This window comes from Hemitrygon akajei, unplaced genomic scaffold (assembly GCF_048418815.1).
Source record: "Hemitrygon akajei unplaced genomic scaffold, sHemAka1.3 Scf000075, whole genome shotgun sequence".
Lineage (NCBI taxonomy): Eukaryota > Metazoa > Chordata > Chondrichthyes > Myliobatiformes > Dasyatidae > Hemitrygon > Hemitrygon akajei.
In genome coordinates this window covers 3841794-3913882 of record NW_027331961.1, presented here as the reverse complement: position 1 = coordinate 3913882, position 72089 = coordinate 3841794, and the positions used below count along the sequence as shown (strand labels likewise).

Sequence of the window (72089 nt, the reverse complement as noted above, 5' to 3'; positions counted from 1 at the left end):
GGATGGGGAAGAGAGATGCCTCCGGTTGAAGGGGGGTGGGGAAGAGGGATCCCACAGGAGGAAGGGGGATGTGGGAGAGAGAGCCCACAGGAGGAAGGGGGATGTGGAAGAGAGATTCACAGGAGGAAGGGGGATGAGGAAGAGAGATCCCACTGGAGGAAGGGGGATGTGGAAGAGAGATCCCACTGGAGGAAGGGGGATGTGGAAGAGAGATCCCATAGCTGGAAGGGGGATAGGGAAGAGTGCTTCCTCCAGTTGAAGGGGGATGGGGAAGAGAGTTCAGACAGGAGGAAGGGGAATGGGGGAGAGAGATCCCACAAGAGGAAGGGGTATGGGGCAGAGAGATCCCACAGGAGGAAAGGGGATGTGGAAGAGAGATCCCACAGGAGGAAGGGGAATGGGGAAGAGAGATCCCACAGGAGGAATTGGGATGGGGGAGAGAGATCCAACAAGAGGAAAGGGGATGGGGGTGAAAGATCCCACAAGAGGAAGGGGGATGGGGCTGAGAGATCCCACAAGGGAAAGGGGGATGGAGAAGAGGGATCCCACAAGAGAAGGGAGATGGGGAAGAGAGATTCCACAGGAGGAAGGAGGATGTGGGAGACAGATCCCACAGGAGGATGGCGGATTGGGAAGGGTGAGCCCACTGGAGGAAGGGGGATTGGGGTGTGAGATCCCAATGGAGGAAAGGGGATGGGGGAGAGGGATCCCACAGGAAGATGGGGGAGAGAGATCCCAGAGGAGGAATTGGGATGGGGGAGAGAGATCCCACGGCAGGAAGGGGGATTGGGAATGGTGAGACCACAGGAGGAAGGGGGATGGGGAACAGAGACCCCTCCGCAAAGGGGGATGGGGAATGGAGATTCCACAAGAGGAAGGCGGATGGGGGAGAGAGATCCCATAGGAGGAAGGGGGATGGGGGAGAGAGATCCCACAGGAGGAAGGGGGATGTGCAAGAGAGATCCCACAAAAGGAAGGGGGAATGGGAAGGGTGAGCCCACAGGAGGAAGGGGGATGGGGAAGGGAGATCCTACAGGAGGAAGGGGGATGGGGAAAGATATCCCACAAGAGGAAGCGGGATGGGGAAGAGAGATCCCACAGGAGGAAGGGGGATGTGGAAGAGAGATTCACAGGAGGAAGGGGGATGTGGAAGAGAAATCCCAAAGGAGGAAGGGGGATGGGGAAGAGAGATTCCTCCGGTTGAAGGGGGATGGGGAAGAGAGTTCAGACAGGAGGAAGGGGAATGGGGGAGAGAGATCCCACAAGGGGAAGGAGTATGGGGCAGAGAGATCCCACAGGAGGAAAGGGGATGTGGAAGAGAGATCCCACATGAGGAAGGGAGATGTGGTAGAGAGATCCCACAGGAGGAAGGGGGATGGGGGAGAGAGATCCCACAGGAGGAAGCGGAATGGGGAAGTGAGATCCCACAGGAGGAAGGGGGATGTGGAAGAGAGATCCCATAGGAGGAAGGGGGATGGGGGAGAGTGATTCCTCCGGTTGAAGGGGGATGGGGAAGAGAGTTCAGACAGGAGGAAGGGGGATGTGGGAGAGAGATCCCATAGGAGGAAGTGGGATTGGGAAGGGAGATCCCTCCGCAAATGGGAATGGGGAAGAGGGATCACTACGGTTGAAGGGGGATGGGGAAGAGAGTTCCCACATGAGGAAGGGGGATGGGGAAGAGAGTTCCCACAGGAGGAAGGGGGATGGGGAAGGGAGATCCCTCCGCAAATGGGATTGGGGAAGAGAGATCCCACAGGAGGAATTGGGATGGGGGAGAGAGATCCAACAAGAGGAAAGCGGATGGGGGTGAAAGATCCCACAAGAGGAAGGGGGATGGGGCTGAGAGATCCCACAAGGGAAAGGGGGATGGAGAAGAGGGATCCCACAAGAGAAGGAAGATGGGGAAGAGAGATTCCACAGGAGGAAGGAGGATGTGGGAGACAGATCCCACAGGAGGATGGCGGATTGGGAAGGGTGAGCCCTCTGGAGGAAGGGGGATTGGGGTGTGAGATCCCAATGGAGGAAAGGGGATGGGGGAGAGGGATCCCACAGGAGGGATGGGGAAGCGAGATCCCACAGGAGGAAGGGGGTTTGGGGAGTGAGATCCCAATGGAGGAAAGGGGATGGGGGAGAGAGATCCCACAGGAGGAAGGGGGATTGGGAAGGGTGAGCCCACAGGAGGAAGGGGGATGTGGAAGAGAGAGCCCACAGGAGGAAGGGCAATGGGGAAGATATATCCCACAGGAGGAAGGGGGATGGGGAAGAGAGATCCTACAGGAGGAAGGGGGATGGGGAAAGAGATCCCACATGAGGAAGGGGGATGTGGAAGAGAGATTCACAGGAGGAAGGGGGATGTGGAAGAGATATTCACAGGAGGAAGGGGGATGTGGAAGAGAGATCCCATAGGAGGAAGGGGGATGGGGAAGAGTGATTCCTCCGGTTGAAGGGGGATGGGGAAGAGAGTTCAGACAGGAGGAAGGGGAATGGGGGAGAGAGATCCCACAAGAAGAAGGGGTATGGGGCAGAGAGATCCCACAGGAGGAAAGGGGATGTGGAAGAGAGAACCCACAAGAGGAAAGGGGATGGGGGAGAGAGATCCCACAGGAGGAAGGGGGATGGGGAAGAGAGATCCTATAGGAGGAAGGGGGATGGGGAAAGAGATCCCACAAGAGGAAGCGGGATGGGGAAGAGAGATCCCACATGAGGAAGGGGGATGTGGAAGAGAGATTCACAGGAGGAAGGGGGATGTGGAAGAGAGATCCCATAGGAGGAAGGGGGATGGGGAAGAGTGATTCCTCTGGTTGAAGGGGGATGGGGAAGAGAGTTCAGACAGGAGGAAGGGGAATGGGGGAGAGAGATCCCACAAGAAGAAGGGGTATGGGGCAGAGAGATCCCACAGGAGGAAAGGGGATGTGGAAGAGAGAACCCACAAGAGGAAAGGGGATGGGGGAGAGAGATCCCACAGGAGGAAAGGGGTTGGGGAAGAGAGATCCCACATGAGGAAGGGAGATGTTGTAGAGAGATCCCACAGGAGGAAGGTGGTGGTGGATGGAGATCCCACAGCAGTAAGGGGGATTGGGAATGGTGAGACCACAGGAGGAAGGGGGATGGGGAACAGAGACCCCATAGGAGGAAGGGGGATGTGGAAGAGTGATTCCTCCGGTTGAAGGGGGATGGGGAAGAGAGTTCAGACAGGAGGAAGGGGAATGGGGGAGAGAGATCCCACAAGAAGAAGGGGTATGGGGCAGAGAGATCCCACAGGAGGAAAGGGGATGTGGAAGAGAGAACCCACAAGAGGAAAGGGGATGGGGGAGAGAGATCCCACAGGAGGAAGGGGGATGGGGAAGAGAGATCCTATAGGAGGAAGGGGGATGGGGAAAGAGATCCCACAAGAGGAAGCGGGATGGGGAAGAGAGATCCCAAATGAGGAAGGGGGATGTGGAAGAGAGATTCACAGGAGGAAGGGGGATGTGGAAGAGAGATCCCATAGGAGGAAGGGGGATGGGGAAGACTGATTCCTCCGGTTGAAGGGGGATGGGGAAGAGAGTTCAAACAGGAGGAAGGGGAATGGGGGAGAGAGATCCCACAAGAAGAAGGGGTGTGGGGCAGAGAGATCCCACAGGAGGAAAGGGGATGTGGAAGAGAGAACCCACAAGAGAAAAGGGGATGGGGGAGAGAGATCCCACAGGAGGAAAGGGGTTGGGGAAGAGAGATCCCACATGAGGAAGGGAGATGTGGTAGAGAGATCCCACAGGAGGAAGGTGGTGGTGGATGGAGATCCCACAGCAGGAAGGGGGATTGGGAATGGTGAGACCACAGGAGGAAGGTGGATGGGGAACAGAGATCCCTCCGCAAAGGGGGATGGGGAATGGAGATTCCACAAGAGGAAGGCGGATGGGGGAGAGAGATCCCACAGGAGGAAGGGGGATGGGGGAGAGAGATCCCACAGGAGGAAGGGGGATGTGCAAGAGAGATCCCACAAAAGGAAGGGGGAATGGGAAGGGTGAGCCCACAGGAGGAAGGGGGATGGGGAAGAGAGATCCCACAGGAGTAGGGGGGATGTGGGAGAGAGCTCCCAAAGGAGGATGGGGAAGAGAGATCCCTCCGCAAAGGGTGATGGGGGATAGAGATCCCACAGGAGGAAGGTGGATGGGGAAGAGAGATCGCTCCGGTTGAAGGGGAATGGGGACGAGAGATCCCACAGGAGGAAGGGGGATGGGGAAGAGAGATCCCTGCGGTTGAAGGGGGATGGGGAAGAGAAATCCCACAGGAGGAAGGGGGATGGGGGAGAGAGATCCCACAGGAGGAAGCGGAATGGGGAAGAGAGATCCCATAGGACGAAGGGGGATGGGGGAGAGTGATTTCTCCGGTTGAAGGGGGATGGGGAAGAGAGTTCAGACAGGAGGAAGGGGAATGGTGGAGAGAGATCCCACAAGAGGAAGGCGGATGGGGGAGAGAGATCCCACAGGAGGAAGGGGGATGGGGGAGAGAGATCCCACAGGAGGAAGGGGGATGGGGAAGAGAGATCCCACAGGAGTAGGGGGGATGTGGGAGAGAGCTCCCAAAGGAGGATGGGGAAGAGAGATCCCTCCGCAAAGGGTGATGGGGGATAGAGATCCCACAGGACGAAGGTGGATGGGGAAGAGAGATCGCTCCGGTTGAAGGGGAATGGGGACGAGAGATCCCACAGGAGGAAGGGGGATGGGGAAGAGAGATCCCTGCGGTTGAAGGGGGATGGGGAAGAGAAATCCCACAGGAGGAAGGGGGATGGGGGAGAGAGATCCCACAGGAGGAAGCGGAATGGGGAAGAGAGATCCCATAGGACGAAGGGGGATGGGGGAGAGTGATTTCTCCGGTTGAAGGGGGATGGGGAAGAGAGTTCAGACAGGAGGAAGGGGAATGGTGGAGAGAGATCCCACAAGAGGAAGGGGTATGGGGCAGAGAGATCCCACAGGAGGAAAGGGGATGTGGAAGAGAGATCCCACAAGAGGAAAGGGGATGGGGAGGAGAGATCCCACATGAGGACGGGGGATCGGGAAGAGAGATCCCAATGGAGGAAGGGGGATGGGGAAGGGAGATCCCTCCACAAAAGGCAATGGGGAGGAGAGATCCCACAGGAGGAATTGGGATGGCGGAGAGAGATCCAAAAAGAGGAAAGGGGATGGGGGTGAAAGATCCCACAAGAGCAAGGGGGATGGGGCTGAGAGATCCCACAAGGGAAAGGGGGATGGAGAAGAGGGATCCCACAAGAGAAGGGAGATGGGGAAGAGAGATTCCACAGGAGGAAGGAAGATGTGGGAGACAGATCCCACAGGAGGATGGTGGATTGGGAAGCGTGAGCCCACTGGAGGAAGGGGGATTGGGGAGTGAGATCCCAATGGAGGAAAGGGGATGGGGGAGAGAGATCCCACAGGAGGAAGGGGGATTGGGAAGGGTGCGCCCACAGGAGGAAGGGGGATGTGGAAGAGAGATCCCATAGGAGGAAGGGGTATGGGGAAAGAGATCCCACAAGAGGAAGGGGGATGGGGAAGAGAGATCCCACTGGAGGAAGGAGGATGGGGAAGAGAGATGCCTCCGGTTGAAGGTGGGTGGGGAAGAGGGATCCCACAGGAGGAAGGGGGTTGTGGGAGAGAGAGCCCACAGGAGGAAGGGGAATGGGGAAGATAGATCCCACAGGAGGAAGGGGGATGGGGAAGGGAGATCCTACAGGAGGAAGGGGGATGGGGAAAGATATCCCACAAGAGGAAGCGGGATGGGGAAGAGAGATCCCACTGGAGGAAGGGGGATGTGGAAGAGAGATTCACAGGAGGAAGGGGGATGTGGAAGAGAAATCCCAAAGGAGGAAGGGGGATGGGGAAGAGTGATTCCTCCGGTTGAAGGGGGATGGGGAAGAGAGTTCAGACAGGAGGAAGGGGAATGGGGGAGAGAGATCCCACAAGGGGAAGGAGTATGGGGCAGAGAGATCCCACAGGAGGAAAGGAGATGTGGAAGAGAGATCCCACAAGAGGAAAGGGGATGGGGGAGAGAGATCCCACAAGAGGAAGGGGGAATGGGAAGGGTGAGCCCACAGGAGGACGGGGGATGGGGAAGAGAGATCTCACAGGAGTAAGGGGGATGTGGGAGAGAGCTCCCATAGGAGGATGGGGAAGAGAGATCCCTCCGCAAAGGGGGATGGGGGATAGAGATCCCACAGGAGGAAGGTAGATGGGGAAGAGAGATCGCTCCGGTTGAATGGGAATGGGGACAAGAGATCCCACAGGAGGAAGGGGGATGGGGGAGAGATCCCTGCGGTTGAAGGGGGATGGGGAAGAGAGATCCCACAGGAGGAAAGGGAATGGGGGAGAGAGATCCCACAGGAGGAAGCTGAATGGGGAAGAGAGATCCCACAGGAGGAAGGGGGATGTGGAAGAGAGATCCCATAGGAGGAAGGGGGATGGGGGAGAGTGATTCCTCCGGTTGAAGGGGGATGGGGAAGAGAGTTCAGACATGAGGTAGGGGAATGGGGGAGAGAGATCCCACAAGAGGGAGGGGTATGGGGTAGAGAGATCCCACAGGAGGAAAGGGGATGTGGAAGAGAGATCCCACAAGAGGAAAGGGGATGGGGAAGAGAGATCCCACTGGAGGAAAGGGGTTGGGGAAGAGAGATCCCACATGAGGAAGGGGGATGGGGAAAAGAGATCCAACAGGAGGACGGGGGATGGGGAAGAGAGTTCCCACAGGAGGAAGGGGGATTGGGGAGAGAGATCCCACAGGAGGAAGTGGGATTGGGAAGGGTGTTCCCAATGGAGGAAAGGGAATGGGGGAGAGAGATCCCACAGGAGGAAGGGGAATGGGGAAGCGAGATCCCACAGTAGGAAGGGGGATGTGGAAGAGACTTCCCACAGGAGGAAGGGGGATGGGGGAGCGAGATCCCACAGGGGGAAGGGGGATGGGGAAAGAGATCCCACAAGAGGAAGCGAGATGGGGAAGAGAGATCCCACAGCAGGAAGGGGGATGTGGAAGAGAGATCCCACAGGAGGAAGGGGAATGGGGAAAGAGATCCCACAAGAGGAAGTGGGATTGGGAAGAGAGATCCCACTGGAGGAAGGGGGATGGTGAAGAGAGATCGCTCCGGTTGAAGGGGGATGGGGAAGAGAGATCCCACAGGAGGATGTGGGATGGGGAAGAGAGATCCCTACAGTTGAAGGGGGATGGGGAAGAGAGATCCCACAGGAGGAAGCGGGATGGGGGGAGAGAGATCCCACAGGAGGAAGGGGAAAGGGGAAGAGCCATCCCACAGGAGGACGGGGGATGGGGAAGGGAGATCCCTCCGCAAATGGGAATGGGGAAGAGAGATCCCACAGGAGGAATTGGGATGGGGGAGAGAGATCCAACAAGAGGAAAGGGGATGGGGGTGAAAGATCCCACAAGAGGAAGGGGGATGGGGCTGAGAGATCCCACAAGGGAAAGGGGGATGGAGAAGAGGGATCCCACAAGAGAAGGAAGATAGGGAAGAGAGATTCCACAGGAGGAAGGAGGATGTGGGAGACAGATCCCACAGGAGGATGGCGGATTGGGAAGGGTGAGCCCTCTGGAGGAAGGGGGATTGGGGTGTGAGATCCCAATGGAGGAAAGGGGATGGGGGAGAGGGATCCCACAGGAGGGATGGGGAAGCGAGATCCCACAGGAGGAAGGGGGTTTGGGGAGTGAGATCCCAATGGAGGAAAGGGGATGGGGGAGAGAGATCCCACAGGAGGAAGGGGGATTGGGAAGGGTGAGCCCACAGGAGGAAGGGGGATGTGGAAGAGAGAGCCCACAGGAGGAAGGGCAATGGGGAAGATAGATCCCACAGGAGGAAGGGGGATGGGGAAGAGAGATCCTACAGGAGGAAGGGGGATGGGGAAAGAGATCCCACAAGAGGAAGCGGGATGGGGAAGAGAGATCCCACATGAGGAAGGGGGATGTGGAAGGGAGATTCACAGGAGGAAGGGGGATGTGGAAGAGAGATCCCATAGGAGGAACGGGGATCGGGAAGAGTGATTCCTCCGGTTGAAGGGGGATGGGGAAGAGAGTTCAGACAGGAGGAAGGGGAATGGGGGAGAGAGATCCCACAAGAAGAAGGGGTATGGGGCAGAGAGATCCCACAGGAGGAAAGGGGATGTGGAAGAGAGAACCCACAAGAGGAAAGGGGATGGGGGAGAGAGATCCCACAGGAGGAAGGGGGATGGGGAAGAGAGATCCTACAGGAGGAAGGGGGATGGGGAAAGAGATCCCACAAGAGGAAGCGGGATGGGGAAGAGAGATCCCACATGAGGAAGGGGGATGTGGAAGAGAGATTCACAGGAGGAAGGGGGATGTGGAAGAGAGATCCCATAGGAGGAAGGGGGATGGGGAAGAGTGATTCCTCCGGTTGAAGGGGGATGGGGAAGAGAGTTCAGACAGGAGGAAGGGGAATGGGGGAGAGAGATCCCACAAGAAGAAGGGGTATGGGGCAGAGAGATCCCACAGGAGGAAAGGGGATGTGGAAGAGAGAACCCACAAGAGGAAAGGGGATGGGGGAGAGAGATCCCACAGGAGGAAAGGGGTTGGGGAAGAGAGATCCCACATGAGGAAGGGAGATGTGGTAGAGAGATCCCACAGGAGGAAGGTGGTGGTGGATGGAGATCCCACAGCAGGAAGGGGGATTGGGAATGGTGAGACCACAGGAGGAAGGGGGATGGGGAACAGAGATCCCTCCGCAAAGGGGGATGGGGAATGGAGATTCCACAAGAGGAAGGCGGATGGGGGAGAGAGATCCCACAGGAGGAAGGGGGATGGGGGAGAGAGATCCCACAGGAGGAAGGGGGATGTGCAAGAGAGATCCCACAAAAGGAAGGGGGAATGGGAAGGGTGAGCCCACAGGAGGAAGGGGGATGGGGAAGAGAGATCCCACAGGAGTAGGGGGGATGTGGGAGAGAGCTCCCAAAGGAGGATGGGGAAGAGAGATCCCTCCGCAAAGGGTGATGGGGGATAGAGATCCCACAGGAGGAAGGTGGATGGGGAAGAGAGATCGCTCCGGTTGAAGGGGAATGGGGACGAGAGATCCCACAGGAGGAAGGGGGATGGGGAAGAGAGATCCCTGCGGTTGAAGGGGGATGGGGAAGAGAAATCCTACAGGAGGAAGGGGGATGGGGGAGAGAGATCCCACAGGAGGAAGCGGAATGGGGAAGAGAGATCCCATAGGACGAAGGGGGATGGGGGAGAGTGATTTCTCCGGTTGAAGGGGGATGGGGAAGAGTGTTCAGACAGGAGGAAGGGGAATGGTGGAGAGAGATCCCACAAGAGGAAGGGGTATGGGGCAGAGAGATCCCACAGGAGGAAAGGGGATGTGGAAGAGAAATCCCACAAGAGGAAAGGGGATGGGGAGGAGAGATCCCACATGAGGACAGGGGATCGGGAAGAGAGATCCCAATGGAGGAAGGGGGATGGGGAAGGGAGATCCCTCCACAAAAGGCAATGGGGAGGAGAGATCCCACAGGAGGAATTGGGATGGGGGAGAGAGATCCAACAAGAGGAAAGGGGATGGGGGTGTAAGATCCCACAAGGGAAAGGGGGATGGAGAAGAGGGATCCCACAAGAGAAGGGAGATGGGGAAGAGAGATTCCACAGGAGGAAGGAAGATGTGGGAGACAGATCCCACAGGAGGATGGCGGATTGGGAAGCGTGAGCCCACTGGAGGAAGGGGGATTGGGGACTGAGATCCCAATGGAGGAAAGGGGATGGGGGAGAGAGATCCCACAGGAGGAAGGGGGATTGGGAAGGGTGCGCCCACAGGAGGAAGGGGGATGTGGAAGAGAGATCCCATAGGAGGAAGGGGTATGGGGAAAGAGATCCCACAAGAGGAAGGGGGATGGGGAAGAGAGATCCCACTGGAGGAAGGAGGATGGGGAAGAGAGATGCCTCCGGTTGAAGGGGGGTGGGGAAGAGGGATCCCACAGGAGGAAGGGGGATGTGGGAGAGAGAGCCCACAGGAGGAAGGGGAATGGGGATGATAGATCCCACAGGAGGAAGGGGGATGGGGAAGGGAGATCCTACAGGAGGAAGGGGGATGGGGAAAGATATCCCACAAGAGGAAGCGGGATGGGGAAGAGAGATCCCACAGGAGGAAGGGGGATGTGGAAGAGAGATTCACAGGAGGAAGGGGGATGTGGAAGAGAAATCCCAAAGGAGGAAGGGGGATGGGGAAGAGTGATTCCTCTGGTTGAAGGGGGATGGGGAAGAGAGTTCAGACAGGAGGAAGGGGAATGGGGGAGAGAGATCCCACAAGGGGAAGGAGTATGGGGCAGAGAGATCCCACAGGAGGAAAGGGGATGTGGAAGAGAGATCCCACAAGAGGAAAGGGGATGGGGGAGAGAGATCCCACAAGAGGAAGGGGGAATGGGAAGGGTGAGCCCACAGGAGGACGGGGGATGGGGAAGAGAGATCCCACAGGAGTAAGGGGGATGTGGGAGAGAGCTCCCATAGGAGGATGGGGAAGAGAGATCCCTCCGCAAAGGGGGATGGGGGATAGAGATCCCACAGGAGGAAGGTAGATGGGGAAGAGAGATCGCTCCGGTTGAGTGGGAATGGGGACAAGAGATCCCACAGGAGGAAGGGGGATGGGGAAGAGAGATCCCTGCGGTTGAAGGGGGATGGGGAAGAGAGATCCCACAGGAGGAAAGGGGATGGGGGAGAGAGATCCCACAGGAGGAAGCTGAATGGGGAAGAGAGATCCCACAGGAGGAAGGGGGATGTGGAAGAGAGATCCCATAGGAGGAAGGGGGATGGGGGAGAGTGATTCCTCCGGTTGAAGGGGGATGGGGGAGAGTTCAGACATGAGGTAGGGGAATGGGGGAGAGAGATCCCACAAGAGGGAGGGGTATGGGGTAGAGAGATCCCACAGGAGGAAAGGGGATGTGGAAGAGAGATCCCACAAGAGGAAAGGGGATTGGGAAGAGAGATCCCACTGGAGGAAAGGGGTTGGGGAAGAGAGATCCCACATGAGGAAGGGGGATGGGGAAAAGAGATCCAACAGGAGGACGGGGGATGGGGAAGAGAGTTCCCACAGGAGGAAGGGGGATTGGGGAGAGAGATCCCACAGGAGGAAGGGGGATAGGGGAGAGAGATCCCACAGGAGGAAGTGGGATTGGGAAGGGTGTTCCCAATGGAGGAAAGGGAATGGGGGAGAGAGATCCCACAGGAGGAAGGGGGATGTGGAAGAGACTTCCCACAGGAGGAAGGGGGATGGGGGAGCGAGATCCCACAGGGGGAAGGGGGATGGGGAAAGAGATCCCACAAGAGGAAGCGAGATGGGGAAGAGAGATCCCACAGCAGGAAGGGGGATGTGGAAGAGAGATCCCACAGGAGGAAGGGGGATGGGGAAAGAGATCCCACAAGAGGAAGTGGGATTGGGAAGAGAGATCCCACTGGAGGAAGGGGGATGTGGAAGAGAGATCCCATAGGTGGATGGGGGATAGGGAAGAGTGATTACTCTGGTTGAAAGGGGATGGGGAAGAGAGTTCAGACAGGAGGAATGGGAATGGGGGAGAGAGATCCCACAAGAGGAAGGGGTATGGGGCAGAGAGATACCACAGGAGGAAAGGGGATGTTGAAGAGAGATCCCACAAGAGGTAGGGGGAATGGGAAGAGAGATCCCACAAGAGGTAGGGGGAATGGGAAGAAAGATCCCACAAGAGAAAGGGGGATGGGGGAGAGAGTTCCCGCAAGAGAAAGCGGGATGGGGAGTGAGATCCCACAGGAGGAAAGGGGTTGGGGAAGAGAGATGCCACAGGAGGAAGGTGGATTGGGAAGAGAGATCACTCCGGTTGAAGGGGAATGGGGAAGAGAGATCCCACAGGATGAAGGGGGATGTGGAAGAGTGATCCCTGCGGTTGATGGGGGATGGGGAAAAGAGATCCCACAGGAGGAAGGGGGATGGGGGAGAGAGAACCCACAGGAGGAAGCGGAATGGGGAAGAGAGATCCCACAGGAGGAAGTGGGATGGGGAAGAGAGATCCCACAGCAGGAAGGGGAATGGGGAAGAGAGATCCCACAGAAGGAAGGGGGATGGGGGAGAGAGATCCCACAGGAGGAAGTGGGATTGGGAAGGGTGAGCCCACAGGAAGAAGGGAGATGGGGAAGAGAGATCTCTCCGGTTGAAGGGGGATGGGGAAGAGAGATCCCACAGGAGGAATGGGGAATGGGGAGTGATATCCCAATAGAGGAAAGGGGATGTGGGAGAGACATCCCACATGAGGAAGGGGGATGTAGAAGCGAGATCCCACATGAGGAAGGGGAATTGGGGAGTGAGATCCCAATGGAGGAAAGGGGATGGGGAAGAGAGATCACACAGGAGGAAGGGGGATTGGAAATGGTGAGCCCACAGGAGGAAGGGGGATGGGGAAGAGAGATCCCACAGGAGGAAGGGTGGTGGGGGAGAGTGATCCCGCAGGACGAAGGGGGATGGGGAATGGTGAGCACACAGGAGGGATGGGGAAGAGAGATCCCACAGGAGGAAGGGGGATGGCGAAAGAGATCCCACAAGAGGAAGGGGGATGGGGATGAGAGATCCCACAGGAGGAAGGGAGATGTGGAAGAGAGATCCCACAGGAGGATGGGGGATTGGGAAGAGTGAACCCACAGTAGGAAGGGGGATGGGGATGGGAGATCCAACAGGAGGAAGGGGGATGGGGAAGAGAGATCCCACAGGAGGAAGGGGGATATGGGAGACTGATCCCACTGGAGGATAGTGGATTGGGAAGGGTGAGCCCACAGGAGGAAGAGGGATGGGGAAGAGAGATCCCACAGGAGGAATGGGGATTGGGGAGTGATATCCCAATAGAGGAATGGGGATGGGGGAGTGAGATCCGACAGGAGGAAGGGGGATGGGGAAGCGAGATCCCACAGGAGGAAGGGGGATGTGGAAGAGAGAACCCACAGGAGGAAGGGGGATGGGGGAACGAGATCCCACAGGTAGAAGGCGGATTGGGAAGGGTGAGCCCACCGGAGGAAGGGGGATGGGGAAGAAAGATCACACAGGAGGAAGGGGGATGGGGGAGAGAGATCCCACAGGAGGATGGGGGAGAGAGATCCGACAGGAGGAAGGGGGATGGTGAAGAGAGATACCACAGGAGGAAGGCGGATGGGGAAGAGAGATCCCACAGGAGGAAGTGGGATGGGGAAGGGTGAGCCCACAGGAGGAAGGGGAATGGGGAAGGGAGATCCCACAGGAGGAAGGGGGATGGGGCAAAGAGATCCCACAGGAGGAAGCGGGTGGTGGATGGAGATCCGACAGGAGCAAAGGGGTTGGGGAAGTGAGATACCACAGGAGGAATTGGGATGGGGAAGTGAGATCGCAAAGGAGGAAGGGGGATGGGGAAGAGAGATCACACAGGAGGAAGGGGGATTGGAAATGGTGAGCCCACAGGAGGAAGGGGGATGGGGAAGAGAGATCCCACAGGAGGACGGGTGGTGGGGGAGTGATCCCGCAGGACGAAGGGGGATGGGGAATGGTGAGCACACAGGAGGAATGGGATGGGGAAGAGAGATCCCTCCGGTTGAAGGGGGATGGGGAAGAGAGATCCCACAGGAGGAAGGGGGATGGGGATGAGAGATCCCACAGGAGGACGGGAGATGTGGAAGAGAGATCCCACAGGAGGATGGGGGATTGGGAAGAGTGAACCCACAGTAGGAAGGGGGATGGGGAAGAGAGATCCCACAGGAGGAAGGGGGATGTGGGAGACTGATCCCACTGGAGGATGGCGGATTGGAAAGGGTGAGCCCACAGGAGGAAGAGGGATGGGGAAGAGAGATCCCACAGGAGGAATGGGGATTGGGGAGTGATATCCCAATAGAGGAAAGGGGATGCGGGAGAGACATCCCACATGAGGAAGGGGGATGTAGAAGCGAGATCCCACATGAGGAAGGGGAATTGGGGAGTGAGATCCCAATGGAGGAAAGGGGATGGGGGAGTGAGATCCGACAGGAGGAAGGGGTATGGGGAAGCGAGATCCCACAGGAGGAAGGGGGATGTGGAAGAGAGAACCCACAGGAGGAAGGGGGATGGGCGAACGAGATCCCACAGGTAGAAGGCGGATTGGGAAGGGTGAGCCCACCGGAGGAAGGGGGATGGGGAAGAGAGATCACACAGGAGGAAGGGGGATGGGGGAGAGAGATCCCACAGGAGGAAGGGGGATGGGGCAAAGAGATCCCACAGGAGGAAGCGGGTGGTGGATGGAGATCCGACAGGAGGAAAGGGGTTGGGGAAGTGAGATACCACAGGAGGAAGGGGGATGGGGAAGAGAGATCCCACAGGAGGACGGGTGGTGGGGGAGAGTGATCCCGCAGGACGATGGGGGATGGGGAATGGTGAGCACACTGGAGGAATGGGGATGGGGAAGAGAGATCCCTCCGGTTGAAGGGGGATGGGGAAGAGAGATCCCACAGGAGGAAGGGGGATGGCGAAAGAGATCCCACAAGAGGAATGGGGATGGGGATGAGAGATCCCACAGGAGGAAGGGGGATGGGGAAAGAGATCTCACAAGAGGAAGGGGGATGGGGAAGAGAGATCCTACTGGAGGATGGGGGAGAGAGATCCGACAGGAGGAAGGGGGATGGTGAAGAGAGATACCACAGGAGGAAGGCGGATGGGGAAGAGAGATGCCACAGGAGGAAGTGGGATGGGGAAGGGTGAGCCCACAGGAGGAAGGGGAATGGGGAAGGGAGATCCCACGGGAGAAAGTGGGATGCTGAGGAGAGATCCAACAGCAGGAAGGGGGATTGGGAACAGAGAGCCCAGAGGATGAATGGGGGATGGGAAAGCGAGATCCCACAGGTGGATTGCTACCCGTGTCACGTGCTAGTGAGGCTAGAAATAATGCAGCTAAATACGTGGCTGAGGGGATGGTGCATGAGGGAGGGTTTCATTTTTCTGGACAGTTGGGCTTTCTGCCAGGGGAGGTGGGACCTGTTCGAATTGGGCAGTTTGCACCTGAACTGGAGGGGGGCTAACATCCTTGCCGGTAGGTTAGCAAGTTCTGCTCCGGGGGTTTTAAACAAGGTTGCAGGGGGAGGGGGCAGAGTGTTAGAGCAGATAGTGATGTGGAGGGGGATAATGGTCATGCGAGGACTGCCTGTATAGACAGATATCAATGGTTTGTACGTGACAGAAATGTTCTCAGGTGTATCTATTTCAATGCAAGGAGTATTGTAGGTAAGGCAGATGAGTTTAGGGTGTGGATTGGCACATGATAATTTCGACATTATTGCTATTAGCAAGACTTGGTTTGCAGGAGGGGCAGGACTGGCAGCTTCATGTTCCGAGGTTACGTTGTTTCAGACGTGATAGAGGGGGAGGGATGAAAGGGGGAGGAGTGGCATTACTAGTCAGGGAGAATCTCACAGCTGTGCGTAGACGGGACAGCCCAGAGGGCTCGTCTACAGAGGCCGGACGGGTGGAGCTGAGGAACGGGAAAGGAGTGACCACACGAATAGGGTATTATTATATACGGCCCAATAGTCAGAGAGAATTGGGGGAGCAAATCTGTAAAGAGTTAGCACACCAATGTAAGAAACAGAAAGTTGTAATCGTAGGGGATTTTAACTTCCCACATATTGACCTGGACTCCCACTCTGTGAAAGGGTATGATGGCGTGGAGTTTGTCAAATGTGTTCAGGAAAGTTTTCTAAATCAATATATTGAGGTACCAACGAGAGAGGGTGCAGTACCTGATCTCCTATTAGGGAATCAGACAGGTCAGGTGACGGAAGTATGTGTAAGCGAACATTTTGGGTCCAGTGACCATAATGTCATTAGTTTCAAGATAATTATGGATAAGGATAGGACTGGTACACCAGTTAAGGTTCTGAATTGGAGAAGGGCCAATTTTGTGGAAATGAGAGAGGATCTGGGAAGAGTGGATTGGGATAAGTTGTTTTCTGGCAATGATGTATTCAGTAAGTGGAGTTACTGAACTGCGCTTACATCCGGAGTTTGCATGTTCCCGCCAGGATTAAAGGCAAAGTTAACAGGGATAGGGAACCTTGTTTTTCAAGGGATATTGGCGATCTGGTTAAGTAGGTGTTTAGCAGGTACAGGCAACAAGGAACAAATGAGATACTTGAAGAGTATAGATAATGTAAGGGAATACTAAAGAAGGAAATCAGGAAGGCAAAAAGAAGACATGAGGTTGTGTTGGCAGATAATGTGAAGGTAAACCCGAAGGGTTTCTACAAGTATATTAAGAGCAAAAGGATAGTAAAGGACAAAATTGGTCCCCTAGATCAGAGTGGTTGTCTATGTGGTCTACGTGTGGAGCATCACGAGATGGGGAAGATCTTAAAACAGTTTTTTTGCGTCAGTGTCTACTCAGGAAACTGGCATAGCGGATATGGAATTAAAGGAAACAAACAGTAGTGTCATGGAACGCGGCCAGTGAGTGAGTGGGCCAGTGAAGGAGTGGAGATTTGAGGCTTTGACTCGAGAGATTCTGGCAGTTTTGGCAATTGGACTGTGCAAATCAAGACAACCAAGATTTGAATAGCTCAGACTCAGCAGAAAGCAGCTGATTGACCAAGCAGTTTGAAAAGCTCGAACAAATAAATAGAGGGGTAGCTCAAGCTGAGCGGCCTGTGGAAAGCGGCCAGTGAGTGAGTGGAGATTTGAGGCTTTGACAGGTCTTTACAATGCCTCCTGAGACGCTGATGTGCCTCTCCTGTGAGATGTGGCGGTCTTGGGGGAACTCCCCTCTCCCGCAGAGTCACATCTGCCAGAAGTGCTTGCGGCTGGGCGATCTGGAAGACCGTGTGAGGAATCTGGAGCAGCAGCTGGATGACCTTCGACTCATAAGGGAGAATGAGACAGACATAGATGAGAGCTACAGGGAGGTAGTCACACCTAGGCTGCCGGAAGCAGGTCGTTGGGTGACAGTCCGAGGGGGGAAAGCGAAGGAGAGTAGACAGGTAGTGCAGAGCACCCCTGTAGCCATTCCACTGAATAATAAGTTTACCGTGCTGGATGCTGTTGGTGAGGACGACCGACCAGGTGTGAGCCACGGTGGCAGGGCCTCTGTCACTGAGTCTGACCCTGTGATGCAGAAGGGTGGGACGGAGAGTAGGAGAGCTGTCGTCATTGGAGACTCTATAGTCAGGGGAGCAGACAGGAAATTTTGTGGACGTGAGAAGGAAACCCGCAAGGTTTGTTGCCTCCCGGTTGCCAGGGTCCGGGATGTCTCTGACCGGGTACATGACATTCTGGTCCGAGAGGGAAAGCAACCAGAAGTCGTGATTCATGTTGGGACCAATGACATAGGCAGAAAGAGGGATGAGGTCCTGAAGGGTGAATTTCAGGAACTAGGCAGAAGGCTGAAGAACAGGACCTCAAGGGTGGCGTTCTCAGGATTGCTGCCAGTGCTACGTGATAGTGATGGTAAGAATTGGAGGAGATGGCAGTTGAATGCGTGGCTGAGGAGTTGCTGCAGGGGGCAGGGTTTTAGATTTTTGGACCATTGGGATCTCTTCTGGGGAAGGTGGGACAGTACAGATTGGATGGGTTGCACCTGAACTCGAGGGGGAGCAATATCCTTGCTGGTAGGTTTGCTAGCATGGTTCGGGAGGGTTTAAACTAATTTGCAAGGGGGATGGGACCCAGAGCGATAGAGCAGTGAAAGAAGTGCATGGAGTAAAGCCAGATCTGACACATAGAGAGGCTTTGAGGAAACAGCAGCAGAATAAAGGGTATAAAGGCAGTAAGGTAGAAGGGCTAAAGTGTGTGTACTTCAATGCAAGAAGCATCAGGAACAAAGGTGATGAACTGAGAGCTTGGATACATACATGGAATTATGATGTAATGGCCATTATGGAGACTTGGCTGGTACCAGGACAGGAATGGATTCTCAATATTCCTGGATTTAAGTGCTTTCAAAGGGATAGAGAGGGGGGGAAAGGGGAGGACTGGTGGCATTACTGGTCAGGGATACTATTACAGCTACAGAAAGGGTGGGTAATGTAGCAGGATCCTCTTTTGTGTCAGTATGGGTGGAAGTCAGGAGCAGGAAGGGAGCAGTTACTCTACCGGGGGTATTCTATAGGCCCCCTGGTTGCAGCAGAGATACCGAGGAGCAGATTGGGAGGCAGATTTTGGAAAGATGCAAAAATAACAGGGTTGTTATCATGGGTGACTTTAACTTCCCTAATATTGATTGGCACTTGATTAGTTCCAATGGTTTAGATGGGGCAGAGTTGGTTTAATGTGTCCAGGATGGATTCCTGTCACAGTAAGTTGACAGGCCGACTAGCGGGAATGCCATACTAGATCTAGTATTAGGTAACGAACCGGGTCAGGTCACAGATCTGTCAGTGGGTGAGCATCTGGGGGACAGTGACCACCGCTCCCTGACCTTTAGCATTATCATGGAAAAGGATAGAATCAGAGAGGACAGGAATATTTTTAATTGGGGAAGGGGAAATTATGAGGCTATAAGTAGAACTTGCGGGTGTGAATTGGGATGATGTTTTTGCAGGGAAATGTACTATGGACATGTGGTCGATGTTTAAGGATCTCTTGTAGGATGTTACAGATTAATTTGTCCCGCTGAGGAAGATAACGAATGGTAGGGTGAAGGAACCATGGGTGACAAGTGAAGTGGAAAATCCAGTCAGGTGGAAGAAGGCAGCATACACGAGGTTTAGGAAGCAAGGAGCAGATGGGTCTATTGAGGAATATAGGGTAGCAAGAAAGGAGCTTAAGAAGGGGCTGTGAAGAGCAAGAAGGGGGCTTGCGAAGTCCTTGACGAGTAGGGTAAAGGAAAACCCCAAGGCATTCTTCAATTATGTGATGACAGGAATGATGGTAGGACCTATTAGAGATAAAAGTGGGAAGATGTGCCTGGAGGCTGTGGAAGTGAGCGAGGTTCTCAATGAATACATCTCTTCGGTATTCACCAATGAGAGGGAACTTGATGATGGTGAGGACAATATGAGTGAGGTTGATGTTCTGGAGCATGTTGATATTAAGCTAGAGGAGGTGTTGGAGTTGTTAGGACGGATAAGTCCCCGGGGCCTGTCGGAATATTCCCCAGGCTGCTCCACGAGGCAAGGGAAGAGATTGCTGAACCTCTGGCTAGGATCTTTATGTTCTCGTTGTCCACGGGAATAGTACGGGAGGATTGGAGGGAGGCGAATGCTGTCCCCTTGTTCAAAAAAGGTAGTAGGGATAGTCCAGGTAATTATAGATCAGTGAGCCTTACATCTGTGGTGGGAAAGCAGTTGGAAAAGATTCTTAGAGATAGGATCTATGGGCATTTAGAGAATCATGGTCTGATCAGGGACAGTCAGCATGGATTTGTGAAGGGCAGACCGTGCATAACAAGCCTGATAGAGTTCTTTGAGGAGGTGACCAGGCCTATAGATGAGGGTAGTGCAGTGGATGTGATCTACATGGATTTTAGTAAGGCATTTGACAAGGTTCCACATGGTAGGCTTATTCAGAAAGTCAGAAGGCATAGGATCCAGGGAAGTTTGGCCAGGTGGATTCAGAATTGGTTTGCCTGCAGAAGTCAGATGGTCATGGTGGAGGTAGAACAATCAGATTGGAGGGTTGTGACTAGTGGTGTCCCACAAGGATCTGTTCTGGGACCTCTACTTTTTGTGATTTTTATTAACGACCTGGATGTGGGGGTAGAAGGGTGGGTTGGCAAGTTTGCAGACGACACAAAGGTTGGTGGTGTTGTAGATAGTGTAGAGAATTGTCGACAATTGCAGAGAGACATTGATAGGATGCAGAAGTGGGCTGAGAAGTGGCAGATGGAGTTCAACCCGGAGAAGTGTGAGGTGGTACACTTCGGAAGACAAACTCCAAGGCAGAGTACAAAGTAAATGACAATTTAGTTGGTAGTGTGGAGGAGCAGAGGGATCAGGGGATACATGTCCACAGATCCCTGAAAGTTGCCTCACAGATCGATAGGGTAGTTAAGAAAGCTTATGGGGTGTTAGCTTTCATAAGTCAAGGGACAGAGTTTAAGAGACGCAATGTAATGATGCAGCTCTATAAAACTCTAGTTAGGCCACACTTGGAGTACTGTGTCCAGTTCTGGTCACCTCAGTATAGGAAGGATGTGGAAGCATTGGAAAGGGTGCAGCGGAGATTTACCAGGATGCTGCCTGGTTTAGAGAGTATGGATTATGATCAGAGTTAAGGGAGCTAGGGCTTTACTCTTTGGAAAGAAGGAGGATGAGAGGAGACATGATTGAGGTGTACAAGATATTAAGAGGAATAGAGAGAGTGGACAGCCAGTGCCTCTTCCCCAGGGCAACACCGCTCAGTACGAGGACATGGCTTTAAGGTAAGGAGAGGGAAGTTCAAGGGGGATATTAGAGGAAGGTTTTTCACTCAGAGAGTGGTTTCTGCGTGGAATGCACTGCCTGAGTCAGTGGTGGAGGCAGATACACTAGTGAAGTTTAAGAGACTACTAGACAGGCATATGGAGGAATTTAAGGTGGGGGGTTATATGGCAGGCAGGGTTTGAGGGTCGGCACAACATTGTGGGCCGAAGGGCCTGTAATGTGCTGTACTATTCTGTGTTTTATGGAACATATAGAGATTAAAGAGGAGGAGGTGCTTACTGCCTTACAGCAAATAAAGGTAAATAAATCCCCCAGTCCTGACATGATATTTTCTCGGACCTTGAGAGAGACTAGTGTAGAAATTGCAGGGGTCCTGGCAGAAATATTTTAAATGTCCTTCACCACAAGTGCGGTGCCAGAGGATTGGAGGGTAGCTCATGTTGTTCCGTTGTTTGAAAAAGGCTCCAAAAGTGCACCAGGTAATTACAGCCAGTGAGCCTGACATCGGTATTAGGTAAATTATTGGAAGGTGTTCTGAGAGATCGGATATACAAGGATTTGGACAACCAAGGGCTGATTAAAGATAGTCAGCATGACTTTGTTCATGGCAGATCGTGTTTAATGAATCCTGTAGTGTTTTTCAAGGAGGTTACCAAGAATGCACATGAAGGAATGGCTGTGGATGTTGTCTACATGAACTTTAGTAAGGCTTTTGACAAGGTCCCATATGGGAGGTTAGTTCAGAAGGTTCAGACAGTAGGTATCCATGGAGAGGTTGTAGATTGGATTCGAAATTGGCTGTGTGTGAGAAGACAGAGAGTGGTGGTGGAACATTGCTTCTCAGACTGGAGGCCAGTGACTAGTGGTGTGTCTCAGGGATCTGTGCTGGGACCATTGTTGTTTGTTGTCTATATCAATGAACTAGATGATAGTGTGATAAATTGGATCAGCAAGTTTGCTGATGACACTACGATTGGAGGCGTTGTGGACAGCGAGGAAGGCTTTCAAAGCTTGCAGAGGGATCTGGACCAACTGGCAACATGGTCTAGAAAGTTGCAGATGGAATTTAATGCAGACAAGTGTGAGGTGTTCCATTTTGTAAGGACAAATCAAGGTAGGACATACACAGTAAATGGTAGGGCACTGAGGAGTGCGCAGGAAGAAAGGGATGTGGGAGTTCAGATACATAATTCCCTGAAAGTGGCGTCAAGGGAGACAGGGTTGTAAAGAAGGCTTTTGGCATCCTGGCATTCATAAATCAAAGTTGAGTATAGGAGTTGGAATGTTATGGTGAGGTTGTATAAGACATTGGTGAGGCCAAATTTGGAGTATTGTGTGCAGTTCCGGTCACTGAACTATAGGACGGATATCAGTAAGACTGAAAGTGTGCGGAAAAGATCTGCGGGGATGTTGCCGGCTCTTCAGGAGTTGAGTTACAAGGAAAGATTGAACAGGTTAGGACTTTATTCCTTGGAGCGCAGAAGAATGAGGGGAGATTTGATAGAAGTTTACACAATTACGAGGGTATAGACAGGGTAGATGCGAATGGGCTCTTTCCACACGGATTATGAGAGATAAATTACAAAAGGACTTTGCTTCAGGGTGAAAGGGGAAAGGTTTAGGGGGAACGTCCTCACTCAGAGAGTTGTGAGAGTGTGGAACGAGCTGCCATCTGATGTGGAAAATGCGGACACACTCTTAAGTTTTAAGAATAAATCTGATAGATGCATGGATGGGAGAGGTCTGGAGGGTTATGGACTGGGTGCAGGTCAATGGGACTAGCGGAATAAAGTTTTGGCACAGAGCAGAAGGGCCGAATGGCTTGTTTTCTGTGCTGTAGTGTTCTATGATTTTACGATTCTATGAAGGAATATGGGGAGGTCAGTTCCCACAGGAAGAAGGGGGATGGGTGAGAGAGATCCCACAGGAGGAAGGGGGATGGGGGAGAGAGATCCCACAGGAGGAAGGGGGATGGGGGACAGAGATCCCACAGGAGGAAGGGGGATGGGGGATAGAGAATCCACAGGAGGAAGGTGGATGGGGAAGAGAGATCCCACAGGAGGAAGGGGGATGGGATAGAGAGATCCGACTGGAAGAAGGGGAATGGGGAGGAGAGATCCAACAGGAGGAAGGGGAAGGGGGAGGAGTGATCTGACAGGAGGAAGGGGAATGGGGAGGAGAGATCTGACAGGAGGAAGGGGGATGGGGTAGAGAGATCCGACAGGAGGAAGGGGAAGAGAGATCCGACAGGAGGAAGGGGAATGGGGAGGAGAGATCCAACAGGAGGAAGGGGGATGGGGAATTGAGATCCCACAAGATGAAGGCGGTTTGCGAAGAGAGATCCCATAGGTGGATGGGGGATGGGGAAAAGAGATCTGACAGGAGGAAGGGGGGATGGGAAGGGATACCACTGGAGGGAAGGGGATGGGGAACAGAGATCCCACAGGAGGAAGGGGAATGAGGAAGAGAGAACCCACAGAAGGAGGAGAATGGGGAAGAGGGATCCCACGGGAAGAAGGGGCATGGCGAAGAAATATCCCGCAGGAAGGGCGTGGGGAAAAGACATTCCACTGGAGGATGAGGAAAGGGTAATAGAGAGCCCACAGGAGGAATGGGGATGGGGACGAGATCCCTAAGAATCGAAGGGGGATTGGGATAAAAAGTCCCACAGGAGGATTCCAAGGGTAAACAATAATCCTACAAGACGAGAGGATGCAGAAAATTTTTGTACCTGTGTGCTGGGTCTGAACAGAGACCCAGAGGAGATGCGGCCTCGCTCTCTGTGTATCTGGTAGTGAGCAAAGTCACACACTATCAAGGGCAGGGGAGGACAATCTCACAATGTTATTTCTTTCCTTCTCACTGGGACAGTCTGCTGACGGTCTCTTCTCCCTCACCGGGAAGGGGGTGTGAATCTCTGACCCACCTGCTGCAGTCAGTGTCGGTCTGGGTGTCAGTAACAGTGAGAAGGAACATTGTCAATGGACGTGTCACAGGCAGCAGGAAACACGGCCATTCCAGTGATTTACTACCATTAAACCAATGGTCGTTGTTCACTGATCTGATGAAGTCTCCAACATCCCTTCACAAGCAACCACAGAACCCTCCCGTCCTTGGGGAATTACTCACCGATCCCCTGGGCATTTTTCACAATTCTTCACAATCTGATTTACACAGTTTAACCCAAATCCCTTTACATTGAAATGTCACAATAGAACAGTTTCACAGTTCCGAGTGAGAGATAATTCAAGTTACCTCAACTCCTGGCACTTGTGCAGCCCGGGTCCCAGCCGCTGGATTCCTTCACACTGAATGTGGCAGCTCTCCAGGTCGAGGTGTTTTATTGTATCACAGAGTCCGATGACATGAGACAGGACCGCGCAGTCAATCGGGGTCAGTGTCATTCCACTGAATGAAAGTGTTTCCACAGATCCCAGTGCGGCCTGAGCCAGTCCACGATTCTGAGACTCAAACAGGTAGTGCAATGTGTTCAGGAGGCTCCTTTTACCAGCTTCTCTCTCTGTGTTTCCACTCTGGCGTTTAACCTCCTCCTTCATCCAGTCAATCACCCGGCAGGTTGTTGCATTAGGAAATGGACCCAGAAACTCCTCCAGGCCCCGAGCTGTCACTGGGGAGGAGAGACCAGCAACAAAACGGAGAAATACCTCAAATTTTCCATCTGTCGTGTTGTGGGCATCAGTGAGGAATTTCAGAATTTCCCCGGGATGTATAGTCAGGAATTGTGCGACTGCAGCTACAAACTCTTGGATGGTGAGGTGTGGGAATGTGTACACCACACTCTGGGCAGAATCTTCTTTCTCCAAAAGCTCCATCAGGAACCCGGACAGGAACTGGGAAGGCTGAAGATTGTACTTGATCAAATCTCCATCTGTAAACACAATCTTCTTCTCGGACACTCCTCTGAAGGCCATCTGACCAACCCTGAGTAATACATCACGGGGTCTCTCAATCTCACGGCCATGGTTTTTCAGGATGTTGTAAATATAGTAGGAATATAGCTGGGTGATAGTCTTGGGAACTTGCTGTGGGTCCCTGACTCTTTTTGTGAAGAAGGGGCCCAGTGCCAGAGCGAGGATCCAGCAGTAGGAGGGGTTGTAGCTCATGGTGTACAGGATCTCGTTCTCCTTCACGTGTTTGAAAACAGCTTCGGCCACCGTCTGATCTTCAAAATGTCTGATGAAATATTCCTTCCGTTCCTCATCAACAAATCCCAGGATTTCAGCCGAGACACTGATATCCGCCTTTTCCAATAAATGTAACGCAGTGGGACGGGTGGTCACCAGCACTGAACACCCTGGGAGCAGCTTGCCCTGGATTAAACTGTACACAATGTCAGACACTTCACACCTCCACTCGGGATCTGGGCACTGGTGCTTGGGTTCTGTATCTCTCCGACTGTCCGCAAAATCGATTTTGTGTTTGAATTCATCCAAACCATCGAATATAAACAGTAATCCCTCTACCTTCTTCCAAACTTCTCTCAGGAAATTCCCAAAGTAAGGATACTGTTCCAGAATCAGTTCCCTCAGGTTTATTCTACAATTAATGGTGTTTAAATCTCGGAATTTGAAACTGAAGACAAACTGGAATTGTTGGTATATTTTCCCCATGGCCCAGTCATGAACAATCTTTTGTACCATCGTTGTTTTCCCGATCCCCGGGACTCCGGCCACTGCTGCTGAACTCCGAGATTTGGATTTACTCCGGGAAAAGCTGCTCTGGAATAACTGATCAGTACGGATTTTTTCCAGCTGTCTGCGGAGTTGTTTCTCTCTATAATCCTCATGGTCTCTGCCTCTTGCCAGCAGCTCATGTTCCACCAGTGTCCGATCTCGAACAGTAGAAATGACCGTGAGCTCAGCGTATCGATCAGCCAGCTGGAAAACCTTCACCTTCTCCGTCATCAGGATCGTGTTCACTCTCAGTGTTTTAGTTTGTGCCCGCAGAGTCTCCTTGTGTTTCTGTTGAACATCTTCCATGGGAACAGAGAACATATTCAAAACGTTAAATGGCTCATCTGACAAAGAACTTTATCACGGTATTTCAGCATTCAGTGTTTGAGATTACATGAATAAATTCAATGCTTCCATGGATATTAGGACAGAAAGTAAAATTCTGTTTGCAGACACGGAATTGACAGCAATGGATATCCCTGAAAATGTCCAATCCTCATGTTCTGGTTCTAGTTATTTGTGAAGGTGAACATTCCCCTGATTGCACTTTCTGAGGAAGCTTAAACAAGCATCACTCCCCACTAACATCTTAACTACATTCTACAGAGGCGTGGTTGAGAGTGTGCTGACCTTTTGCATCACAACCTGGTACTCCAGCTGCAGTGCTGCCGACAAAAAAGCCTTGCAGGGGGTGGTTAGGGGAGCAGAGAAGGTTATTGGGGTCTCCCTACCTTCTGCCCGAGACCTCTTTCAGAGTCGATGCCTCCAGAAGACACGGTCATCATTAAAAACCCTCACACCCTCTCCATGAACTGTTTGTTCTTCTGCCATCAGGCAAGCGGTACAGGAGCATCAAAACTAAAACCACAAGGTAACTAAACAGCTTCCTCCCACAGGCAGTCAGACTGCTAAATAGCTGCTCTACCTGACTCTGCTTTGGACACTTTTAACTTGGACCGGACACTTATAACTTGATTTAAAGCGACATGTGGCTGTTGTGTTTTACTATTTATTGTTGTGTTTATTATTTAGTGTTGCGTTTGTTATGTTATGGTTGCTCTGCTCCTGGGAAACGCTGTCTCATTCGCCCTGCAGAGCTGATGTACGGTTGGAACGACAATAAAGTTTTTGAATCTTGAATATCCTATTGCAATCCTGACTGCACTCCCGTTACAACAACATTTCACTATATTTAAAGCATTGTTTGCCTCGTTAACAGAGGATGTTAATGTTGATCTGGTGTGGAACTATGGAGAGCAGGACACTGTGCATTTTGGCCAATCTGCACACTGGGGAGTCACAGGTGTCCACTGCTCTTGCATCAAAACAGGAGCAGAATACGCGGGAAATACTCCAAGTCGGGCAAGGTCTGGGGGAGAATCAGAGTGAAGTTGCGGATCGATAACCCATCGGAATGACAGGAATGAAAATGGGTAGTTTTCAATCGCAGTGATGGAGGATTGGTGGAAAGATGGAATCTGTGTTAATGGAAGAAGCCACAAGCGTCTGTCTCAGTGATGTACATCGTGTCTGTGGGAGAGGATGGTGAAGTCTTGGCAACTGCTACTCATCAGTCTTGCTGTGGGGGTGTGGGGCTCTGTCTAATGAGGCCTCCATCTGTCAGAGTCGACCATGGATGTCCTGCCCCTGCAAGCCGGGACACTCCGATATGGAGAGGAAGCTTCTGCCGATGTAGCAAGCTCCCTCTCTCCATGCATCTGATGTACACAAAGGAACGACATAGACTAACACAGCTTGGCACCAGAGGTGTCGCAGGAGATGCCAGTCTGCGTTGAACACCATTTAACACTGACTCAGGGACTCCAGCTCCAGGCTTTTCCCATTGGGTTTACTCCCAAACTCTCCCCCATGAGGGGTTACAGTTACAAGGCAGTGGAGTTTTGAGATCAGAGTTTTCTTGTTCCTGGGTGAGCTGCCAATCACAGCCGACAAGCCCCATCTGCCCAAAGCGACTGGTTGTAAGGCACCAGTAACCCACCTCTGCCCCTTCTCCTGTCAGAAGAAACGCTTCCACCGGGATTAGTGGCTAAACCGCACGTGTAGGCCAAGAGCTGGACAGAGGCTACTCGCCACTGGGAGCATTTAATAGGTTGTGGCAGCTCATCCGCACTGTCACCCCCCTACCCCCGATTATAACAATCTTAAGCAACCAAGGGGCGCTGTATTATTGACAATGAATCGGTAAATTGGTTTATTATTGTGACATGCACCACTGTAAAATGGAAAACTTTTCTGCATGCGATCCAAATAGATCATTACATCACATCGGTGCAATGAGGTTGTACAAGGAAAAATGGAACAGAATAGTTCAGGGAAACAGTGTTTCAGTTGCCGAGAAAATGCAGTGCAGGCAGACGATAAGGTAGAAGGCCAAAGGATCATTGGGAGGTCAGCGTTGAGTTTTTTTGGGACTATGTTCCTAAACTGTAGAATTCAACACCTTAAACTACAGTACTGTGCAGAAGTCTGAGGTGTATATTAGGACTGACACACTTTGTCTTTTATTTTCTAGTTTGCACTTTATCCCGTTGTGATGCGGTTTGAACGGCATCGTCTGGATGAAAGGTGCTTTATAAATAAGTCATTATTATTATTATTATTATTATCATCATCATCTTAGCCTAAACTGGTAAAACTTGAGGTACAGGCATAGCCAAGCACACTCATGTCTCAATTGATAGGAGATTTCAGACTATTCTCGTGGTGTATAGTGTTATGGGTTTTCGAAGATTTACACAAGTATCGCCGTGTGGGCCTAATTTATTAATACTATTCTGTAAAGCCTTTAGGATGATACCAGTTATTGATATTACGATTGGGATAAATAATACCCTGTTCGTGTTCCACAGTCTTTCATTTTTCCCTTTCAATTCAACATATTTCTGGTATTGTTTTTTACGAATTCATTTCTGTAAGTTATGTGTGTTTGGAATGGCTATATATATTTAAAAAGTTGCTTTTGCTTGTTTATTCTGTAAAATTACATCCGAACGCAGATCATGTATTATCCTATCTGAAATAATGATCAGACGCAGTATGATATGAAGGACTCTAACTCTAAAATTGGAAAAGGCTTGTACGTTTAGTAAATTATGGTGTTATTCCTCAGTTATAGTTTAAGCAATGTTTTTGTGAATGTTGTCCGCCATTTTATTGTGCTTGTGCAAGTAATGAGATTCAGTTGAACTACTGCAGGATCTTGTAAAGTCGGATTGTTTGTAGTTTCTCTTATAATTTTCAGCATATATCGTCTTGGACCGATTAGTCGTTTATTCTGTATTATTGATAACTACATGTGTCAACAAACTTGTCCTGTATTGCTACAATGATCCCTTCTGTTTCTGGGAAGAGGTCTCCAACTCTGAGCCAGGGGCTCGACGCTTCCTTGTCGACATCTAATCGGCTCAGATCGTGGGGATGTCCTCCATGGGGAGTCAGACTCTTCCATTGGTTAACGTTTTCTACTATTATGATAGCTTCTTCATTTTTATGGGTTATGCATTCATTTACGTTCAGTGATGTGTACCCCTTATCAGATTTGCATATGCGTGCATGGAGTGCTGAATCCTGCTTGCGTTCTGACAGTGTGTCAATAGAGCTAATTGTGGATTTCAGAAAAGGCGAGATGAGGGAACACGACACACCAGTCCTCACAGAGGGATCTGATGTGGAAAGAGTGAGCAATTCCAAATTCCTGGCTGTCAATATCTCCGAGTATCTAACCTGGACCCAATATATCGATGCAACTACAGAGAAGGCACAACAGTGGCTATATTTCATCAGGAGTTTCCAACATCACTCGAATATTTCTACAGATGTAACTAGCAGAGCATTGGAACTGGCTGCATCATCGTCTGGTTCACGAGGAACGGAGGAAGGCGCACACTCAACGATTCAGGAGCAACTTCTCCTCTGCCATCCAGTTTCTGACTGGACATTGAACCCATCGATAGTGACTCACTAATCTCTTTTTAAATTTCTATTTCTGCACTACTTATTTAGTTTAATATTTCATATAATCACACAGACATGCACAGTTATATATGTTCAACTTCCAGGCCCTGAAGCCACTTTGCTGCTCAGCCAGATCCACCGTCTGACAGGCCACATGTCTCGCATGGATAACTCCAGGTTACCGAAAGCAGTACTCTACGGACAACTCTCTCAGGGCAAGAGAGATCGTGGTGCCCCGCGCAGGAGGTACAAGGACCAAATTAAGCAGAGGCTCTCTCAGGTAAATATGGAGGTCAACGAGTGGCAGCCGCTGATCCACGGAAAAGCCAGGAATTTTGAGGAACCCAGAAGGGCGACTGCTGGAAAGAAGAGGGGATGCAAGAAGGATCCAACTACCCAAGCGCCTACATCCCAGCTGTCCCTGTGTCCCAGCTGCTCCCGAGTCCACAGATCCAGAATTGGCCCCTACCGTCACCAACAATCGTGTCGTCATCCAGTACCACCCTCCCTCACACACACACACACACACACACACACACACACACACACACACACACACACACACACACACACACACACACACACACACACACACACACACACACACACACACACACACACACACACACACACACCCTATTTGGGAAGAGAACAGGATTTAGGGTATGTTTCATGATCATTAATGCTTGGTGGAACCCCGGAATGTCCATGCCCTCAAACCCTTTTGTTCCCCAGATCTGGAGTACCTGGTACTGCTGTGTAAACCTTTCCGGCTGCCAAGGGAGTTCCCGGCTGTTATTATCACAGCTGTGTAATAACAACATCCCCAGGAGGTGATTCCCTTCAGAAATCGGTCAGGACTTCCCAAACCACAAAATTTGTATCAACAGTTCTGTGTGAACAGCACTTGCCGTGTGACCGACTGCTTACATTGCCGGTGATCAGCAGGAGCTCAGGAAATTCAGCTCCGATCTGTGCAAAGTCATCCAGGCAGCGAAACGACAATACAGAGATCGTATTCAGGCACAGCTCTCCACCAACAACACACACAGCTTATGGCAAGCTCTGCACCCCAATGCAGACTTCAGAGCTAAGTGCAGTGGTGCTGCCAACATCGCTGCCTGTCTCCCAGAGGATCTAAGTCTCTTTACGCTCGGTTCGATATCGCCAACACTGAGACCCCGAGGAGAGCCGACAAAGCGACCTGCACATTGGTCATCTCTGAGGCTGAAGTTCGCAGGTGTTTCCAACGAGTGGACAGTCGCAAGCCTGCGGGACCGGACGGCGTCCCAGGGCGGGTACTCAGGATGCGCTCGGCACAACTGGCAGGTGTATTTACGGATATTTTTAATCTCACCCTCTCCTAGTGTAGAGTTCCCTCCTGCTTCAAATCATCCACCGTTGTTCCTGTACCTAAAACAACTAAGGCAACATGCCTGAACGTCTGGCGTCCTGTCGCACTCACCTCAATAATAAGCAAATGCTTTGAGAGACTGGTCAAGGACTACATCTGCAGCTTGTTACCACCCACACTGGACCCCCTACAATTCACCTACCGACACAACCGATCAACAGATGACACAATAGCCACTGCTCTGCACACCTCCTTCAACATCTGGAGAAGAGGGATGGTTATGTGAGAATGATGTTATTAGACTACAGTTCAGCATTCAATACCATCATTCCCTCCAGGCTTGACAAGAAGCTCAGAGACCTCGGCCTTCACCCTGCCTTGTGCAGCTGGGTCCTGGATTTCCTGTCAGATCACCAGCAAGTGGTAAGAGTGGGCTCCCTCACCTCTGCCCCTCTGACCCTCAACACAGGAGCCCCTCAGGGCTGTGTCCTAAGCTCCCTCCTTTACTCTCTGTATGCGCATGACTGTGTCGCTACCCACAGCTCCAATCTGCTAATTAAATTTGCTGAGGATACTATATTTATTGTCCAAATCTCAAATAATAACGAGGCAGCCTACAGAGAAGAAGTCACCATCCAGATACAGTGGTGACAAGAAAACAACTTCTCCCTCAAAGTCGCAAAAACAAAGGAGCTGGATGCAATGTTGCAAAGACAAGAGGAATGGAGACGGGCTAACCCCTATTGACATCAATGGATCTGGGGCTGAGAGGGTGAACAGCTTTAAGTTCCTCGGCATTCACATCACTGAGGACCTCACGTGGTCTGTACTTCCTTAGAAGGTTGGCGTCATTCAATGTCTGTAGTGAGATGCTGAAGATGTTCTATAGGTCAGTTGTGGAGAGCGCCCTCTTCTTTGTGGTGGCGTGTTGGGGAGGAAGCATTAAGAAGAGGGACGCCTCACGTCTTAATAAGCTGGTAAGGAAGGCGGGCTCTGTCGTGGGCAAAGTACTGGAGAGTTTAACATCGGTAGCTGAGCAAAGGGCGCTGAGTAGGCTACGGTCAATTATGGAAAACTCTGAACATCCTCTACATAGCACCATCCAGAGACAGAGAAGTAGTTTCAGCGACAGGTTACTATCGATGCAATGCTCCTCAGACAGGATGAAGAGGTCAATACTCCCCAATGCCATTAGGCTTTACAATTCAACCGCCAGGACTTAAGAACTTTTAAAAAGCTATTATTAATGCTTTTTGAGATAGTGATTTAGATGCATATCATATTTTTTTACTGAGTTAAGTATTGTATGTAATTAGTTTTGTTACAACAAGTGTATGGGACATTGGAAAAGAAGTTTGAATTTCCCCATGAGGATGAATAAAGTATCTATCTATCTATCTCCATCAATTGTGTGGTGAAAAAAGGCACAACAGCACCTCTTACACCTCAGATAGAACCAGAGAACATTACAGCACAGAAACCGGCCTTTCGGCCCTTCTTGGCTGTGCCAAACCATTTTTCTGCTTAGTCCCACTGACTTGCACCTGGCCCATATTCCTCCATACACCTCTCATCCATATACCTGTCCAAGTTTTTCTTAAATGTCAAAAGTGATCTCGCATTCACCACTTCATCTGGCAGCTCATTCCACACTCCCACCACTCTCTGCGTGAAGAAGCACCTTCCCCAAAGTTCCCTTTAAACTTTTCGCCCTTCACCCTTAACCCATGACCACTGTTTTTTTTTTCTCCCCTAGCCTCAATGGAAAAAGTCTGCTTGTATTCCCTCTTTCTATACCCATCATAATTTTATACACCTCTATCAAATCACCTCTCATTCTCCTACATGCCAGGGAATAAAGTCCTAACCTATTCAAACTTTCCCTGTAACTCAGTTTCTCAAGTCCCGGCAACATCTTTGTAAACCTTCTCTGCACTCTTTCAACCTTATTAATATCCTTCCTGCAATTAGGTGACCAAAACTGCATACAATACTCCAAATTCGGTCTCACCAATGTCTTGTACAACCTCACCATTACACTCCAACTCTTATACTCAGTACTTTGATTTATAAAGGCCAATGTACCAAAAGCTCGCTTTACGACCCTATCTACTTGTGACGCCACTTTTAGGGAATTATGTATCTATACTCCCAGATCCCTCCGTTCTACTGCCCTCCTCAGTTTCCTACCATTTACCTTGTATGTTCTAACTTAGTTTGACCTTCCGAAGTGCAATACCTCACACTTGTCCGCATTAAACTCCATCTGCCGTTTTTCAACCCATTCCTCCAACTGGTCCAAATCCCTCTGCAAGCTTTGAAAATCTTCCTCACTGTCCACTACACCTCCAATCTTTGTATCATCAGCAAATTTGCTGATCCAATTTGCCACATTCTCATCCAGATCATTGAGATAGATGACAAATAACAATGGACCCAGCACTGATCCCTGTGGCACATCACTAGTCACAGGCCTCCACTCAGAGTAGCAATCCTCCACTACCACTCTCTGGCTTCTTCCATTGAGCCAATGTCTAATCCAATTTACTACCTCTCCATGTATAACTAGCGACTGAATCTTCCTAACTAATCTCCCATGCGGGACCTTGCCAAAAGCCTTACTGAAGTCCATGTATACAACATCCACTGCCTTCCCTTCATCCACTTTCCTGGTAACTTCCTCGATAAACTCTAATAGATTGGTTAAACATGATCTACCACGCACAAAGCCATGCTGGCTGTTTCTAATAAGTCCCTGTCTATCCAAATACCTGGAGATCCTATCTCTGAGTATTCCTTCCAATAATTTATCTACTACCGATGTCAAACTTACCAGCCTATAATTTCCGGGATTACTTTTTGAGCCTTTTTTAAACAACGGAACTACATGAGCTATCCTCCAATCCTCTGGCATCCGATCCGTGGATAGCGACGTAATATTTATGCCAGGGCCACTGCAATTTCAATATTAGTCTCTTTCAAGGTCCAAGGGAATACCCTGTCATGTCCTGGGGATTTATCTACTCTGATTTGCCTCAAGACAGCAAGCACCTCCTCCTCTTTAATCTGTATAAGTTCCATGACCTCCCTACTTGTTTGCCTTGATTCCTTAGACTCCATTCTAGTTTCCTTATTAAATAAAGATGCAAAGTACCCATTTAATATCTCTCCCATTTCTTCCGGTTCCATGCATAGCCGACCACTCTGATCTTCAAGAGGACCAATTTTATCCCTTACTATCCTTTTGCTCTTAACATACCTGATGTAGCTCTTTGGATTATCCTTCACCCTGACTGCCAAAGCAACCTCATGTCTTCTTTTAGCCCTCCTGATTTCTTTCTTAAGTATTTTCTTACTCTTTATACTCCTCAAGCATCTTATTTCCTCCCTGTTGCCTATACATGTTATACATCTCACTCTTCTTCTTTATCAGAGTTCCAATATCCCTCGATAGCCAAGGCTCCTTATTCTTATTCATTTTGCCTTTAACCCTGACAGGAACATACAAACTCTGCACTCTCAAAATTTCTCCTTTGAAGGTCTCCCACTTCCCAATCACATCCTGTCCCAATCTACGATTTTTAGATCCCTTCTCATTTCTTCCAATTTGTCCCTTTTCAGGTTTAGAACGTCAACCCGACGACCAGATCTATCTTTATCCATGATCAAGTTGAAACTAATGACGTTATGATCACTAGAACGAAAGTGTTCCCCTACACACACTTCCGTCACCTGCACTAATTCATTTCCTAATAGGAGATCTAATATTGCATCCTCCCTAGTTGGTACATCTATATATTGATTTAGAAAACTTTCCTGAACACATTTTACAAACTCTAACCCATCTAGACGTTTAAAAGTATGGGAGTCCCAATCAATGTGTGGAAAATTAAAATCCTCTACAATCACAGATTTCTGTCTCCTGTAGTTGTCTGTTATCTCTTTGCAGATTTGCTCCTCCAATTCTCGCTGACTATTGGGTAGTCCATAATACAACCCTATTAATGTGGTCATACCTTCCTGTTTCTCAGCTCCACCCATATGGCCTCAGTAGACAAGCCATCTAATCTGTCCTGCCGAAGCACTGCTGTAATATTTTCCCTGACTAGCAAAACCACCACCCACCCTTCATCCCTCTGTCTCTATCACGTCTGAAACATTGGAACCCTGGAACACTGAGCTGCCAGTCCTGCCCCTCCTGTAGCCAAGTTTCAGTAATGGCTATGATGTCATAATTCCACGTGTCAATCCAGGCCCTCAGCTCGTCTGCCTTTCCCACAATACTCTACGCTTTGAAATATACACACCTCAGAAGATTATTACCACCACACACAACCTTGCTATTTGTGACTTTGCATGAACTACCAACATCATTTATTTTTACCCCCGTTCCACTATCTGCTCTGGCACTCTGGTTCCCATCTAGTTTAAACCCTCCCCAATAAAACTAGCAAACCTCGCTGCAAGTATATTGGTGCCCTTGTAGTTCAGGTGTAACCCGTCTCTCTTCTACAGGTCCCACTTGCCCCTGAAGAGGTCCCAATGATCTAGAAATCTGAAACCCTGCCCCCTACACCAGTTTCTCAGCCACGTGTTCATCTGCCAGAGCATCGCATTCTTACCCTCACTGGCACGTGACACAGGCAGCAATCTGGAGATTACTACCCTCTATGTCCTGTTTTTCAAGCTCTCTGTACTCACTCTTCAGGACATCCTGACTCTTTCTACCTATGTCATTGGTACCAATGTGTACCACGACATCTGGCTGATCACCCTCCCACCTGAGAATGCTGTGCAGGCGAACAGAGACATCCCTGACCCTGACACCCGGGAGGCAACATACCATCCAGGAGTCTCTGTAGGCTTCCGGGAGGCTTCAGCAGAACCAACAGTTGGATTAATAGAAAAATATATTGTAGAATATTCAGGCTGCAAAGAAAGATTCTTTGAATTGTTACTTGAATCCAGAGATCAGCGAATGATTAATGCCGAATTTTGATTCCCAGGTTTTGCTAAGTCACAGACTAACACTTGAGATGTGGTTTGAACTGTGCATTTCATCACTCACCTATCAGCTGAGTGGGTAATTCAGATAACCCTTGGCCGATGTTCATGTATTCCTGTGGATCAGGACCTGTTTAAATATAAAAATAAATCCATGGAAACAGAGCTAAAATAATTAAAATAACTAGAATATTTATCTCAATGTGCCTTTGTGTTCAGTGCGTGGTTTTAACATACCGAGTTCCTGTATTTCCCTCAGTATTCTGTCCAACTTCGGTAACTCAGTCCTCCACATCAGAAAGGATTCCCACATCGCCCTCCGGGCCCGGGAGCCTTTGCCATTCACCAAACTGAGGAAGAGTCTGGAACTCTCTGCCCGGTTTCCCTTCTCTGTCAGCTCAGTGACTTTCTACAAAAGGAAACAATGAATTTATTGTGGAGCAGACAGACAGACATGGAGAATGTGCAGGAAAGTATCTGTTCATAGCACCAGTAGCTTCAGAACAGATGCAGTCACTGGGCTGTTGCCTCATCCTCTCTGGGTTCAGTCATTAACAGAGAAACAGTAACTGAAGGAAATTCTAAATCAATAGTGTGTAAGAATAAGGATTTACTGACACCCTGCAGTAGATGCAATATGATTAATTTCCTCGATCTGGCAATGTGCAGCATTACATCAACAAGATGTGACAACAAGAACGGGAGAGAGGCGAGAGAGAGAGAGCAAAAACAAATGGATGGCGGGCATCACTGAATCGTGGCTGACAAAAGTTTATAGTTGGGTGCTTAAATCCAAGGATAAATATTGAATCGAAAGGATACGCAGGTAGGTGAAAGTGTTGGGTCGAAGCTGCTGTCATTAAAAATGAAAAGTCCTGAGAAAGAGGTGATGTTGGATTAGACGATGTGGATGTTAAGAAACTGCGTAGGTAAAATGACCCTGATGGAAATTATATACAGGCGTGTTAACAGTAGCCAGGATGTGGGCTACAAATTACAACGGGGGAGAGGAGAGGCATGGAAAAAAGTCAATGCTAAAATTGTCACGGGGAGTTTCAATATCCAGGTAGCTTTGGAAAATCAGGTCGGTGCTGAATCCCAATTGAGGGAATTTATAGAATGCCTATGAGATGGCTTTTGAGAGAAGCCTATGGTTGAGCCCACTATAGGAAAGGCGGATCTGGATTCTGTGTTGTGTATTGCACCAGATTTGATTTGGGAGCTTCAGCTAAATAAACCCTTAAAAGGCAGTGATCATAAAATAGCAGAACTCAGCCAGCAGGTTGAAAGGGAGAAAGTAAAGTTAGAGGTATCAGTGCTACAGTAGAATAAAGGAATTACCTCGACATGAGAGAGGAACTGGGCAATAATAAATTTGAAAATGACACTAACAGGGACAATGGCAGAGCAGGAATGGCTGAAGTTTCTTGGAGGACAAACAATCACAATGATGAAGAATTATTCTAAAGGGAGGATGATCAACCGTGGCTGACGAGGTAGTCAAAGCAGCACAAAAGCAAAGGAGATGGCACAGAGTATTACAAAATATAGTAGAAAGCTGGAGGACTGGGATGTTTCTACAAACCAACAGAAGGCAATTCAAAAACCGTAAATAGAGAAAATATGAAATAGGAAGGCAGGCTAGAGAATGATGTAAAATAGCTTACCAAAACGTCCATCTGATATATGAAGATTGAAAGAGAGGAGAGTGGATATTGGCTGCTTGAAAATGACAGTGGAGAGGTACTGTCAGGGGACAAGGAAATGCCGGAAGATATTGGTCGGCATTTTGCGTCAGTCCTCACTGTAAAAACACTAGAACGTGCCAGATATTTGAGAATGTCCGGTGGCAGAAGTGAGTGTATTTGCAATTATTGCGGAGAAGGCGCTTGGTAAGCTGAAAGTTCTGAAGATAGATGAGTCCAGATCAACTCACCCGATTGCTTCTGAAGGAGGAGGCTGAAGAGATTGTGAAGACATTAGTAATGATCGCTCAAGAATCACTAGATTTTGGAATGGTTCCGGAGGACTGATCATTTTAAACTATAGGCCAGTTAGTCTGATCAGCGTTTGGGAAGATGTCAGCAGTCGATAATTGAGGATAAGGTTTCGCGGTATTCAGACGCACATGATAAGAAAAAGGCCAACATCCATGGAAGGGAATCTTGCCTGACAGAACTGTTGGAAATTTTTGAGAGAACAGCATGCTGGGTCAACAACAGAGAGTCAGAGAAAGTTGTTTACTTGGACTTCCCGAGGACCTTTGACCAGGTGTCCCACATAGACCGATGAAAAAGTGGACACATCAGTGGCAATTGGAATGTAGTATAGTGAGGTACATGGCCATATACTTTAGCAGAAATAATGAAGACGTAGACTATTTTTGAATCTGGGAGAAAATTCAGAAATCGGAGTTGTAAAGAGTCTCTGGAGACCTGGTGCAGGATTCCGTGCAGGTTGAGTCGGTGTTCGGAAAGGCAAATACAATGCCAGCATTCATTTCGAGAGGATCAGAATATAAGAATAAGCACTGGTCAGACCGCATTCGCATATTTTGATCCCCTGATCAGAGAAAATATGTGATGGCGTTGTGAAAAATCCAGAGAGGAATCTAAACGAACAGAACCAGTGATATTAAACCAGATTTTGATGGGAATGGATCCTGGATGCACCTGTACTGGCTGGAGTGTGGAAGGATGAGGGGGAATCTAATTGTAACCTGTGGAATATCGAAAGGCATTGAAAGGACGTGGAGATGATGTTTCTAAGTGGTGGAGTCTAGAACCAGACGGAACAGCCTCAGATTAGAGGGACGTCCATTTGGAACAGAAATGAGGATATTATTTAGCCGAGGAGTAGTGAATCTAAAGAATCCATTGGAACTGACAGCTGCGGAGACCAGGTCATTGGGTATATTTGAAACAGAGGTTGGTACCTTCTTGACTAGTCTGGTCAGCAAAGTTCGCTGGGCGAAGGCAGGAGAATGAGGTTGAGAGGGATAGTAAATCACCCATGATGTAATGGCGGAGCAGAATCGATGGGCCTAATGCCCAATTGTGCTCTGATGCCTTATGGTCTTATGATATGTAAAGACAAAAGAAGATTAAGAAATGTCAGTGCGGCTATATTATAATGGAGATGGTTATTGCCTGGCACTCATTCCGTAAAATGGTAATGACTTCCTGAATGCAGGCATGGGCTTCCTGATTAACTGAGAAATTATGAATTAAACATTGAATAGTCTTCAAGCAACATACACCTATGATGGAATTAAGGTAACTGAATATGGATGGGCTTAGGACATTGCTCTGAGAAATAAGAGAGGTAGCGTTTAAGGGTAAGCACAACATTGTGGGCCGAAGGGCCTGTACTGTGCTGTACTGTTCTATGTTCTATGTTCTGTGTCCCGCATTTGAATGATTGATCTCCTAGAACAGTTACCAGTATGGAATTGGAAAGGTTTTCCATAACACGATTAATGGACAGCAATTATGGAACAAATCAGCATAATTCCCTGATGGTCCACTGCACTGTAAAATAATCCCTCAGTTTCACTGCTGCCAGGTCTGAGGAGTTACAGTTGTGAAAGAAATTTACCCAGCAAAGCAGACGTCTCCAGATGATGAATTTATAGATCAGCATCATATTTACAGATTAACTCTTGCCTTTGGATAATGCCTGTGTGATTCATTACAGACAGCGCCAATGAATCCCAATGAGAACAGAGTTACTCACGGGTGTAACACACTTGATTTTCTAATACCACTCATGGCTGAATAGGTCAGATCTAGGACAAGACAATCACTGTTTGTGAGCTCCAAGGAGAGTGACCTGAAATGGTGTGTCCCTGTCTCTCTTTAGTCAGATATTCAGCAAGTTAGCAGATTTTATTTTTGTTTGCCCCTTCCCTTTCAGGAAAACCTATTGATCTTCTTCCCTTTCAGGACAACCTGTTGATTTTTTGAGATCATGAGATATCAGCTAGTCACCAGATTTATTTTATGTTTTGTGCTTTCTTCTGCCCTTTTAGATCAAACTATTGATGTTTGTGGTCATAAGATATCAGCTTTGTGCGTGATCTTTCACTCCAATCAATCTCAGAGTATTTCGAGGAAGTTACCAGGAAAGTTGATGAAGGCAAGGTTGTGGATATTGTCTACATGGACTTCAGCACGGTATTTGACAAGGTCCCGTATAGGATGTCGGTCTAGAAGATTCAGTTGTTTAGCATTCAAGATAAAGTAGTAAACTGGATTAGACACTAACTTTTTTGAAAGAATCCGGAGTGTCACTATAGACTGTTGCATTTCTGATTGGCGCCTGTATCTCGTGCAGTGTCACGGGAATCGGTGCTGTGCCTGTTGTTGTTTGTCATCTATATCAATGATCTGGATGAAATTACGCTTAACAGCATCAGCAAATTTGCTGATGACTCCAACATTGGGAAGGCGCAGTGGACAAAGAGAAAGAGTACAACAGCTTGCAGTGAGATCTGGACCAACCGGAGAATGGGCTTAAAAGGGGCCAATGCAATTTAATGCAGACAGGTGCAAGATGTTGCACTTTGGATGGACCAATCAGGGTAGATCTTACACAGCGACCGGTAGAACAAAATGATCTGGGAATACAGGTACATAAGCCATTGAAAGTGGCAGGAAATGTTGATTGGCTCTGGAAGAAAGTTTCTTAGCGGATTAACCTTGGTAAATGAAAATATCGTGTCCGATATGATGTTGTATAAGACGTTGGAGAGGCCTAATTTGGATATTATGTGCAGTTCTGCACACCTACCCGCAGGACAGATGGAAATAAGTTTGAAAGAGTACAGAAAAAAAAACATTACAAGGATGTTATCTGGACTGGAAGACCTAAGTTATAAGAAGAGTGAACTGATTAGGACTTTATTCATTGGAACATGAAAGACTGAGCGGAGATTTGATAGAAGTGTACACAATTACATTGGGATATAGATAGGATAAATGCAAGCAGGCATTTTGTACTGAGGTAAAGAGGTACTGCAACAAGGGGTTATCACTAAAGGGTGAAAGGTGAAAAGTTCAAAGGGTACAAAGGTGAAACCGGTAGAGGGTGGTGAGAGTGTGAAACTAGCTAGCAGGGCAAGTAGTGCAAGTGGTTAAGAGAATTCTGAATAGATGCTTGCGTAATGAGCGTATAGAGCGCCATGGCCCGGTGCAGGTCAATGGGAATAAGTAGATTCTGTAGTCTGGCATGGAATAGATGGGCCAAAAGGCCTGTTTCTGTACTATACTTTGCTGTGACTATGACAAGTCAGCCACACATTGTTTGGGAACTCACGGAACCAAAACAAGCTGTGGTTAGCTGGTTTCCCTGCCTCAGGTACCGCAGTGAAGCCGGTTGGCCCAATTGACAGTTTAATACTTATCCTGGATTAATGAGATGAGGTGAAGCTACCCGACGGTTCAACCAAGATTTGAAATTAGTTTCAGACCGAATGCCTTTTGGAAGTCCAGATATGCAGCCACTGCTCTTACTTCACACTGATAAATACAGCAGGTGATACAAGAAAAGGTGATGCTAAACCTGCAGTTCCCAGTGCTCCCCACCTTAAAAACTGAAACCAGATCTGCGAGAGACAAGTCAGAGATCAAAGTCTCCATTCCCAAGTCAATCTCCTAAAACGTGCAGGAGATTAATGTTGATCACTATTCCCCCTGATACCAGCAGATCAGTGACAATACACGAACTGCACTCACCTCATTTTCTTGTCTACTGAAATGTCCCTTCTTTGTCAACATCCAACCGAGTCTCTCAACCTTTTCTTCAATTGCTTGTTGGAGTCTGTCCCTGTAGAACTTTGTCAGTTGGTACAGTCGATATTCCTCCCCCTGTGCCAGGAGGTCGGAGATTGTAAACTCTGGCTCTGTGAATATAAAAAGGAAAATGTAGGCTTGAACTCAGATATCCCTCGTCTCCACTGCTCTCACCCAACTCAACAAAAAACCGTGTCTTGAACCTGCCTCCAGATACAAAACTGGATTAACTCTCCATCTCCAACACCATCACACTGAGCACGGAGTCCCCCTACGGCTGTGTGCACAGACCACTGCTGTTCACTCTGCTGACCCACGACTGTGCTGCAACACACAGCAAGAACGACGAGTCAGCTTACAGAGAGGAGGTGCAGCAGCTAACGGACTGGTGCAGAGCCAGCAGCCTGTCTCTGTATGTGAACAAAACAAATTTCTTGGTGTTCAACTGACGGAGAATCTCACCTGGTCCCTCAACACCAGCTCCATAGCAAAGAAAGCCCAGCAGAGTCTCCACTTTCTGCGAAGGCTGAGAAAAGTCCATCTCCCACCCCCCATCCTCATCACATTCTAAGGTGGTTGTATTGAGAGCATCCTGAGCAGCTGCACCACTGCCTGGTTCGGAAATTGCATCATCTCGGATCGCAAGACCCTGCAGCGTATAGTGAGGTCAGCTGAGAAGACCATCGGGGTCTCTCTTCCCGCCATTACGGACATTTACACCACACGCTGCATCCGTAAAGCCAGCAGCATTATAAAGGATCCATGCACCCCTCATACAATCTCTTCCCCCTCCTGCCATCTGGGAAAATGCACCGAAGCATTCGGGCTCTCACGGCCAAACTATGTAACAGTTTCTTCCCCCAATCTATCAGACTCCTCAGTACCCAGAGCCTGGCCTGACACCTTACTGCCCTATTGTCACGTATATTATTTATTGTAATGTCTGCACTGTTTTGTGCACTTTATGCAGTCCTAGATAGGTGTGTAGTTTAGTGTAGTTGTTGTGTGTTTTTTTTTTCTTTTCCTATTTTTTTTTTACGTAGTTCAGTCTAGTTTTTGTAATGTGTCATGTAACACCATGGTCCTGAAAAGCGACTCATTTTTACTATGTACTGTATCAGCAGTTATGGTCGAAATGGCAATAAAAAAGTGACTTGACTTGACTTGAATCTAACACTTGCCTTAAAGCCGACCCAACAATGTTCTAGGCATTACGTAATAGAAGGACCACATTTAATATAAACCAGTCCATCCCCCATCCGACCCATTCACCTATTTCAATTTGGATGGGCATAAATGTTGGGACTGTCGGTAATATTCGCTTCCCAGAGATACTCTCTCCATCCTGGCGAATACATTTTCCCTGATTCACATCCCGGAAACATTCTCCTCATCTGGACAGCTGCATTTCCTCCAATTCACATCCTGGAAATCCTCAGAGCAAGTAGTACATTTCCTGTAGTGGGGTAACGACTGCCCAGTGCACCACATGTACCACACCCACACATTTTCCCTCTCCTCTGACCAACCCTCCAACAAGGCCTCACCTTTACCCTCCACCCTGTCGCATTCTGTGAGCACATCACCCTCATATTTCACTCACCCACTCCTTCTTGGGGACTTGACAGTTCTGTGTTTAATGAGCTTCCGAGCTGACAGGCAGTCGCCTCACTTGTGCCGGTTCCAGGGTCCAGATCAGTGTCTCTGACGTCACTGTCTCTGGGCTGACAGGCAGTCGCCTCACTTGTGCCGGTTCCAGAGTCCTGATCGGTGTCTGTGACGTCACCGTCTCTGGGCTGAATTTTCTCCTCCTCCTTCTCTGCGGCCGGACTGCATTCCATTGGGACATCGCTCTCAATCTGATCCTGCGTTGGTACCTTGCTTCCCGTGTACCGATCATCTTCCCTCGATGATCGGCCTGGTAAAATCCACTTCAGTACGTTCCGTACTAGTTTCAATTTTCCACATGAAATAAATAATGAATTGCACGTTATACAAGTATGATTTAGATCTGAGCAAAACTGCAATGGAGCCGAGACACGGGCTGACCAGATTTGGAGGGGAACTGTGCTGGTTAATGTGACCCGTACACCCTGTCAGGTGACGATCCCGATAAGCCGGTGACTGGACACATTTACTCCCAGTAAAATAGCACGATAGGCACAGTAATACTAATCACAGCAGTTGAACACACGGATGACCACGGGATCATAATGCACCGGTGTCCGGTGATCCTGGGAAATATCACTGTGATTATCTTCCACAAGCTAAAATCTCTCTCGGTCACTAACTGACCAGTAGTCTGTGTCACACAAAGAACAGCAACGGGATTACACATGGTCCAGTCTGCTGGATCAGACATTCTCCAGTTGCTTTGTCACACGAGGGGCTGGAGACTGGATAAGGGGACTGGAGTTGCTTTCTCCAGTCCCCTTGGTCACTGACTGACCATTCTCTTGAGACGGACGTCGTCCGGTCCCCTGGGTCGCAGGCTGACCATTCCCTTGAGATCTATGCTGACCTCTCCCCTGGTTCCCATCTTCTCCCCCACCTGCTGATCGTCATGTAACAACTATGCATGTCATTGGCAAAGTCTTGGTTATAGAGCTTTGTGTGTAGTTGCAGTTGCTAATCTATAGGATGGAGGTGATGAAGCTGGAAAGTGTGAAGTGAAGAATGAACACTACGGTACTGGACTAGGGAGTTATTTTTTGTGTTATTTGGTTGGGCTGGGACAGCTTGCTCAGGAGCTTGAAGGGAAACCTTACACAGACAGACAGACAGAGACACACACACACACACACACACACACACACACACACACACACACACACACACACACACACACACACACACACACACACACACACACACACACACACACCAGGGGTGCAGATGGTCACAGTCTTTTTCCCCGGGTAGGGGAGTCTGAGACTCGAGGGAAGAGATTTCAAAGGGACCAAACGGGCATTTTTCCACGTGGTTGCTGATGGGTATAAATTACATGCATCCAGAGGAGGCCGCAAACACAAATAAAATTACAAAATTGAGAGCATGTGGGCAGGAAAAGGGGGAGAAGAAGTTTACCAGAGAAATTTGGGAAAACTGCAGGAAAATGGGACATTTAGATCAGCATGAATTATATGGGCCAAAGGATCCGTTTCCAGGCCATAACATCTTTTTTATTCCAACTGGAATCTCAGATTTGAGCACAATCGCAATGTCTACAGGTGACACAGACATTTGGTCATTGGTTATGCCGGGTTTCCCAGCCAAGATCCTGGGAATTTAAATTCAGGTAGAAGATCATATCAAGAGGGAAATATTTAGAAACTCAGGTTCACCATTTCTCCACAGCCCAGACATTCACTGGGGTGTTAAAACTCCGAAGCAGATCACAAATGTATCTACAATGAGCTGCCTCCTGATCCTCAGCCATTCCCAGCACCGGCAATGATCTCCGCTCCGCTACAGAAAACAGATTTCGGTGACTGTGGTGAACTAGATATACCTGTCTGACTGCTCCTGTGGCTCCTCCCACAGACCCCTGTATAAAGGCGACTGTGGGCTGCTGCTCTCCCTCATTTTCCCCAGGATGTAGTGCTGTTTATTCTTCCAGTCAATAAAAGCCGATATCTCGCTTCCTAAGTCTCAGCGTGAGTTATTGATGGTGCATCAGTGACACCCGTCCTCCTTTGCGTAGCAGGCAAGAAAAACCAGGGGGGAGTTGGTAGCTTTCCTTCCAAAACCTGAAATGCTGTGTTATCATAGAATCTCGGAAATCCCGGAAATGCTCCTATCATCTGCTTCTGAAATTTATAAATGAAAGTTGAGGATGTCTTACTCCTCAGGGCCTGTCTGGAGGTGAAATGGTCCCTGACCCTGAACATTTACATAAACCACAAGATCGCTGTCACATTCCTGTCTGTGTTTCACTCACGACCACATGATTCAGGAGTCCCTGCTCCTTTCACTCAGCTGAAGCTTTGTATGATGAGCGGAGTGATTCGACCATTACTGGTGTCAGGTCCCTGCGCTGGAATTGTTGGGTTGATCAATTACTCAAGGCCGCTTTACCAGTGGGATAAATGACACTGCTGGATGAAACTTTTCTCTGCCCTGTTAACACCTGTGTCAGTTTTTTCATCTGAACTATTGTGTACAAATGCGACAAAAGTTTAATTCAAAGATCCCTGTGATCATACCTTTGTCCATTCTGATTCTGACTGGCGATTGTTGATTGTCGTGGTCTTGTTTACACTTTGGTCGCTCTGCAGGACAGCTCCACCTGCTGGTGAGGCTCTAAATTTCACAACAAGCAGACGGTGAGTCAGAGAGTACGACTACTTTGCAAATATGACAGTATTTCCATCCCCTGTAGCATTTGGCATGGGGACCAAACATTCCCTGTTAGTAACCACTGCCACACCATATCTGTCCACTGATACCTGGCGCATCTGCTGACAGAGTCACAGAGCAATAAAATGCAAATTCAGAGCGTTCAGCCCCACGAGACAATGCCAACCACAGTGCCCACTGAGATGGTCACAATTTCCTGTGATGGGGCCATCTCCCTTCTGGCCTCTTCACTCCATCTACACACCCCAACTGCTTTTTGAATTATGCAACTGCACCTGCCTCATCCACTTCCTCTGGCTGTTTCCTCCACATGATCCCCAACATCTGCATGAATCCGCTGCTGATCAGATTGGCTTTGCAATCTCTTTACCAGCCCCTGTCCATTTAGATCCCCTAGATGCTACGATAATCTTCTCTGTGAACAGCAACTACTAATGTTGTGCATTCTGCAAACTTACCTGTCAAGTAATCCTTGTGTAATCGCATCCAAATCATTGCTATAAAATAACGAATATCAAAGGTCCCAACTTGTAGCCTCATGGCACACCGCTAATTACTCGCCTCCATTGTGAGGAGAAATCTTCAACCACCACTCTTTGCATGCTACCTTGAAGCTAATTTTCAATACATCCAATTTGCTCTCTCCGGACAGCAAGGGACCTAATCATCGAGACCAAGCTGCCACGTGACACCTTGTCAAAGGCTTTACTGAAGCCCCATGCACAACGTCCATTGGAACATAACTTTGAATTTCCACCTCTGCTTAATGTCACGTTCACAGGTTCTGACAATGTAATTAGCAGAAAAGTACTTGATGAGGCCAAGGTATGTCAATGTAAATTATGGGTTGCCATGTGCTAGTTAGGACTGAATAAAATGCAGTGTTGGGATATTTTGCTTTATAAATGGTCTGTTCTCAGCAGACGCCGACGCGACGATATATTCGAGGGTAGGTATATCACTGCAGATTGCAATAGCCAATGGGATCAAGGGCATGTTGCTGCAGTTCATGGTAACTCCACATTTCTACAATCACTACAACACGACACACTTGGGGCTTCTTATAAAGGGAGGAAATTGTCAACGCATTTTAAGATGATTATAACGTAACAAGGAAACATCAGAACTAACCAAAAGCTTCTTCAGATGATGCAGGACCTTCAAATGAGCAAACACTCAGAGAATGTGAGTGACTGTAAAGAGCTGGGCTTCTGAAAGCACATTACCAGACCTGGAGTGATTGCAACTGGGTCTGACCGAGGCATTCCACCTATTTCGTACCTTCCTTTGTAAAGATATGTAATGTTTACAGGACCAGTGTTCGAGTGAATGAGACTCACCAGACTTTCTCCTGACTGAATCAATGAAAACTCTGAGTCAGAGGGTTCTCTTCAGTTGGTACTCTCAGTCCTCGGGCTGGTTCACTTGTCGCTGTTCCCTCGTTCTCAGTCGTGGCTTCTTTCCAGCTGTGGGCTTTTCTTCCAATAAATCTCTCACCGCAGGTCTAACTTTAACCAGAGAGATAATGAAGCACATTAACAATACAAAGGAAAAAAAATATTTCTGCTCAATTTTTTCAAAAGCGAATCTCACTGAAATTTAAACGCTGAAGACAAATAAAAAGATCTCATATAACAAATCTGTAATTGTCCCTCACACGTCACAAATCCTGATACGGGATACGAAGGACTCATCATTCAGTCATGATAAGATATCAGAGCAGAATGAAGTGATTCAGTCCATCGAGTCTCCTCCATCATTCAATCATGGTTGATTTTTTTTCCGCCCCAATGCCATATTCCTGCGGCCTCTTATAAAGTGCTGGAAACTCGGTACAGCAGATTGCATCTGTGGAAAAAGACACTGTGGAAGACCCAGTATCAGAACTGGGATTATTCAGGATGATGCGTGATATGCTGAACACTTAATTGCGCAATTTGGCCCAGATCTCATCTTTGCTCATACCTATAATGGGGGAAGTACTACACCCAGTGTTCTGAAAAGGTAGTAAAAGTGATTATCGGGGCATTAATGTGATCCTTCGAGAAACGAAAATGAAAATCTCTTGAATTTATAGTAAATGGACCATCTAGTTATTCGCTGCTCAATATTAGTTCTGTATTGTTAAGCACTTGAGCGTCTTTGCCTCACAGTACGCTCCCACGGACAAGGCGAAATTATTATTATTTTTTCTTGCGTTATTCATTACTATTTCGTGGATACCAGAGAGGCTCCCGGTGAAACTGTTCTGTCCACTCTATTGACTTTTAACATCTCCTCTATAACAGGAAGCACGATAATGTACCATATTCAATCGTGATTAATATGCATAGAATGTAACGTGGTTCGGTCTCCAATGTTCCCACTAATTACTATTTTTGCAGCTACATGGATCAACCATTGCTCTGAGCCGGAAATTTTCACACGGACTGAGAAAAGCACAACATCGTAGATGTGTCCTCTTTTGTAAAATGCAACTATGAATATTTTAGGATGAAGACAGACAAGAGAAAAAAAAATTCTTTTGATTTTAATTACTAATTAAAGGACAGGATAAAAATGCAGTACAACAAAGAAAAACGTTCAGGTTTCATAAACGTTTATCTGACAGTGTTTAATTCCATCTGCGCTGCAACAAAGGCTCCGTTCGTGGGAGCATTTTGGTTAGGCAGACTAAAGGCTAACAATTACACCAGTGCCCAAGAAGAGCAGTGTGAGTTGCATTAATGACTATCGTCCATAGCAATAACAGTTACTGTGAGGAAATGCTTTGAAAGGTTTGCGATGGCTAGAATTAGCTCTTCTCTCAGCAAGGACCTGGGCCCACTGTAATTTACCTGTATCCACAATAGGTCACAATGCAATCTCATCCGCTCCTCACACGGCTTTGGATTACCTTGACAATATGAATACTTACATCAGAATGCTGTTTCTCAACCAGAGCTCAGCGTGTAATGCAATTATTCCTACAGTTCTGATCAAAAGGCTCGAACCGCTGGCCTTTCTACCTCCCTCTGCAACCGGGTCCTCAATTTCCTCAACAGAAAACCACAATCTGTGCGGTTTGGATGTAACGCCTGCACATCACCATCGATACTGGTGCGCCTCAAGGATATGTGATTTGCCCACTGCCCTACTCTCTCTGCACCCATGGCTGTGCGGTTTGGCACTGCTCAGATGCCAGTGACAAATTTGCTAATGACACCACTATTGTTGGCAGATTTTCAGATGGTGAGTAGAAGGCAAACAGGAGCGAGATATATCACCTGGATGAGTGGTGTTGCAGCAACAAACTTGCACTCAATATCGGTAAGACCAATGTTCTAATTGTGGACTTCTGAATGGGTAAAATGAGGTCACACACACACAACAATCATCATTGTTTGGTCAGCAGTGGAAAGAGTGAGCAACTTCATGTCCCTGTGTGTCAGCATCTCTGAGGATCTATCCAGGGCCCAGCATATCGATGCAGTTACAAAGAATGCACGGCAGCCGTTATATTTCATTAGGAGTTTGATGGGATTTGGGATGTGACCAAAGACTAGCGGATTTCTACAGTTGTACCGTAAAAATTGTTCTAACTGTCTGCACGTTGCTTCATATGGTAGGGTGGGGGAAGTGATGAAGCTACTGCACAGGATCGAAATACTCTGAGGAAAGTTGTCAATTCAGTCAGCTCCATCATGGGCAGTAGCCTTCGTAGCATCCAGGACATCGTCATGGAGCGATGCCTCAAAATGGCGGCATCAGTCATTAGGGATCTGCTTCACCAAGGAGATGCCCTCTTCTCATTGGTATCACCAGGAAGGTGGTACAGGAGATTGAAGGCACACACTCAACTAGTTAGGAACCACTTCCTTCCCTCTACCATCTCATTTCTGAATTGACATGGAACCCATGAACCTACTTCACTGAATTCGTTTTTGCAATAATTATTTAACTTTTAGTAACAGATATTTACTGTAATGCAGTTTTTTCTCTACTATTATATATTGCATTGTACTGTTGCCACAAAGCCAACAACATTCACTACGTATGCCTGTGATATGACACATCCTCCTGATGACTCTTCGGGGATTAATTCCGATTGAGTCCATCGGGCTGAAGATCCACTTCCCGTGTTCTTCTCTGTTCCCCAATAACAAACTGTGCAGCTGGACGGCCAAAGATCACATCCTCATCCCTGGGACAATAACAGCCATCGTGAGCCAGTAATGCCGCTGCTCCACTTGTCAGTGATGGGAAACCATCTTTATCGTTTCACTTTCCAGAGAGCCGGACTCTGGGCATTGCCGATTTGGGGCTGTGTTCACAGGGATATCCGAGGCTTTTTGAAACAGACTCGTTCTCACTGCCCTGAGAGGACACTTGCAGTGTGGATGGTCCTGCAGCAGCCCTGGGGTCATCAGATCCTGGACTCAGACAATGGGCAACAGCACAGCTACACAAAGTCTCTACACCACCCCCCCCCCATTTCCTAACTTTTATGGTTTGTTTCTCCCCAGAGCAGTGAAGGTATGATGTGCAATAATGTTGTTGGTCAGTTATCAGACTGGAACAACGTGACACTTACTGCTCTGGGAGAGAGAACAGTTAATTTACTGAATTAAAAATATATCGTTCAGTACAATGTAGCAAGACATTCGGCAGAGTCCCACCTGGGAGATTAGTCAAGAAGGTTTGGCATTCAGAATGAGGTGGTAAATTGGTTTGGACATTGGTTTTGCGGGAGAAGCCAGTAAGTGGTGGAAGATGGTTTGACTCTCTGACTGGAGACCAGTGACTCGTGGGGTGCAGTGGGGGTCGGTGCTAGGTTCATTGTTGCTTATCATCTCGGTCAATGTTCTGGATGATTTAATTACTGCAATAGTTGTTTTTTGTTCAACAGTAGGTTATTTGCCGTGGTCCGTACTTATTAACTTAGTTTACAGTAACTCTGTAGTCAGAGCTTTTCTTGTGCACAGACCAGGCAGAAATTGGCCACTCAGCCCATCGAGCCTGCTGCCCCACACAGTGAAATCATGGTGTTCGCTCTGCAATGCCGCCTGTCGCTTTCTGTAACTGGTCACCCCACCCCCAATGTTTGTTATGTACCGAGACCTTGAACAGAATCAACGTCTTTTCTTTTAAAGGACGTTGAGGAAATCAGCTCGAAACACCAACAATAAACACAGTCACGAGAAAAACGACATGCATTCATCTGAAGTCACAAGTTTTAGAAACAGAAGCCATGTTGACTAAACATCTTTTTGCACACTTGCTTTGGAATCGTAACCCCTGATTCAGGAACTGTTTTTAACCTTGACATGAATTGTGGAGAATCTCAACCGTGCAGACAGGATAATGCAAGAACACAAATACCACGACCGCCAGAAGAGACAAAATAGAGCGAATAACTTCTTCCAATACACACAAAATGCCGGAAGAGCTCAGCAGGCCAGGCAGCATCTGGGAAAGGAGTCTTGCCGAAGGGTTTCGGCCCAAAACGTCATCTGTTCACTCTTTTCCTAGATGCTGTCGGGCCTGCTGAGTTTCTCCAACATTTTGTGTGTGTTGCTCCAGCATCTGCAAATGTTCTCTTGTTTGCAAGTAACTTCTTGATCACTGGTCCAAAACACGGGTAACGTGTCAACTGGAAGTAAAGATCAGAAATATAGAACAGAAGCTGAATTCACCTTAATTCACTAAGAACGTTTAGTCTCCCTGTGGGTATATTTTCAAGTCGTTTTCTTCTAGTTTTACACCAGACCATCAGACGAGAGTCATTTAGTAACTATGGGGGAGGGGCCGATGTTGCTGCTCTGTGAGACTCACAGTGCAATTTTCTGTGTGCAAGCTGCTGCCTGTCTGCAGGGCAAATTCTGACACGCAGGCATTCCTCGGAGCAGGGAGCGGCTTCTCTGCTGAAAACAAACAAACTGTGGCAACCCAATTACTAGCACACTCGAACCGGCTGACAATTAGCCAGAGCCAGAGACAAAGGTAGATAGCCTCAAGGAGTTTCAGTTACGTGCCTCTCGAAGTATCGAGTGGGGAAGACAGGCTTTAAAGCAAGACTGTGTTTTTGAAATAAACTTTTTCTGTGGCTGCAGTTTATCGACTCCGTGTCGTAATTTCAGCGCTGCGTGTAGCACCCCGCTACAATACTACTTCAACATTTCGCGCTCACCTTCAACTGTGAAGAAAGCCAATTTAACACTGAATTTAAATATTTCTGTAACAGGAAAAAACATTAAAACACCAATGATATAGAAAAGAAAGTTCACCAGTGTCTGCAATCTGAATGTCTACTTATTACAATTGCTATTAGACGTTGAGAGTTTCCAGTAGTTTATTTTACTTCAAACACCCAATATCTGTAGTTTTAATATATATATATTTGCTACTTAATTAAATGAATCGATCTGTGGCATAGTCCATGGCGATGTTTCGAATGCCAATATCTTACAGTAGTTCTGTATTCTCAATAGTTTTTCCTGTGTATGTGAGTGAGTGTGTGTCAGGGAGGGAGAAGAGGGAGAGAGACTCTTTCACTGCCCTGTGGGGACAGTTCGCATATCACTGCAGAAAGGTTTTTCTACAGCATCTCAGTAGAAACCAACTGGAGAATGTTTGTAGTTGAAGGTAATTGTTTATTTTAATTCATTTGGTCAATAATTAATTTGTTAATTTGAAGATTTCAGAGTTCCCTTCTCCCACTGACTTCCCTCCCGAGCCCGACAAAAGCCAAACCCCATTGTAAATGCTCCCTGGTTCTGAAGAATCGGAGACAACACTTACTGTGATGTTGAAACCGGACGGAGTTCAGTGAGGTGCCGGGTGAGCGTTGTGCTCACCATACACAGAGATGTCAGTCTGAGCCGCTACACCCGAGGTTATTCGGTTATATAGTGTCTGTCGCTCATTACAAAACACTCGCTTTCCTTCCCGCGCTGTCCTCCCCGCTGCGCTCTTCTCCCACCCCCCGTCCACTTTTCCTCCCACCCTCTCCTTCCCCACCTACCCCGAGCTCTCTCCATCCCCCTCCCGTGCTCTACTCATCCCATGCTCAACTCTCCTTCCTCTTTCCCCACACCCTTCCCCGCTCTCTCATGCCTTCATCCCTCTCCATCTCTCCTTCTTTTTCCTGCCCAGCTATCACCTGTCTATCCCTGTCTAACAATGTAGACTGTCATCTGCATGGGAGAATGTTCAAACATCAAAGGTGCAGAGGGAATCAGGTGTACTCGGGTCTGACTCCTGGAAGGTTAATTTATAGGTTGAGTCTGTGATAAAGAAGGCAAGTGCAATGTTGTCATTTATTTTAAGGGGAATAGAATATAAAAGCAAGGAGAAAATTCTGAGTCTTTATGAGACATTAATCAGGCCATATTTCAAGTGTCATCAACAGTTTTGGACGCAATATCTCAGAAAGCATGTGTTGTCGTTGTTGAGTGACCGCAGGAGGTTCATGAGGATGATTCCAGCAATGAAGGGGTTCACATACGAGGAGCATGTGGCAGCTTTGGGTCTGTACTCACTGGAATTTAGAAAAATGCTGGGGAATCTCATTGACACCTACTGTCTATTAAAAGGACTGGCTGGGGTGAATGTGGAAAGGATGGGTCCTGTGGTGAAGGCATCCAAATCTGGAGGTTGCAGCCTTAAAATTGAGGGGCGACCGTTTAGAAAAGATTAAAGAAGGATTTGTTTTAGCCAGAGAGTAGTGAATCTGTCACAGACTGCAGTGGAGGACAATCCGTGGGTGTATTTAAGGCAAAAGTTGATTGTCTCCTGATCATTCAGAACATCAAAGGATATGGCAAGAAGGTAGATGTATAGGGTTGAGTGGGATCGGGGATCAGCCATCATGGAATATCGGAGCTGAATTGATAGGCTGAATTCTGCTCCTGTGTCTCATGGTCCTGTGACTGTCACAAACTGATTTTTTAAGGAATCATGAAAAGAATATTTTAGAAACAACTATAGACAATGTGAGTCTGAAGGAAGAAATGATAAAATTCCAGAAACTCACAGCAAGCAGAGCATCAACTGTAATTGGTAACGTTGTGGTTTCAAAATCATCGGTAGTGTTCTTTATATCAGCTTTCACATTCATTGACCCTCCCTGCAGCAGAAATAGTTAAGCAGACTAATAATGTGAATGTTTTCAAACCAGTTGGATATGGTTTTAGCAGAATGGCCTACAGTTCTGCTTTAAGAAGAACTGCCTATGGTTCTGTGGAATGTGCAGGGCCAAACAGTTGCTTCCACCAGACCCTGAGCTTGGAATCTCCCAGAAAAACAACCCGCACCTTTTCCCAGTACTCTTTCAACCTTATTTATTTCTCTTCTATAGATAGATGACCAAAACTGCAGTCAATACTCCAAATTCAAACTCAGCAATGTCTTATTCCTTTTATTCCACCGCACTCTTTAGTGCGCTATCGTTTACTGTGTAAGACCTACATAGTGCAACACTTTGCACTTACCTGCATCTGCAATTTGCAGCTGTGCCAGAGCCCACTGTAACCTATGATAACTTGCCTCTCTGCCAACTACACCCCTGATCTTGCTGTCATATGCAAATGTGCTTATCAAGTTAAACATATTATCATAGATGACAAACAGCAATGGCCCAACTACCATTTCTGTGGCTCTCCACCGGTCATAAACCCCCAATCAGGGAGACAATCATCTACTATCATTGTCAGCCTTCGCCCAAAGCTCCACTGTCTATGCCAATTTACTTCCTTACATTGAACGTGGAGCAAATAAATTTTCTTTACCAAAATCCCTCTCTGTCCCTTTCTCTCTAATCATATTCCCTCCTGCTGTCTCCCCATTGTGTCCCATCATCTACCCCCCCGTCTACCTACTCCACTGACTCACCTTCATCTTAGTTGCTCCCTGTCCACCTCATAGACCTGTTATGAGTGATGAATAGACCTGATGGACAATGGGGTACAGAGTTAACCATTCCCCTCCTGAGAAACACAAACTATTACTGTTTCTATGCTGACCATGAGAAAGAGAGACGGAAAAACGAGCAAGAACATCGATGACAGATAAGAGAGAGGAGGAAATTGCTGATTAACCATATTGTGACTCCTTTTTGAATTATTTACTGGTTCACTGCAAAGACAATAGTTTGCTCATAAACATTCCTCAGTGGATTGAAGGAGTGGCCTTATTTGATGGACACAGTCATTCAGGAGTGATGGATAGCTGAGTCCCCATTAGTAGGGATAAAAAGACAGGTCTGGAGAGACACCCTCCAGACACACCAGTGGACACTGATTGAGTGTTGGAACCCACAAGAAAGGTGGGGGCTTCGAAGACCGAACCAGGAGGTCGGTCATTAAGGCAATCAGTGTTAACGCAGGGCCGGTGGGGACTTGTGTGTGTGTCCACTCATGTCAGAGTGACGAGTCCACCACAGAAGAACGGTGTAGCTGAAGGACGGAGAGGTCATAACTGAATGACCACACCGATACGACGGATTAAGAAAGCAAAGGAAGGTTTGCTTGACTGTAGCTGTTACATCTCGCTCTCTCTCTCTCTCCAACCATTACAATACAACAACTATAAGTACATCAGCACTCATGAACTGAACTGAACTTTATACTTTTCTATGACAATTTATTTACCCCTAGACATCGATAGAGCTTGTTTATTATTGATTATTATTATTATTCCTACACTTTTAGGTTATTACTGCTAACTGGTTTTATATGTATATTTGCATTATTGATATGGTTTTGCTTATTTTTATTAATAAACACCTTTAGTATAGTACCACCAGACTCCAACAAATTCTTCTTTCTCTGCTGGTTAGACACCCAGTTACGGGGTAAGTAACAGACCCTCGCCCTGACTTTTTCCCCTCTCCCTGCTCAACCTCTCTCTCTCTCCACCTCATTCTGCCCCTCACCTTTACCCTTACATCAACAATATTTTAAGGGTTATTGGCAATTTTGGGAAAGATGCACTTTTCATACACTGTGTTGTGTCTTTGTATTAAGGAATGTCACAGTTGGGAATGGCGTGGATCTTTTTTTTAAAGTTTCGTGAAAAAATGTTTAAAAACAACTGCAGATAATGAGAGTTTGAAGTAAAAAAAATTAAATTCTGCAAACTCACAGCAAACAGGACAGCAACTGTAACTGGTAATGTAGCTGGTTCAAGCCCATTGGCAGTGTCGTTTATGACATGTTACAGGTTCCTTGCAAACTATTAACAGTTTAGCACATTTGCATATGCAGAAATAGTTAAACAGAACACTGAAGTGACTTTGATTATGTGATCGAGAGTGAAATGTCAAACCAGTTTGAATTGGTTTCAGCAGAAAGGCTGCTCCCTGTTCTGAGGAATATGCAGGCAGCTGTTTAAACACAAACCCTGAGCTCCAAGTCTCACACAAAAGCAACCTGCACCTTCCAAATCAATCAATGATATTGCCTCTTCCCTCTTCCTTTCCAGTTCCACTGAAGGGTCTCGGCCCGAAACGTTCCCGTTGTATTCAGTTCCATACATACTGCCCGGACCTGCTGAGTTACTCCAGCATTTTGTCTTTCCCTGGTTACGAAATATCCGTGACAGGGAGCGTGTGGGCAGTTTAAACACATCCAGGCTGTTGAGTATTCTTGGGGAATTAAGGTGTGAATTATTCAAGTCTGATATTAATTTCGGATCTTTACTCAATCAAACTTTTGTCTGTGATCAAGGAGTCATGGTTAGAGAGTCATATCGAAACAGAACACAGTACAGGTGCATTGTCTGAGCCATTTCAACCACCTGTTCCCACCCACCTGCACGGTAGCCATATTCCCCCATCTGTGGCGACCCACTTCCTAGCGCACTCGAACCGGCTCACAAATAGCCAGCGCGCCGGCACAAAGGCCAGTCCCAAAAGGGCGCCAGGTCTGCTTCACCAACAAAGGGAAAAGCCTGCGCGGGGCAGTGAGTACGTGCCCCCTACAGCATCCGCGCCCGGGGAGGGCGGGATCAGGGAGGCTTTAAAGCGAGGCTGTGAAGTTCGAATAAAATCTTCTTTAACTGCAGTTTACCGACTCAGTGTCGTTATTTTAGCGCTGCGTGTAGCACACCGCTACAATTGGAGACCCCGACGGTCCAAACGATATTTGGACCGGAGATGGACGATGCCTCCTCTGTTCATGCGGTTTCGTTGAAACTGCCAAGCTTCTGGACGCTGCGACCTCACCTATGGTTCCAGCAAGCAGAAGCCCAATTCCACGTTCGGCAGATAACCTCAGAGGACACACGTTACTACTACGTGGTGAGCTCCCTCGACCAGGAGACAGCCGCCCAGGTTGAGGAGTTCATACAGTTGCCCCCGGAGGATGGCAAATACACGGACTTCAAAGCCCTACTCATAAGGACTTTCGGACTCTCACGGCGCGAGCGGGCTGCCCGCTTACTGCACTTGGATGGTTTGGGAGACAGACCTCCATCAGCTTTAATGAATGAGATGTTGTCTCTGGCCGGCGGACACACACCCTGCCTCATGGCATTCCTGGAGCAGCTGCCCGAGGACATACGCCTGCTGCTGTCCGACGCGGATTTCAGCGACCCCCGGAAGGTGGCAGCCCGGGCGGACTTGCTGTGGAACGCCAAGAAGGTGAGTGGGGCATCCGTCGCACAGATCACCAGGCCACGCTCCCAGCAGCAGACCAGACCAGGCCCGGCCGCAGAGCCCGCTAACCCCAGTGGCAGGGGTGAGGAGCCCAACAAATGGTGCTTCTTCCACCAGCGGTGGGGCGCAGAAGTCCGCCGCTGTAGCCTGCCCTGCAAGTTCCCGGGAAACGCCAGGGCCAGCCGCCGCTGATGGCTACGGCGGCTGGCCATCGGGATTGCCTCCTGTATGTGTGGGACAAGAGGTCGGGACGCCGTTTTTTGGTCAACACCGGTGCCGAGATCAGCGTCTTACCTCCGACGAGTTACGACACCCGCAGTAGGGCACCGGGTCCCCCCCAAGGGCCGTGAACGGCAGCACAGTTAGGACCTACGGCACCCGTACGGTGCAGCTACAGTTCGGCTCCAGCCGGTTCACGTGGGACTTCACACTGGCCGCCGTAGCCCAACCGCTTCTGGGTGTGGATTTTTTGCGGTCTCACAGCCTACTGGTCGACCTGCCGAGGCAGAGACTGGTCCATGCCGAGACCTTTCAGACGTTCTCCCTGGGTGCAGCCCAGTTGCCAGCCCCTCACCTCGACTCCATCACGCTGTCTGACAACGACTTCACCAGGGTCCTGGCGGATTTCCCATCGGTTCTGAAATCGTGCTCGCATGTACCACTTCTGTTGGCAGCTCGTTCCACATTCTCTCAACCCTCTGATTGAAGACTTATCCACTCATGTCCCACTAAAACTTTTCATCTTTCACCCATGATGCATGATCTCTGGTTGTCGTTCCACCCAACTTCAGTGGAAAAGACCTGCTTGCATTTACCTATCTATACCCATCTTCATATTGCACTGCTCTATCAAATCTCCTCTCAATTTTGTAGCATTTCAAGGATTAAAGTCCAAAACTATCCTGTAGGTAGGTGACCAAAACTACACACAATACTCTAAATTTGGACTCACCGATGTCATATACAACTTCAAAATAACATCCCATCTCCTGTAGTCAATAATTTAATTGATGAAGGTCACTATGCCAAAAGCATTTATTAACTACCCTATCTGCCTGTGGCACTGCTTTCAATGAATTATGGACCTCTATTCCCAGATCCTTTTGTTCCACCGCAACGTTAGTGCTCTACTGTTTACTGTGTAAGACCTACCATAGCACAACACTTCACACTTGCCTGCATTAAATTCCATCTGCCATTTTCAGCTCAGTATTTCCAGCTGTTCCAGAGCCCTGTAACCTATGATAGATAATTTGCCTCTCTGTCAACTACACCCCTAATCTTGGTGTCACAGGTAAATGTGCTTATCAAGTTAAAAACATTACCATCCCAATCTTTGATATAGATGACAAACAGCAACGGACCCAACGATTAATGGAGACAATCATCTACCATCATAGTCCACCTTCTAATGGAGACAATCATCTACCATCACAGTCCACCTTCTAATGGAGACAATCATCTACCATCACAGTCCACCTTCTAATGGAGACAATCATCTACCATCACAGTCCACCTTCTGATGGAGACAATCATCTACCATCACAGTCCACCTTCTAATGGAGACAATCATCTACCATCACAGTCCACCTTCTAATGGAGACAATCATCTACCATCACAGTCCACCTTCTGATGGAGACAATCATCTACCATCACAGTCCACCTTCTAATGGAGACAATCATCTACCATCACAGTCCACCTTCTGATGGAGACAATCATCTACCATCACAGTCCACCTTCTAATGGAGACAATCATCTACCATCACAGTCCACCTTCTGATGGAGACAATCATCTACCATCACAGTCCACCTTCTAATGGAGACAATCATCTACCATCGCAGTCCACCTTCTGATGGAGACAATCATCTATCATCACAGTCCACCTTCTAATGGAGACAATCATCTACCATCACAGTCCACCTTCTAATGGAGACAATCATCCACCATCACAGTCCACCTAATGGAGACAATCATCTACCATCACAGTCCACCTTCTGATGGAGACAATCATCTACCATCACAGTCCACCTTCTAATGGAGACAATCATCTACCATCACAGTCCACCTTCTGATGGAGACAATCATCTACCATCACAGTCCACCTTCTAATGGAGACAATCATCTACCATCACAGTCCACCTTCTGATGGAGACAATCATCTACCATCACAGTCCACCTTCTGATGGAGACAATCATCTACCATCGCAGTCCACCTTCTGATGGAGACAATCATCTATCATCACAGTCCACCTTCTAATGGAGACAATCATCTACCATCACAGTCCACCTTCTAATGGAGACAATCATCCACCATCACAGTCCACCTTCTAATGGAGACAATCATCTACCATCACAGTCCACCTTCTGATGGAGACAATCATCTACCATCACAGTCCACCTTCTGATGGAGACAATCATCTACCATCACAGTCCACCTTCTGATGGAGACAATCATCTACCATCACAGTCCACCTTCTAATGGAGACAATCATCTACCATCACAGTCCACCTTCTAATGGAGACAATCATCTACCATCACAGTCCACCTTCTAATGGAGACAATCATCTACCATCACAGTCCACCTTCTAATGGAGACAATCATCTACCATCACAGTCCACCTTCTAATGGAGACAATCATCTACCATCACAGTCCACCTTCTAATGGAGACAATCATCTCCCATCACAGTCCACCTTCTAATGGAGACAATCATCTACCATCACCGTCCACCTTCTCCCAAAATGCCATTGTCTACTCCAATTTACTTCCTTACGTTGAACGTGATGCAAATGAATTTTCTTGACAAACCTCCCACGCAGGATTGTTAAATGCTTGCAGAAGACCATGTGAACAACATACACTTCATTGCCTTTATCTACTTTCCTGGTAACATACCCCATAACCTCATCAAAAAAAAATTGTGTGTGTTGTCAGGAGTAAACAAAGTCATGCTGACTGTTCCAAGTCAGTCTTGTCTTTTCAAATACTTATATATGCAGTGCTTCTAATACTGATGTCAGAAGCACTGGTCTATAGTTTGCTGGTTTATTTTTTTAAGCCTTTCTTCAACAGCAGGTCTATATAACCCATGTCAGTATGGGGAGCGGGATTTTACACCATATTCCAGGTACAATCTCAACAAAACGCAAGTAATTGTTAATGTCATTTCACTCTTACACCCAATAACTCTTACAATAAATACAATGTACCTTTCACCTCCCTCTCTACCCACTGCACTTAAACTCTCCATTTTAACACACTCAGGATTTCAGTTTCTCCTGCAGAAGTGGGTGATCTCACATTTCCCACATTGGACTCCAGTGACCTGTTGTTCCCACTCACTCCTTTTGCCTCCATTACCCCAAAACCTCTCAACAAGAGACACAGAACACAGAACAGTACAGCACAGTGCTCAGTCTATTCAATTAATGAAATGGCCAGCTAAACTAATCCCATCTGCCAGAACAATGTCCATATCCTTCCATTTTCCTCACATTCATGTGCTGATCTAAATATCTCTTAAAAGTCCCAATGTATCTGCCACTACCATCACCCCAGGCAGCACAGACTGGATGGAGGTTGAACAAGATGGTTGATATACATCATTGAGATGATAGGATACAGACTGGACAGAGGTTGAACAAGATGGTTGATATATATCATTGAGGTGGTGGGATACAGACTGGACAGAGATTGAACAAGATGGTTGATATATATCATTGAGATGATGGGATACAGGCTGGACAGAGGTTGAACAAGATGTTGATATATATCATTGAAGTGGTGGGATACAGGCTGGACAGAGGTTGAACAAGATGTTTGATATATATCATGGAGGTGGTGGGATACAGACTGGACAGAGATTGAACAAGATGGTTGATATATATCATTGAGATGATGGGATACAGGCTGGACAGAGGTTGAACAAGATGTTTGATATATATCATTGAGGTGGTGGGATACAGGCTGGACAGAGGTTGAACAAGATGTTGATATATATCATTGAGGTAGTGGGATACAGGCTGGACAGAGGTTGAACAAGATGGTTGATATATATCATTGAGGTGGTGGGATACAGGCTGGACAGTGGTTGAACAAGATGTTGATATATATCATTGAGGTGGTGGGATACAGGCTGGACAGAGGTTGAACAAGGTGGTTGATATATATCATTGAGGTGGTGGGATACAGGCTGGACAGAGGTTGAACAAGATGTTGATATATATCATTGAGGTGGTGGGATACAGGCTGGACAGAGGTTGAACAAGATGGGCGGGGAATGAGCAGATGGAATCAGCTGGGAGAAGGGATCAAGGACGATCACTGATGGTCCTCAGGAGGAGGGGTTGGTCAACAGCCCACCCCCTACATTTCTAATGAGCAGCACTGTTTATTGTTCTTGTGTTAAAATGCTTTTGTGGGATTAGGATGGGATGTTCCAGTTCATTTATTGTTACCTTTTAGCTTGGATTATACAGTTACTTGCTTGTGTATTTCTGGGTCACACTAACTGTAACCAGGGTGTGTGATGGTCACCTCCCGTCTGTATGAGACTGGTTGGGTCGTGCTGGCCGGTCTATTTTGTGTTTATCACGATAAAACTGTTACTGAGTTTAATGAGCTGCCTCATCTGTCGTTATGGACCAAATGCTCACCACAATACTACTGTATAAAAGATCTGAAAATAACAAAGCTAGAACAAACCATAAGAAATTTGGAATATACGCTTTGCCCATCAGCAAATTTTATCAATGCATCATAAAGAGTTTCCCATCCGGATACTGCACGCATTGGTCCGGCGACTGCTTTGCCCGTGGCTGCAAGGAACTGCAGAGTTACGGATACAGATCAGCTCATCACAGAAACCAGTCTCCCCTACATGAACTCCTTCTGGACTTCCCACTCCCTCGGTAAAATGAAAGATCCCCACAACCTGGGGCATTCTCCTTTCTGATTAGGGAGAAGATACATATCAGCAGGATTAAAAGCGGCTTATCTGAAGTGAAAGCGTTTTTGAGGATTTCCAGGAAGCGAGGCGAAGTCGACAGTTCGGGAAGTTAACGGGACTCATTGGCCAATATTAGATTTCTCCAACAAATCCACATCAGCACAAAACCGTCACTTGGACTCCGCCGGCCAAAAATCACTGCATTCCGCAGACTGTGAGCATGCGCGATGCGATTTTCACATCGACAGAGCCGGGGTGCGGGGGGGTGTCCTCGGGAAAAACCCGCAGGCTGCAGATCTGCGGTAGAATAAGAGCGGAAAACAGGATACCGTGACCGGTGGGCGCGTCTCCCCGACAACAAACCGGCTCCATAGGACATAGGAGCAGAATTAGGCCGTTTGGCCCATCGAGTCTCCTCCGGCGTTCAATCAGGGTGACCCTTTTCCCCCTCCTCAGCCCCATTCCACGGCCTTCTCATCGTAACCACTCAAGAACCTAGTAAAGAACCCCAACCTGGCCTCCACATTCCCTCTGCTAATTCCACACTCTGGCTACAGAAATGTCTCCGAATCTCTGTTTTAAATAGGCGCCCCTTTGCCCTGAGGCTGATTCGCCATTTTAATTGTGTGGAGATTGACCGCCTGGGTTGCTGGTTCGCAGGGAGAGATCAGTGAAGTGTGTCCGTCTTAGAGGGGCCCAGAGAGTTGGAAAATGAGTAAATGGCCGACAGTTCGGGAAGTTAACGAGACTCACTGCCCAACATCAGAGCTGCCGACTCGACACTGGCCTCAGTACTCACCGATGGGAAACTGATTTCTCCCCCGGGGGGGAGGGGGCGAGGACCCTTTCCCTGCCACTCCCGATCCCCCAGACGATCCGCTTCAACAAAGAACGGGATAAAAAACAAACCACCCCCCATCCGGTTTATAAAGCTCCAACAGAAAATCCCGACTTTTGAACTCAGTGCTTCAACTAATAAAGACAACCACGCCATTTGCCTTCTTACCCACCCGATCAATCTGTGCAGTCTCTCTCAGGGAGTCTAAGATCCCTCTGATCATCAACACTGTTCAGGGTTTTGCATTTAACAGTGTACTGTCTCATATATTCGACCTACCGAGCTGCCAAGATGATCATCACTAATCAAATCTCACTGAGATTTCTCAGGTCCTGTTGAATTTATTGCCAAGTGCACAAGTACGGGAAGGTACAGGGACAGAGAAACACTGACTTGTGGCAGCATCACAGGCAAGTACATTCAGATAACACACGGAACACAAATTGTACAATTCTCTGTCAGTAACAAGATAGAACATGTTTTACTTCATCCTGCTAACAGGACCAGAACAACAGGGGCTGAGCGGCGGCTCATCTCAGACGGTTCGGTGTGAAGGTCTCACAACCCGGACCGACCCCGGCAGATTCTGTGAAGGAAGCGAGGCGAGGCCGCCAGTTCGGGAAAGTTCATCCCCTCCCCCTTCAGGTTTCACCGATCACCTTGTGTTTCTCTCTCCCTCCCCCACCCCCACCCCCAGTTCTCCAGTTCGGGAAAGTTAATGGCCTAACATCAGACCTCCCCGCTCCGGACCTGCGTCAATACTCACCGAAAGGAAATTCTTGGTGTCGCCCCACAGAGAATGATCCGTCCCCGGCTCCCCGCCCCAAGGGGCGAGGGTGAGGACCCCCTCCCGATCCCGATCCCGATCCCAATCCCACCGCCGTCCCGCTTCAACAAAGAACGAAAAACAACACCGCCCTTCCCGTACTGAGCATGCGCGATGTTGACAGCGCGTCACCAGGTAAGTGGGCGGGGCCTCGGAACCTGCCTGTCCAGGTGGACCCATTGTCTCAGACTGCTCCTGCTCCACCGAACATGCGCGATGTCGCCAGCGCGTCACCAGGTAAGTGGGCGGGGCCTCGGAACCTGCCTGTCCAGGTGGACCCATTGTCTCAGATTGCTCCTGCCCCACAGAACTCATTTCTGCATACCTTGATACCTTGAACCTGCCTGTCCAGGTGGATCCATTGTCTCAGATTGCTCCTGCCCTACCGAACTCATTTCTGCATACCTAGATACCTTGAACCTGCCTGTCCAGGTGGACCCACCGTCTCAGATTGCTCCTGCCCCACAGAACTCATTTCTGCATACCTTGATACCTTGAACCTGCCTGTCCAGGTAGACCCATTGTCTCAGATTGGTCCTGCCCCACCCAACTCATTTCTGCATACCTTGATACCTTGAACCTGCCTGTCCAGGTGGACCCATTGTCTCAGATTGCTCCTGCCCCACCCAACTCATTTCTGCATACCTTGATACCTTGAACCTGCCTGTCCAGGAGGACCCATTGTCTCAGATTGCTCCTGCCCCACCCAACTCATTTCTGCATTCCTTGATACCTTGAAACTGCCTGTCCAGGTGGACCCATTGTCTCAGATTGCTCCTGCCCCACAGAACTCATTTCTGCATACCTTGATACCTTGAACCTGCCTGTCCAGGTAGACCCACCGTCTCAGATTGCTCCTGCCCCACAGAACTCATTTCTGCATACCTTGATACCTTGAACCTGCCTGTCGAGGTGGACCCATTGTCTCAGATTGCTCCTGCCCCACAGAACTCATTTCTGCATACCTTGATACCTTGAAACTGCCTGTCCAGGTGGACCCATTGTCTCAGATTGTTCCTGCCCCACAGAACTCATTTCTGCATACCTTGATATCTTGAACCTGCCTGTCGAGATGGACCCATTGTCTCAGATTGCTCCTGCCCCACAGAACTCATTTCTGCATACCTTGATACCTTGAAACTGCCTGTCCAGGTGGACCCATTGTCTCAGATTGTTACTGCCCCACAGAACTCATTTCTGCATACCTTGAACCTGCCTGTCCAGGTAGACCCATTGTCTCAGATTGCTCCTGCCCTTCAGAACTCATTTCTGCATACCTTGATACCTTGAACCTGCCTGTCCAGGTAGACCCATTGTCTCAGATTGCTCCTGCCCCACAGAACTCATTTCTGCATACCTTGAACCTGCCTGTCCAGGTGGACCCACCGTCTCAGATTGCTCCTGCCCCACAGAACTCATTTCTGCACACCTTGATACCTTTAACCTGCCTGTCCAGGTAGACCCATTGTCTCAGGTTGCTCCTGCCCCACAGAACTCATTTCTGCATACCTTGATACCTTGAACCTGCCTGTCCAGGTAGACCCATTGTCTCAGATTGCTCCTGCCCCACAGAACTCATTTCTGCATACCTTGAACCTGCCTGTCCAGGTGGACCCACCGTCTCAGATTGCTCCTGCCCCACAGAACTCATTTCTGCACACCTTGATACCTTTAACCTGCCTGTCCAGGTAGACCCATTGTCTCAGGTTGCTCCTGCCCCACAGAACTCATTTCTGCATACCTTGATACCTTGAACCTGCCTGTCCAGGTAGACCCATTGTCTCAGATTGCTCCTGCCCCACAGAACTCATTTCTGCATACCTTGATACCTTGAACCTGCCTGTCCAGTTAGACCCATTGTCTCAGATTGCTCCTGCCCGACAGAACTCATTTCTGCATACCTTGATACCTTGAACCTGCCTGTCCAGGTAGACCCATTGTCTCAGATTGCTCCTGCCCCACCCAACTCGTTTCTGCATACCTTGATACCGTCTTATCCCCCCCTTGTTCAATCTCTTCCCACCTATGTTCGTGACACTTCTCACGCTTTGAATTTTTTCAATGATTTTAAGTTCCCTCGCCCCCACCGCCTTATTTTCTCCATGGACGTCCAGTCCCTCTATACCTCCACCCCCGACCAGGAAGGTCTCAAAGCTCTCCGCTTCTTTTTGGATTCCAGTCCTAAACAATTCCCCTCTACAACCACTCTCCTCCGTCTAGCGGAATTAGTTCTTACTCTCAATAATTTATCCTTTGTCTCCTCCTACTTCCTCCAAACCAAGGGGGCAGCCATGGGCACCCTCATGGGTCCCAGTTATGCCTGCCTTTTTGTTGGTTATGTGGAACAGTCCATGTTCCAAGTCTATACGGGCTTCCGTGTCCCTCTTTTCCTTCGCTACATCGACAACTGCATTGGGTCTGCCTCCTGCACGCATGCTGAGCTCGTTGACTTCATTAACTTTGCCTCCAACTTTCACCCTGCCCTCAAATTTACCTGGTCCATTTCTGACACCTCCCTCCCCTTTCTTGATCTTTCTGTCTCCATCTCTGGAGACGGCTTATCTACTGATATCTACTAAGCCAACAGACTCTCACAGCTACCTGGACTATTATTCTTCCCACCCTGTCTCTTGCAAAAATGCTGTCCCCTTCTCGCAATTCCTCCGTCTCCGCCGCATCTGCTCTCAGGATGAGGCTTTTCATTCCAGGACGAAGGAGATGTCTTCCTTTTTTAAACAAAGGGGCTCTGACGGTGGTGTCGGAAAAGAGGATGCTGTCCAAGTTGCATGCCATCTTTGACAACGACTCCCATCCACTCCATAATGTACTGGTTAGGCACAGGATTACATTCAGCCAGAGACTCATTCCACCGAGATGTAACACTGAGCGTCATAGGAAGTCATTCCTGCCTGTGGCCATCAAACTTTACAACTCCTCCCTTGGAGTGTCAGACACCCTGAGCCAATAGGCGGGCCCTGGACTTATTTCCACTTGGCATGATTAACTTATTATTATTAGATTATTTATGGTTTTATATTGCAATATTTCTTCACTATTCTTGGTGGTGCGTCTGTAACGAAACCCAGTTTCCCTCGGGGGCAATAAAGTATGTCTGTCTGTCATCACCTCTGCTCTGAAATGCATCTCTCCCATTTCCCGCACATCTGCCCTCACCCCATCTGCCCACCACCCAACTCGGGATAGGGTTCCCCTTGTCCTCACCTACCACCCCACCAGCCTCCGGGTCCAACGTATAATTCTCCGTAACTTCCGCCACCTCCGACGGGATCCCGCTACCAAGCACATCTTTCCCTCCACATTCCCTTTCTGCTTTCCGCAGGGATCGCTCCCTATGCGACTCCCTTGTCCCCCCATCCCTCCCCACCGATCTCCCTCCTGGCACTTATCCTTGTAAGCAGAACAAGTGCTACACCTGCCCTTACACTTCCTTCCTCACCACCATTCAGGGCCCCAGACAGTCCTTCCAGGTGAGGCGACACTTCACCTGTGAGTCGGCTGGTGTGGTATACTGCGTCCGGTGCTCCCGGTGTGGCCTTTGGTGAGACCCGACGCAGACTGGGAGACCATTTCGCTGAACACCTACGCTCGGTCTGCCAGGGAAAGCAGGATCTCCCAGTGGCCACACATTTTAATTCCACGTCCCATTCCCATTCTGATATGTCTATCCATGGCCTCCTCTACTGTCAAGATGAAGCCACACTCAGGTTGGAGGAACAATAACATATACTGGCTGGGTAGCCTCCAACCTGATGGCATGAACATTGAATTCTCTAACTTCAGTTAATGACCCTCCTCCCCTTCTTACCCCATCCCTGATATATTTAGTTTTTATTTTCCACCCTCCTCCTTTTTTTCTCTCTTTCTGCCCGTCACTCTACCCGTTCTCCATCTCCCTCTGGTGCCCCCCTCCCTCTTTCTTTCTCCCGAGGCCTCCCGTCCCATGATCCTTTCCCTTCTCCAGCTCTGTATCCCTTTTGCCAATCACCTTATAGCTCTTAGCTCTCCTCTGGTCTTCTCCTATCATTTCGCATTTCCCCTCCCCTCGTACTTTCAGATCTCTTACTATCTTTCCTTTCAGTCAGTCCTGACGAAGGGTCTTGGCCCGAAACGTCGACAGAGCTTCTCCCTGTAGATGCTGCCTGGCCTGCTGTGTTCCGCCAGCATTTTGTGTGTGTTGCAGATGCTGCGGATCCGCGGTAAAACGGGATCACGTGACGGATGGAGGGTCTCCCACGTGACCCGGTGACTCCACTCCTCGCCCCTCACACTCTGCCCGACCTCCCCACCGCATCTCCCACATTATTCCATGTTTACACCGGGTACATGTTTAACATTTTCCCTCCGTATATTCCCGTCCCATCCCTCCACCTCCCTGGGTCACTGTTACGGGTTCGAATCCCGTTCCGATCCGACTGACATTTTAGATCCAGAACAGAATTGTGCAGGTTTCATGTAAATCAGTCTATGTTTATAAACACTAATTTCTATTCACATTCCTCCTGCCTCACTGGACAGGAACACTGAGACATCAAGTGAGAAACAGCAGGAGGAGGCCATTCAGCCCCTCTAACTACCAACAAGATGGCGGCTGCTCTCCCATCTCGGCCACATGTTTCTGCCCGATCCTCATTTCCTCCATCCCTTCCGTCTCCACACATCTGCCGGCCTCTGTTTTACGTGGGGACGATCACCGAGTCTTCACCGCCCTCTGTGGTGGGGATTTACAGACATTCACCACCCTCGGAGTGGAGGCATTTCCCCTCATCTCAGTCCCGGACCGTCCACTCCTTTTTTCAGAGACTGGGATCCCTAGTTCAGCCGGTAATGATGTAGTGAATCTCAATGTTTCACCTCTCAGTCCCCGATTCTCTAAATGAAAGGGTTATCGCATTTGATCTTTCTCCATATGATGACCCCACCACTCCAGGGATCAGTCTGGTGAATCTTCATCGCACTCTCTATAACAAATACTCTCTTTGTTCATTCTCTGTGGAATTAATTTCCATCTTCTGCAGCCCCGTGTTGCCCCAACCACTCACCTCCAACCCCTGTCACTGTTTCCACCTGCCCACGTCCCCCCTCACCTGGATCCACCTCTCACTCCCCAGCTCTTACCCCATCCCCACCCCTAACCTCTTTCCTCGGACTATTTCCCGTCACTCTCAGTCCAGAGGGAGGGTCTCGGCCCGAAATGTTGACGGTCCATTTCCCTCCACAGATGCTGCCCGACCCTCCGGCAGTTTGTCCTTTGGTCTGTATAACCCGTGTTAGTGTGGGGATCGGGATTTTACACCATATTCCAGGTACAATCCCGACAAAAGACAAATAATTGTCACTCTGCCCGACCCTCCGGCAGTTTGTCCTTTGGTCTGTATAACCCGTGTTAGTGTGGGGATCGAGATTTTACACCATATTCCAGGTACAATCCCAACAAAGCACAAATAATTGTCACCCTGACCGACCCTCCGGCAGTTTGTCCTTTGGTCTGTATAACCCGTGTTAGTGTGGGGATCGGGATTTTACACCATATTCCAGGTACAATCTCAACAAAGCACAAATAATTGTCACGCTGCCCCGACCCTCCGGCAGTTTGTCCTTTGGTCTGTATAACCCGTGTTAGTGTGGGGATCGGGATTTTACACCATATTCCAGGTACAATCCCAACAAAACACAAATAATTGTCACTCTGCCCCGACCCTCCGGCAGTTTGTCCTTTGGTCTGTATAACCCGTGTTAGTGTGGGGATCGGGATTTTACACCATATTCCAGGTACAATCCCAACAAAACACAAATAATTGTCACTCTGCCCCGACACTCCGGCAGTTTGTCCTTTGGTCTGTATAACCCGTGTTAGTGTGGGGATCGGGATTTTACACCATATTCCAGGTACAATCCCAACAAAACACAAATAATTGTCACTCTGCCCCGACTCTCCGGCAGTTTGTCCTTTGGTCTGTATAACCCGTGTTAGTGTGGGGATCGAGATTTTACACCATATTTCAGGTACAATCACAACAAAACACAAATAATTGTCACTCTGCCCCGACCCTGCGGCGGTTTGTCCTTTGGTCTGTATAACCCGTGTTAGTGTGGGGATCGGGATTTTACACCATATTCCAGGTACAATCCCAACAAAACACAAATAATTGTCACTCTGCCCCGACCCTCCGGCAGTTTGTCCTTTGGTCTGTATAACCCGTGTTAGTGTGGGGATCGGGATTTTACACCATATTCCAGGTACAATCCCGACAAAAGACAAATAATTGTCACTCTGCCCGACCCTCCGGCAGTTTGTCCTTTGGTCTGTATAACCCGTGTTAGTGTGGGGATCGAGATTTTACACCATATTCCAGGTACAATCCCAACAAAATACAAATAATTGTCAGTCTGCCCGACCCTCCGGCAGTTTGTCCTTTGGTCTGTATAACCCGTGTTAGTGTGGGGATCGAGATTTTACACCATATTCCAGGTACAATCCCAACAAAATACAAATAATTGTCAGTCTGCCCGACCCTCCGGCAGTTTGTCCTTTGGTCTGTATTACCCGTGTTAGTGTGGGGATCGGGATTTTACACCATATTCCAGGTACAATCCCAACAAAATACAAATAATTGTCAGTCTGCCCGACCCTCCGGCAGTTTATCCTTTGGTCTGTATTACCCGTGTTAGTGTGGGGATCGAGATTTTACACCATATTCCAGGTACAATCCCAACAAAATACAAATAATTGTCAGTCTGCCCGACCCTCCGGCAGTTTGTCCTTTGGTCTGTATTACCCGTGTTAGTGTGGGGATCGGGATTTTACACCATATTCCAGGTACAATCCCAACAAAGCACAAATAATTGTCACCCTGACCGACCCTCCGGCAGTTTGTCCTTTGGTCTGTATAACCCGTGTTAGTGTGGGGATCGGGACTTTACACCATATTCCAGGTACAATCTCAACAAAGCACAAATAATTGTCACGCTGCCCCGACCCTCCGGCAGTTTGTCCTTTGGTCTGTATAACCCGTGTTAGTGTGGGGATCGGGATTTTACACCATATTCCAGGAACAATCCCAACAAAACACAAATAATTGTCACTCTGCCCCGACCCTCCGGCAGTTTGTCCTTTGGTCTGTATAACCCGTGTTAGTGTGGGGATCGGGATTTTAGACCATATTCCAGGTACAATCACAACAAAACACAAATAATTGTCACTTTGCCCGGACCATCGGCCCCGCTTGCAGGGCAACAGTCTGCCGGTGTTTGCCCCCCAAGGTGGTGAATCCCTCCGCTCGACACCACCGTGGGCTCAGACATTTCCACAGATGAGCCCCTCCTGTCCCCCCCGGGACAAACATCCTGTCCGCCCCGTCTCTCACCATCTTCACCCTCTCAATAAAATCCCCCCTCCCCGGGGAGCCGGCATCACACCGACGGGCCGAGCGGTCTCCTCCTACCTCCCGGCGACACATCGGACTCCGGCCGCGGGAGACGCTTCACAAACGCCCCAACTTCCCTCGGAGGGAAATGGAAATCAATCAGAAAGCGGACATTTACTTTGAGCTTTTCTCCGAGCGGGAGACGGACTCGGCGGGGTAACGCCCACTCGGCCTGTCCGCCTCCGCGACTGGTTGTAACCGGTGATTGACATCGCTTCGCACCAATGGGAGTAGCGCAGTTCCTGAATCCTCTGTCGACAGCGGTGCGGGAGGGGCTGGTCACGTGATTATTAGCCCAGCCGTTCAACCGATAAAGCTCGAGCGCAGCAGCGCGTGGGTGACGTAAGACACCGCGCACGTGAGGGCAGATCCCGGTGTGGGGAGCCCGTGTGTGACGTCAGGCGCGTGGGGGGAGGAGCTGTGTGACGTCACCTGTGGGAGAGCGCTGGCATTTAATGGACCTTTCAGTGGGACAACAACATTAATGACGGGTTTCATCACTGAATCCAGTGTTGTGGGATGTAAAGTCCCCTGTTATGTGTCCGGCTGTGCCGTGTTGTTGGTGGAGTGGGCAGCGTGGTGTTTGTCTCGATTCGGGTCACAACACCAGAATTGCCAGCGGGGTCCACACACACAGTGTATTAGTCAACAGAAAACCTCTCGTCCCCGCAGTCTTTGTCTCCTGGCAAACTCAACACCCTGACAGTGTGGACCATAGATACCCCTTCCTCTCAGAGTCAGGGGATCATTCAGACAGCTGATCGCTGAGAGGAATTATATTTATTGGTCATTAAAGTTCACCCAGATTCGTTTGGACGGATTTGATGTGGAGTTCGGGGTGTCACAGTGAAAGGGCCGGACGGCCGAACTCTCTCCGT

At 48.8% G+C, this 72089-nt stretch overlaps 1 protein-coding gene across 1 annotated transcript; it reads right to left on the bottom strand.

Moving 5' to 3' along the window:
• Positions 1–23588: 23588 nt before the first annotated feature.
• Positions 23589–63830, bottom strand: LOC140722363 (NACHT, LRR and PYD domains-containing protein 3-like). Its single transcript, XM_073037126.1, has 7 exons — positions 63707–63830; positions 46856–47023; positions 45362–45458; positions 41100–41266; positions 35602–35773; positions 35429–35494; positions 23589–25330 (listed from the first exon to the last, which is right to left on the bottom strand). The coding sequence occupies exons 3-7, from the start codon at positions 45369–45371 to the stop codon at positions 23589–23591; spliced, it is 2157 nt and encodes a 718-aa protein (XP_072893227.1). The 5' UTR covers positions 45372–45458; positions 46856–47023; positions 63707–63830.
• Between the last annotated feature and the right edge of the window lie 8259 nt (positions 63831–72089).

Bases quoted from the DNA above. Each gene is read 5' to 3' on its own strand.
- LOC140722363 (XM_073037126.1), bottom strand. The intron at 35,495-35,601 runs GTATGTTAAAAC...ATATTTAAACAG, and splicing joins GAGGGAAATACAGGAACTCG to GTCCTGATCCACAGGAATAC. The intron at 25,331-35,428 runs GTGAGTGATGAA...TTCCCATGGAAG, and splicing joins ATTACCCACTCAGCTGATAG to ATGTTCAACAGAAACACAAG.